The 72,089-nt window shown below is 45.7% G+C and overlaps 2 protein-coding genes across 3 annotated transcripts in view; one reads left to right on the top strand and one right to left on the bottom strand.

The window, feature by feature from the left end:
• The window catches only part of TTYH3 (tweety family member 3), a 129,220-nt gene extending 122,747 nt beyond the window's left edge, over nt 1-6,473 (top strand). For both annotated transcript variants that reach the window (XM_075565615.1, XM_075565616.1), the window contains one exon: nt 1-6,473. This exon is cut by the window's left edge and continues 249 nt beyond it. The gene's annotated coding sequence lies outside the window, so the exon portion shown is untranslated.
• A 24,978-nt stretch (nt 6,474-31,451) lies between these two features.
• Nucleotides 31,452-50,354, bottom strand: LFNG (LFNG O-fucosylpeptide 3-beta-N-acetylglucosaminyltransferase). Its single transcript, XM_075565613.1, has 8 exons — nt 49,773-50,354; nt 39,329-39,377; nt 38,132-38,231; nt 36,845-36,998; nt 36,646-36,731; nt 35,961-36,126; nt 35,122-35,207; nt 31,452-34,298 (listed from the first exon to the last, which is right to left on the bottom strand). The coding sequence occupies exons 1-8, from the start codon at nt 50,196-50,198 to the stop codon at nt 34,232-34,234; spliced, it is 1,134 nt and encodes a 377-aa protein (XP_075421728.1). The 5' UTR covers nt 50,199-50,354; the 3' UTR covers nt 31,452-34,231.
• Nucleotides 50,355-72,089: the final 21,735 nt, after the last annotated feature.

Here is a 72,089-nt window from a genome sequence, read left to right as displayed (position 1 = left end):
AAGTGGATCTATGTAGCATCTGGAAAATCAACATGTTGGTCTTGTGAAATGAATCGCCCAGTTGGTGACCACAGAGACATTAATCAAAAGCTCCCGTCGTTTGATCTCCCAAGAATTGAGTTTCAAACATGTCTTGTTTTTTGTGTCCTAAATTACAAATGAAGCTCTTCAGGGTTTAAGTATCCCTGTAAGTAACCCCAAGTCACTCCCCCCCGGCTTTCTGTCGGAGAAACAACAATTGCAGGTTTTTAGACTTTTAGAAACTATTTGGTTTAGTGAACACATTGCAGAAGAGATCTAAGACAGATGTTCCCCAGATGTTTTATCTTTTTTTTTATGTGGTTCTCCCTATATCTGCAATGCATTTGTTTCAAAAGTGCAATCAGACATTACTTTGTTTCATCTGGGTTATATATATATTATTATTTTTTATGACTTTTCATACTTGAATCAAATGGGAACAAAGGGCCAGAAGATGCTTGCTAACTTACTATCTTGGATTTTTTGGGGATAGCATTTGTATGCAAGTAAGCAAAAATGGAATATGTGAAACATTACAAACCATAATGCCAATCTAAAGCAAACAGATGCAGAATATGGCTTGGGACCATATTCTATGTATGCCGTGGCAGCCATTCTCGGCTGAAAAACCCTATTGATGTCTATTGGGATTTTCAGACAATGACTGTCAGAACTACCACTTTCGATTATATAGATTCTTGGTCTGACCTCACATTTGAAACAAATGAAGTAGTTGGAGAACCCTTAAACTGTAACCAACACGCAGAAACATAGCACTTGTATGGAAATTCTGGTGGATTTCTGATGCATAACACATGTCACATCATTTAACTATGTCGGTGCTAGTAGGGCATTGGTTTAAATATAGTGTTTTCACCCTTCTCCATTTGGGGAGAGTAATGCGTTGAAGGCCTCTAACAGTGAAAGGTTTAACTTCTATGCAAAAGAGCCACTTTTTATAAGGCCGTTTCTCCAAATGTTTTGCTAACCTTTTACCATGAATAGGTAATTGTCCTGGAAGGGATGCTCAGCAGTTAGGTTACCATATACCCTATTGCCACTTCAGGTGGTTTGGTAGACAATTGGCGGATGGTAAAAGTTGACACTTTTAATGCCTAACGGATGTAAATGTCGGTGTGGCTCAGACCCTGAGGCATGGGGTTAGCACAGTACCTCCCGCTGCTTGGACTTAACCAAATGTCTGCATTGCACCAGTTCTAGCCAACTATTCACAATATATCAGATGTCACAATAACAAATGACATATGGCCCACTGCACACAGTTCAACTATTTTGATATCTCGTGTCTTTTTTTATTCCAGTGTTATTATACTGTGTTAATCAGTTGCAGTCACTTTACTCCCTCCTGGCTTCAAAGGGCTGAAACGTTACCATGCATTATTCAATCAGCCCTTTTGTAAATTACATTACATTGAGCTCTTTTATGGGCGATGCACAGATGTGCTTGTGGGACCATACAAATCAGATGGGGTTTTTTGTCTGACTTTCGTTCTTTTCTACACTTTATTTTTTTTTTTAATCTGCAGGCAATGGGCGGTGTTACAGATGGTACAGAGAAGTTTTAACATAATATCAGAGTAGAATGACCTTGAGGGTGGGGGGAGGATTCGTTACAACAAAGGAAGATCCGTGGGAAAGGGAAAGACAAGAGAGGGTTAACATGGAAGTACAATTGTGCAATCATCATGGGAAGAAGGCATGATGGTCTCCATAGATAGAATCACTTTGTTTACACCTAGGGGTTATTATAATGAGCAAAATTGGTCATTGATGAGTTGTGGTGTGACAATCAGGGGCTCCAAATGTCTATAAACATGTTGGTGGTGTTGTGTACTGTAGGTAAGCATTTATCTTCTCCAGGTCAGCTTTAGCCCGGATTTAGTTGCATAAGTATTTGAAAGATGGTGGTGTTGGTTTCTTCCAATATTTAGCAATTGAGTAATGGGTAGCATTGAAGATATGGCTTATTAATTTTGCCTCTTGATTTATTTAAATTCATAATTGGTTTGCTTAATATGATATACAGGAGGTCTTAGGGGATCGTTTTATGTAAAAGATTGTTAATTGGGGTGAACATTGAGTGCCATAGGGGTTTAATCTTTGGGCAGTCCCACCCAATATGTAATATAGATCCCTGGTTACCACATCCATCATCAATGCCAACCTAGAGGAGAGATGTCCGTATGAAATGAGTGAAGACTAACCCGGGGTTAGATACCATTTAAACACCATTTCGTATATATTTTCCTTAATGGTAAGACACATTGAGATTTTGGAGATGAATTCCCAGATATCCTGCCAATCCTCCAGGCCCATGGGGTTGTTCAAATCTTTCTCCCATGCCAACACAAACCCAATAGTTGGTAGATTCTTGAGGGCATGGACAAACACCAAGATTCAAACATGGATGACAACATTGCTCTGGCTTATAATTAGATTGTATGAGATGCCTGATTTGCAGACAAAGCCAATGTTTTGAAGAGAAGAACTGTTATCAAGCAAACCTTCTGACAAGGTTTAATGATGACAAATGCATCTCCCTTCACAATCAGAACTTAGTCTACTTGAATCTGACTGTACTTTTGAAAGTACTGAGAACTTCACAGAACATGTTGCTATCTGTGGCGTGGGAAGTTATCCCTGAATTATGTTTTCTTTATTTATTTGAGTCTTAACAATCTCATGGGGAGCATTGACTTTCTACTCCAGTGGGGACAGTCCAGATGGACACACATTGTGACAGCTGGTGTGATCTACAACCTCTCAAGCAAAGTGGCAGCATCTATAACTGGAAAATTCAATCAATGCATGGACCTGAGTGACTTCTATCACCGGTGCTAAACTTCTGCTGGTTTAACGGACTCAACAGCTGAGTGTTCTTCTCACCTGTAGTAGTGCTGGCTGCAAGATCCCAGAACACCTTGTGGAATAAAACATTTTCTAAAAAATGTACTTCTTTCTCCCTTTTTATAAATGGCTGAAAATATCATTGCCACAACAATCGACACATTATGCTAGGCCCTGAGAATGCAGTAAGGACATGTTGGAACCCAGACTTGAGACTTCGTCTTAATGGCATCGGTGGAACACAGAACACGGCACAAAAATCACCTCTTGGGAATGATGATTCTTTTGCATTAGGTTTTACTGACTTGAACAGCAACAAGAAACATAACTGAGCCACGTTAACCGTACTGAGGCCTCTAGAGACCAGAATCATGCCGTAAATATGCACTGCATGTCCTTTTAGAAGCACAAATGCTGCTCCCGGCACGTGCTGATTTTGGTTCCAAGATTTTGTTCACGTGCATATTCATGACCAGAACAGCTGGAATTGTTAGGCTGTTCAAGAAAAGACATCTCCACAATGTGAAGTGTAAATAGCATGTTGGACCCTGTGTCCAGTATACAAGACTGCCTTGTAATTATAAGAGGAAACCAACTCAAGATATTACTGTCTTGGGAATATTACTGTAGTGTTTGTATCCTGTGCTTGATATTCATTGGTTCAACTTGCTTGCTGATGAAAGACGCTTGGTCGTGTCTGGTCATTTCAAATGGATTTACCCATTGGTTTTGTTGACCTAGATCAGAGGCATCTGAAATGCTACGTGATCCAGCCTCTCTAGCTTCCAATAGTGACCATTCTTCCAATGCGGAAAAATTGGGGAGTGTTAAGTCATCCCTTAACACAGGTCAGGTTTTAAGGATAACCCTGCTTCAGCACGTGTGGCTCAATCAGAGGCTCAGTCAAAGACTCAAGTCTCAGGTCTTCAGGTTCTGATTGAGCCACCTGTGCTGAAGCTGGGATATCTTGAAAACCTGACCTGTTGGGGGGGGGGGGGGAGCTTGGGGACTGGAGTTGAGCACCCCCTGCCTTAATGAAATCTAATCACAATCATGTGTTCCCTTCTTTTTCCTGAAAATAACTCTTCTGTACAGTATATTTATGTATTACTTTCACCAAACCCCTTCTCCTTAGAAAAAATATCTCTGAAAATGTTGAACTTTATCATGTTGATTTAAGGATTGTGTGTCCCGCTAACCTTTAATTCCATCTAATGAAGAAACAGAGCAAGTTTCCCAAGTGCACGGACACATCACTGCTAGGGTTCCCAACGTTTCTACTGTCCTAACTAGGTTATACGGAAAGACCATCAATTAGTGTGGGTAAAGGTCGGTTTTATGTGTTGGAAAACCTTTTAGCTAGTGATACTCCCGACTGCTATACAGTACAAGATTTTGAGTCCCCTCCCACCATACTGTGTAAATCAGCCCAGCCTCCACCTAATAATTACTACCGAAGGTTCAGTACATCCCTATATATCCAACCAATAATGCTTATTGTGAAAACCCATTTGAAATGTCTGGGGAAAATAAAAACCAGGCAAAGTCCCAAATATTTTATATATGCGTATATACTTTTGTTTTTTTTTATTGGGTATTTTGATTGGGGGGGGAAGGGGGCACTTCAAAAATATTCCTGTCCAGTCACGGCTCATACCAGGCAATGGATTGTTGGGCACTTGACTGCCACAGGGCCCTACAATGCATGGTATGTGAAGGTGTTACTGCAAAGACTTGGGCTTCTGGTGGCCTGTGAAGCCTCTATTGCTGGAAGGTTACAATAAATGGAACACGGGATGGTTCATCCTCCAGTCTTTCTTGGTGCTGCGTAATCTTTTCCCAGGCCACAAGGACTCGCTATGCAATTCCAGGCTCTGAGACGGCCACTCACCTCGTTTCCTTATTCCGGCTGTCACATTTAGTGCTAGAGCCTGCGGTGTGGCGCAGGCTCCCTCAGCGCTGAAGAGGTTAAAAAGCATTATTTATGATTGAGTCGGTCTACTCCCAGGCTTTGCACGCAAACTGGCAGGTAAACATGTCACTGGCCTTTTGTTTTCAGTGTACAATTGTGTGTTTTTCTTGAATCGGAATGGTTGTATACCGCACCATTTTGTATCCATGTAATATAAATAAGGGATATACGGGGTGTACCGTGTTTAACTCCTGCTTTGGGGGAAGTTCACTGAAAGCCACTAATGGTTTAGTTGTGGTTACCATTGAATAACGAAGACGGAGTTGTCTATAAAGTGGTCTGCCCACTGTATATATTCACTATTGCAATTGGACTATGTTCTATTTTTTAATGAGCATAGTTGATTTGCATTATATTGTAAGAGGAGAAGCCACTGGCCCAGAACATAGTCTGGTTCATATGATTGGGAGTTGCGTGGAAGCTTCAACCAATCACATTGAAACAAGCTGTGACTCCAATTGGTGGAAACAATAATGATTCCACCAGTCAGAATGCAGGATTGGTGTGTTCTAATTGGAGGAGGGATTGAATCTAAGGTCCCTATTCAATATGCTGTGAAGATGTCTTCCCTGTGCTGGAGAACGTTGTAGTCTCGCTCAATTTAATGGGCTTGAAAGCTTCTTCAGCACCAGGGAGCTGTCTACATATTAAAGGTGCAGTCCCCCTCTGCATGTTTTTTTTTTTTTTTATATATATATATATATATATATTGCTTCAGAATACTGCACAAATGTCTGTTCTCATCTCCTGTTTTTTTTTTTGTTTTCCCATCTTACTGATTATTTAAAGTGTATTTTATTCTGAAATAATGAGCCCCAAACTTAATATGACTGCTAATCCCCTCGCACTTTGTTAAATAAGTAGACCTCAAAGAGCGTCCTCTGAAATAAAATAAGATGATTTTTTTTTTTTTTTGATGACTCTTGGTAGCCTGCATGGAAAGCAGCTCTGTGCTGCCTGGTGGAGTGGGCAAGGTAAGAAAAAAACAGCAGGGGTTGCCATGTGAAATAGGTTTGGGGCCTTTTTAAATCAAAAGTAAAATATACGGAAAGGGATACAAATAAGGTTGGTAATCTGCCTTACAGAGCATTACACGGAGCTCACTCAGCCCTATTGAGGGAAACAGCAGCTTGCAACGAGCAGCTCTAAGCTAAAGGGAGGGCGGCGGGAGTCTGCTACAGTGTATAAAAGAGAACGGTCACATCCCATCGTGTTTCTCAATCCGATTCGTATGCACAGAAACGGGATTCATTGTACAACAAATATTCTTTTTACGTTATTTTTTACATCTCTGCCAATTCCTTTGATATTTTCCTGCACTTAGCCAAATGTTTTTCAAATGTACAGTGAAGGTCAAACTGATGTATAAACCCAGTTTTTTTTGTTTTGTTTTTTTTTCTGTATTTGCTAGCATTCGCGCCTGTATTTTAAATGCCTTCAGTTCCAAATTCTGGCACTCGGGAGGGGGGTGGGGGGGAAGCCTTCATTTGTCATAGCTATTTTTTACTGTGCTTTGTTTCGCAAAAACAAAAGATAAATCATTAATGTAATTTCTGTGGTTTCTATTCGGCTTGGGTTTCATGTTTTAAAATAAACAATGAAAAAAAGACAACACCGTGTTTTATTTTGTGTCCTGTTCTTAGTCCATGTAATGGAGGAGCTGAGGGATTAAACGCACATCCCCAAGATGCACCATAATTTTACTTGCTTGTAAAACCCCTCTGCTGCTGTGCTTTGCTGACCCCCCTTTGGAAGCACAGGAAAGGTGCAAGGTGCAACTCCCTTCACGTTCCTGCAGGTGGTACCTAAACTTCACTCTACTTTTCTAAGTTGGACCAAGCTCTTCTAACCCGGGATAGAACAGAATGACCCAATCGGATGAAGCTTTTATTCTAGTCTGATGATGTCACTGCCGTCACTTGGGAGTGAGGGCCAATAAACAGCCATGACACATGCAGGGGATTCTGGGAGAGCAAATAGTAACTGCGGTGTTCCTTGATACAGTAACCATCCTCAGAATTTTTTTTCTCCCAATCTTAATGACATACGTAATTGCACTTTTAATCGGGGACTAGAAAGTCTTACAATTGGCCACTGTTTTTATTTACACCGGAGACTCGGAAGAAAACAATCTGAGGTTTATAAAGCCCTGTAAACTATCATTTCATCTATGAAGAACTCTGTTGGCTGCTAAAAGGTATCACATCCTATGAATCTAATTTTCTCCAGGACCAATAAAGGCTGCTATTATTATAAGGTGCCAACATACTCCATAGCGCAGTACAATGTGGTTAGAGGTCGAAAAACAAAAAATAACAAAGGTAAACATACATTGTTACAGTAGGTATGGAGACTTGCCCCAAGGAGCTTACAATCTATAAGGAATGGTCAGCGGAAACATGGGGTGCAGGGGGGTGACATCCATCCCACTTCAAAGACAATCCTTTAAAGCAGTAGTCCAAACTGCTGTTTTTTTTTATTTTTTATTTAAAATGTTTTCCCCTTTAATACGAGCGCTGAATATCCTGTTTTTTCTCCCTTTAATACTTGCAACATTACAATCCACACAATGATAAGTAATTAGCTAAGTTGCCGATCGATCTGTTCTCCTGTGATCGATCAGCGAATATTTGGCTTGGGGGTTCACTAAATGGCTGTGCAGCAGAAGAGGACCAAAGATGCAAAGTTCTGTGGGGAAGATCATGTGACCAGGCAGTCACTAGATACAATTGATGCACTGCTAGAGAGAGGGCAGGGCTCAAATTGGAGTGTGCCAGAGCCTGTTTCAGAAGAGGAAGGGGACGTGACTTTGTAAATGGTTGCTATAGAAACAAAAATGCTTGTTACATTATCATACATAAAAAATGTCATTCAGAGTTGTTTTTTTTTTTTTTTTTAATGCCACAAATATTTTGTCATAGAACAGAACTGATTTATTTTAAAAAAAACACGTAGGACTAAATATTATCAGGCAGCCCAATTAAAACAAGTAGTGATTTTGAAATAATGATCCAACAACTACGTGAGACCTCTATCCCTCGCAGCGACTCTGTGGTCCCGAGGGACCAAGGAGACTCTGGCAGGAAGGTTTGACCTTGGATCGATGATGTGCACGTGGAATGTATAGTCCAAAAATAAGGGGAAGTATATATTAGTGACCTCTCCATCACAGCTAACTCCTATTTTCAACAACCCAGACTTCCCTCCGTGCTGTTCCCAAGGACAATTTAACACATTTCACAATTTAAATATCAAAATAGTTGCGGACTTGGTAGAAAAGGGGAAGATACTGTAATTCCAGGAAATACAAAAGAAAGTATCAAACGCAAGATTTTCAAATTTCTCCAAATTAGACATTTTCTCTCCACAATCTCTCATAACATGAGTTTCCCTAATATATCAAAATTCGAAAGATACTGCAAAAAAGGCACCTACCAGACAAGATTGATATCGGGAATATACATGGGGATAGTCGACAGTAAACACACCGGACCATAATTACATGCTAAAATGGGCTGAAGACCTCAATGTGGAGATAGATAGGGACGACTGGGAGGATATCTGGGAATCGGCAGCTAAAACCTCAATTTGCACAATAATAAAGGAAAAATGTATAACATTTTATTTCAATGGTACCTAACTCCTAGTAGGCTGACCCTGATCTTCCCTGGAACCCCCCCCCCCCCCCGATCTTTGCTGAGCGGGTGCGGTCTTAGAGGAGATATGGCCCACATATGGTGGACATGTCCGACAGTGCAGAATTTGTGGACTATGATCCAAAATATTACTCTAGACACTACGGAACTAAGAATCCCCCTGGATCTGCTGACCTTCGTGCTGGCTAAATCAGTAGAAAATCTCCCCCCCACCCATGAAGGGGCTAATCTCCTTTATCCTAACTGCGGCAAGACGTTCTATAGCCGTGGCATGGAAAAAAATGAACACTCCCTCTACAAGAACTGTGACTAAAAGAATAAATGAAGTTATGTACATGGAGAAACTGACAGTCCAACGGAACCGATCTACCGAACAGTTTTACAAAACATGGGAGCCACGGCTCCAGGAATAGGTTGACATAGGAAAAAACGAGAGGTAAAAATCCTTATGCAAAAATATGAGAAGTCGAAAATGCGCACAAATCAGAAGGTGCTGAATGGACAGGAGGTCTTGCAGGGGGGATTGATCCCATTCCCACCCCTTTTGTGGCTGCCCCATCTTTGTATACCCCGCTATGCCCCTCTCTCCCCCTATCCCCTCTCCACACTATCTTCCTTCCAGCTCTTTTTCTGTCCACTTTGAATTTCTATCATCGATTTCAGACAAGCAGACCACTCCTCTTAGGCCCCACTCACACGTGCGCGCGCGGTCATCACAGATGCCTGGCGGTCAGTGGTAGTGTTCAGTATTGAAACTACCATTGGCTGCAAAGTGCGGGAGTCTTTTCGATCTGTGATCTCCGGCTGCAGCAGCGCGACGTCAGTTTCAGCAGCCAATCAATGTCCAGACGTTTACATTGACTGGCTGCTGAAATTGAGACTGCAGTGAAGACGGGGGACAGGGAAACCGGACCACGGGGGGGGGGGTTGTCCAGCCCAGCGCAGCCTCCATTTGCTCTTCGCCCATTTGCTCTGCACCCATGACACTGTGCCGCCGCACCCCCCCCCCCCCCCCCGCCCGCTCTGTCAAATCATTCTGTCTGTTGTGGATGATCACACATCGCCCAGCAGCCGGAGGCGGGCACACGCGGACGCAGCAACACGAAGCCCCCTGTGTGAACGCGGCCTTCAACAATAGAACAACAGATATACAGCTCGTCTGCTGCTTAAACATACAAACTGACGACAGATACCATATCTCAAATATAGATGTTTATTTTGTAAGAAAATACCATGTACAATGTATCTTGTTTCTAATTTTACACCCCGCCCCCCCCCCCTTGTAAAGTGAAGACTTGTTTATCTCTGAAAATGTAATTAAAAAAAAGATTGAAAAAAAAACACGTAGGGTGTTGCTTGGTCTGCCGCTGTAGGAGCGGACGCCATCCTGGTTCCATGCAAGAGTGAAAGATCATGATTTTTCCTCCAGATGGCAGCACCAGAAAGGCAATGTAGAGCAGATATAGAATGCTGCTGATTGTTGGGTTGGTTTGTGTCTGTGGATCATTATTCCATGTAGGGTGGTGACCCCCTTATCTATGTCTCAAATGTCTTATATAACGCATACGCAGAACGAACCCCGCTCCTATGCGGAGACAGAAGAGCTTTGTGTTATATTTAATAAGTCAACGTTTCCATCCACATTTTATTTCTTTTTAAGTATAAAGTAACATTCTGAACATTTTACAAGTATTTTAAACCTATATCCAATATAACCATATAGAGTGCAGAATGACTTGTACCAATATGAGAAGTCACAATGTGTTCGCCTGCACCACCCCGCACACTGAACCTCCGAACACGCTCCGAGATGCTTCTTAGGGAAGCCATCCCCCATGGAGCCAGAAAGTTAAAGGATCAGTCTTTACTAGCGCACAAGTGAACGAAAGAACGTAAAATGGGTTAAAAAGGCGATTGCCGCTTTTTTTTTTTTTTTAACATTATTAAGTTAAAAAGTATAAGTATTTTTTAGTATTTTTTTTTTGTTTTTTAAGTTTTTAACCTTTTCATGGAATACAAACACTACGGGTTTTTTTATTTTTAAATACAATTTTTATTTAACGTCTTTTGGTGATAAGGTATCCGTCCTCTCGAGGGGAGTTGGTTTGTTTTGTCCGCTGTTTGCACGGTAAGAATAAAAGGCGTTGGTCATTACTCCAACGTAAGCAGCTGATTCCTGAATTCAAGGGGCTTGAAAAAAAAATTTTTTTTAACAGAATGCAAATAGTTAAAACTGCCATTTAAAGGGCGATTTCAATCTTTTGAAGTAAAACATTTTTTTTAACCTTTAACCCTTTCTCTGCCAGAGCAGCCTGCCATGCATTGCAAAGCAGTGACAGAGTTACTAAGATCCCGTCCCGTAGGGTGTGTGCTTATTGTCTCAGCAACAGAAAAAGACAAATCGAAAGGATTATAAGGAAATTAAGCAACATTGGGTTTTTTTTCTGCAAGAGCGCTTGCGTAGCTGTGACCGGGCCGACGCCTTGTCAGATTTGCAACACGATAAGGTGTTTTAAGCAGGATTGGTGATTCTTGGGTGCACAGCAGGAGTGGCCAACTTCAGTCCTCCAGGGCCACCAGCAGGTCAGGTTCTCAGGATATCTCTGCTCCAGCACAGTGTGCTCAATCAAATTATTGAGCCACCGGTGCTAAAGCAGGCTCTTCGACTGAGCCACTGATTGAGTCACCTGTGCTGAAGCAAGGGTATCCTGAACACCTGACCTGTTGGTAGCTCTTGAGGAGAGGAGTTGGCTGCCCCTGGTGTACAGGCAATAACGTGGAACAGTCATCGCAGAAAAGGTATTCCGTGCTTAATCACATTACCACACGGGATAACACCTGAGATCATCGTTTAGTGGCACTGGGACGTAACGAGGACTATGACATGTGTTTGATAGCAAAGGGCAGTAACACTTATTTCACTGTTTGTAATGTCACTAACCTGCTACATTCACTTTACACCAAATGTCTGGTCATTGTGCACTGCAGAGAGCGGGTGTGGGAGCCTGGGTACTCTGCGTGTCGCTGCTATACGTGATTTTGCTGTAAAACAGACGTTAGCGCGGCTCCGCGCGACAGTGTCTATAACAGGTGTGTGTGTGCGTGTGTGTTTGGGCGGTGTGAGCGTCAACAACTCTTTCACACACAAGAAAATGACGCTAGGGGTGGAGTTAGAGGCGGAAGTTTGGATGTAGTCTGGCGCACATATATAAATATGTGATAAACTGCATTGTTGGTGCGTTCACATGTATGAACATGAGGCCCAACATCTAAAGGATAAGAAAATGCCGTCAAATGTAAGAACATGAACAAGAGTGAAACATTTAGATTGTAAGCTCTGCGGGACAGGCACTACTTTTCCTAATGTTACTTGTATGTCTGAAGCGCTTACTCCCTTTATGTGTTATTACTGCTGTGAAGCGCTAGGTACCGGGATGGTTCTATATAAATAGAGATATACATACATACATTTCTTTACACTTGGCCTCCATAGGGTGTTCATCTTTAGTTACCTAACGCCCTTCCACGTCCTCCCCAAACCATATGTTACTATTAGTACAGCGTAGGTCTGCTCGGCTTACACATCTTGATATTATTCCCCTTGCTGCCAGCGCGTTGCAAACGCTTACGGAAAACAGTATATACAGTACTACTGCATCCAAATTACAACCATGAATTGTTTACATGTATGTTGTGTTTCCGTGCTGCGCACACAGGGACAACGCATAATAAGAAATAAGGCCTTTTTCACAGATCTTTCATGTTCTTGTTTTCACTCAGGAAACAGGTTTTTTTTTTTTTGTTAAAGGAAACATTGAGCGCCTGTAAGAGCCGGGCTCGTTAATCTAGAACATGAAAAGGATGCTTTTCTGAGACAGATGTATTGCTAAACTCTGCATGCGGTTAAACCTCATCCTGGCCAGCAAGTCATTGCAGACAAAGGGGCTAATTAAATGTTATCCGATGCAGCCGTTCGGGCCTTTCTCAGTCGACGCCACTTGAATTCAGTGCGAATCGCCGAAATAGCAGCTTTGCTCTGTAGTGAATTAAGCCCAAAGGGTTAATCCACTGTGCTCTGAAGCTACTTTGCGGTAACGCTGGTCTCCAATCATTCACACTTCATTTCGGGTCACTACTGACCGAGTCTTAGGCCGCGCTTGTAGTGACGCGACGTCGCCCGAAAACAAATGCGACGGCGACAAAACGACGAGGCGACGTGGTTTTTGGAAGCCGGGAATGTTTGATTTTTCAGGGGCTGTCACCTCATGTGACAGCCCTTGAACCAATCAATGCCCCGGTCGCCCGCGCAGCCGCCGCAACGCGAAATACAACTTTCGCTAGCGTCGCGGGCACTATACGCGCGGCCTTACCTGTGTCCAAAAAAAAAGCAGAGACATTTTACAGAGGAAATCCCCCATTTGCAACAATTGCACAAAATAATGTTAAAACTATTTGGAAGATAAAAGTTTGCCCGAAGGGGTCTCCGTGATTTGTAACCCCCTTTCTCATTCTATTAAATGTATGAAGAACGCGGCAAACAAACCAAAACACTTGACGTGTAGTTGGCTTCGTTAGGAAATGTAATCGCCCTTAAAATTAAATGTATTTGTTTGTTTCCTATGAAGTAATTGTGCGTTTTCTTTTTACTGGATCCTGTGAAATCCATGCTGATCAGACACTTACTGTACTACACACACTTGTACATGGTAACGATGGCAGCATTGTAACTTTACACACAGGCACACAAAACAATTCCCCAGTAGGTTGTAAGATGCACAGTTATATCGCCAAGAGACCCTGTCACGTACGGCAGGGCGAGCTCAACTCTAGTCCTCAAGCCCCACAACAGGTCAGGTTTTTGGGATGTCCCTACTGGAGCTGGGTTATCCTGAACACCTGATCTGTTGGTGGGGTCTGAGGACTGGAGTTGGACACACCTGTGAGCACGGGACCTGCAATGGTTAATACAGAACTCTCTAGCTGGCCAACTTTTCACCTGCCGCAAAGGTCCCTCAAATGAACAATATCTCCCTTCAATCCGTCCCAATATACCATATGTCATGAACAGCACACACGTGAGCGCGTGGCTTAGATATGCAGCCAGGGTTAATACACATGGCTACTCTAGCCAACTTGCTTTTCTCCTTCACAAAGGTACCTACAATGAGTTAATATTAACCCCTTACTTGATTGCAATCATATCTATACGCTGCCACCACCCAAGAAATATGCAAAAATATGTCATTATATATATCTGCCCATGTCTTAGGTTCCTGTTTATTTAACAAAAAACTATGTACTTAACACACAAAAATCTGTTCTAGCTAAATGTGTCCGGAAATGTAAAAACTCTCTATACAAAGCGTGCAACCAGTTCAGAGCACAAAGCATTACTTATTGAAGTTTGGCTTTAATATACAAAAAGACAGTGCTTGAGTTACAGAAAAAAATTATTACAAGAACATACGAGTTACAATAAATGCAGAACAGTTTCTTAAAACAAAATGATAAAACAAACAGAAACCCCTACACAGGACGTTACCACGCCTGGCATGCCAGTCACTTGAATAAGTCCTCTAAGGACGAAACATTGTGCTTTTGTGCTGTTAGGATACATTAAATCTTTTGGAAATCCGTTTGTGCCCTGGATCATCACTTCTTACCTTTAGCACAGGATTCTCAGGCAGGTTTCCCAGAACCAGGAGCACCGGTCATTGCAAGTATTTTATTCTATGCTATTGGTGTGCAGCTTTGTTACTCATTGTTCTATTTATGTATGTAGCGCCATTAGTGTACATAGTGCTTCACAGCAGTACTACACGTGACAATCATATAAATCAGCGGTGCGCAAAGTGGGGGGCGCGACCCCCAGGGGGGGCGGGAGATTGTGCTGGGGGGGCGCGGGCAGTTGCAGAGGCCCCGCGCTCTTCCCCCAGGCATTTAAAGTAAATGCCGGGGGATCGCGTGAGGCCCCTGCAACTGTTTACTTACCGGGATTCAGCCGTCTGTGTTGCGTCGCCATGGCAACGCGGCGTCAATAGACGCCGCGGCACCATGTGACCTGACGTCACACGCACACGCAGCGTCATCTGACGCGCCTGAAGGAAGGCAGGGGGGCGCGAGAGCCGGGGGCAGAGAAACAGGGGGGGCGCAGCACAAAAAGTTTGCGCTCCCCTGATATAAATAACAAATAATACAAATAACAGATCATGGGAATAAGTGCTTCAGACATAAAAGTAACATTTAGGAAGAGGAGTCCCTGCTTCGTAGAGCTTACAATCTATTTGGTAGGTAGGAAGAACATACAGACACAGTAGGAGGGCATTCTTTAAGCAAGTGTGTCTTAAGGTGGGTCTTATAGGTGGATAGAGAGGGTGCTAGTCGGGTACTGGGGGGAAGGGCATTCCATAGGTGTGGGGTAGTCAGTGAGAAATGTTTAAGGCGGGAGAAGGCTTTAGATACAAAGGGGGTAGAGAGGAGACATCCTTGAGCAGAACGCAAGAGTCGGGATGGTGTAAAGCGAGAAATTAGGGCTGAGATGTAAGGAGGAGCAGAAGAGTGTAAAGCTTTAAAAGTGAGGAGGAGAATTGAGTGTGAGATGCGGGATTTGATAGGAAGCCAGTAGAGGGATTTCAGTGATACAGAGAGAGATACACTTAAAAAAAAGAAACCATTCTCTCCAGTAACTAAATCGAGCCAGCTCGGAATAACGACTCACAATGCACTTGTTCAATGGCTTACATGGACCATGAGTGGTTGGCCACTCTTGACACTGAGGGGGTTAATACCATCTGTATTGCTACAAAGGCCATGTTACCAATATTTCAAGGGGCAATGAAGGGTATCGGATGGCCTGAGACAATGTTCATGTAAATGTTTTACCAGATTTACTGCATCACTAGGGATTGGGACCTGGCCTTGTTAGACATACATTGACCTTTTGTGATCCCAAAGGTTTTTACAGCCTCTCTGATCCACTCTTTCTCAAGGAGCAATATACCACCTGTATCCCTGTGCCTTCTGCATTACTTATCTGACTTAAACCCCTTAAGAGCCGGAGTGGCCTAAAAAGTAAATAGAATGAATGGAACACCAACTTACTAAATGATATATATATATATATACAGTGTTCGACAAACCTATACATTTGCTCGCCCCGGGCGAGTGGATTTAACATCGTGGCGAGCTCCTATTGGCCCAAGCAGCACACGTTTGGTACTAGGTGGCGAGTAGATTTTTTGGTTATTTGTCGACCACTGTGTGTATATATATATATATATATATATATATATATATATATATATATTATAAAAATAATTACCCTATGTGAGTATATTAATATTATATGAGATTGCCATGTTTTCTGTGGCACCTGTATGAAACATATATAGTGCAGACCTGGTACCTATATGACATTTGTGAAATATATGCCATTTTTCTGCATATCAGTGTGCTGTAGATCAGGGGTGAGCAAACTTTTTATGCCGGGCCCCCCTTTTTATCCATGAAATTTCTCGGGCCCCCCTGCCTGATGTAATCAAAATCCCATGAAAAAAAACCCTTTATTAAACGGTATACAATGTAAATACAAATATGTCTAAGGCCGCGCGTATAGTGCCCGCGACGTCACCCGTCGCCGCTAGCGAAAGTTGTATTTCGCTTTGCGGCGGCGGCGTGGGCGACCAGGCCATTGATTGGTTCAGGGGCTGTCACATGAGGCGACAGCCCCTTAAAAATCAAATATTGCCGGCTTCAAAAAATCACGTTGCCACGGCACGCTTACTATAAGCGCACGAGGCGGCGGCGACAATGCATTTGTTTTCGGGCGACGTCGCGTCGCCGGCACTATAAGCGCAGCCTAAATACTTACATACTTCAACAGCTCGCTCTTGCAAAATTAGGCTGCGTCCACGCTGCCGCTGAGAGCGGTGACATCACCAACTCTCCAAGCATGAGCACAGGGTGTCCTGCATAATTTTGCAAGCACCGGTGGGGAAGTGTTTACACTTTTTTTTATTATTTCTGTACATTCATAGTATGATTGATATAGTGGCAGCCTACCCTCTCACATGAAGAGGATCGCAGCTAGGCAGGGTGCCAGCGGAGGAGAGCAGGAGCACAGCGCTATTGTAGGCAGACACCGGAGGGAGGGGCGTTTGACATCACAGCGCTGGGGCGTGCTCCTCCGCGTACCTCCGAATCACGTGGCCCCACCTGCACTATTCTATTTGGCCGCCCGCGCGCGCACATCTTTTTCGCCTGCACAACCAGGTTTTTTTTCTGCACGCGCCCCGCCTAAATAATCTTGCGCCTGGGGCGTCCCCCCCTCAGTTTGTGCAACGCTGCATTCAATCACAACACCCACAACCAACACACACACTCAATCACAACACACACACACACAACACACACTCAAATCACAACCAACACAGCGCACACTCAATCACTACACACACACAGTCACAACCAACACTCACATAATCACCACCAACACACACAACACTCAATCCCAACACCCACACCCACAGACAACCAACAGGCACAGCGCGCGCGCGCACACACACACACACACACACACACACACACACATATATACACACAAACACACACACACATCCACACACACACAACAATCCATATATATATACACACAAACACACACACACACACACATATATATATAGATATACACACACACACACACACACATTCACATACTTTATATATACACACACACACACATACACATACATATATAGATATACACACACACACACACATACATACATATACACACACACATATACATACAAAACACATACACACATATACATATACACACACATTTCTACACACACACACACACACACACACACACACACACACATATATACACACAAACACACACACACATCCACACACACACAACAATCCATATATATATACACACAAACACACACACACACACACACATATATATATAGATATACACACACACACACACACACACATTCACATACTTTATATATACACACACACACACATACACATACATATATAGATATACACACACACACACACATACATACATATACACACACACATATACATACAAAACACATACACACATATACATATACACACACATACATATACACACACATTTCTACATATACACACACATTTCTACACACACACACACACACACACACACACACAGACACACACACACACACACACACACACACACACACACACACACACACACACACACACAGTGGAGGGAGTAACTAAACCTGCTCCGGTCCCCCCATGTGCTGCTGAAAACGGGCGGGTAAAAGACAGGAGGAGGAGAAGGGCTCGTCTGTGTGCAGGGAAGGCCCCGCCCCCTCTGCAAGGCCCCGCCCCCTCTGCAAGACACAGCAGAGAACTGGAAGCAGCCTCTGCACGGAGCTTCTGGCACAGCTCTGCCCGCCCCCAGGTTTCCCCGCACGCAGCCTGCGCCCCCCCTACATAATCTTGCGCCCCCCAGTTTGCGCACCACTGCTGTAGATAATGCCCTTGTGTGCGTCCTCCCAGTGTGATCAGTAAGGGCTTGTACAGCCAGAGTTCCCACCTCCCCTTATCTCTATAGGTTCTCTGATAAGGACAGGGGGAGGGGGATTAGGGGAAAGATAACACTTGATTGACGGTCACTCCCACATGCACATTTAAAAGGAATCATGGAATATTTGTAACATCGAATACAACTGGAGCCAAAAAGCTTGTGGTGCATTATCCTTTGGGTCAGAGAGGGTTAAAGATGCAGACCCATTTACTTCATTGGAAAACGTTATTTTACATTTCCCCATATGGAAAAAGTATGCGTGTTACTATTTATTTTATACAGCACCAACCATGTATGCAGCACTTAACAGAGGCAGAGTAAAGCAGATATAGAATACCTATACAAGAGCATGAGCACAAGGAAAAGGGGAATCCCTGTAGCAAAGAGCTTGCAATCTAATAAACAGTAGGAAGAAATATGAGCGCGATATTAATTTCAGTGCATGACGTGACTGCCTTGGCTGTGAGAAAGCTACATTTATTGCCTGATTCATGCTATTGAGTGACACATATGCTTACACATGAATAGTAAAGAGAAAAGGACATCAAGCAGTGGCATCACACAGTGACATCACGCAAAAGAAGCAGCCAGGGGAAAGCACACTGCTCCCAAGTCTCAGTATAACATATAAATGCAAAATGCGTATAGGTGTCAAATTTGTGTAAAAAAAAACCTGCATTAATCACCCAGACGAGGCCCCTTACATGTCACTGGAATCCGTTTACTTTGGGCCTAGGAGGGATTGTCCCTTCATTCTGGACAGAACGAGGTCATTCTTTCCTGCATTCTGTGCTCTGCAGCTCCAGCAGAAGCCAAGAGCCGATCGGATGGCTCCAAAGAACGTGCCATCTGATGAATGGTATAAAGGGGCCTATAGCATCCCTCGTCACTTCACTGATCATCAGCCTGGGCAGTCAAATGGTTAAGGTCCTTTGCATTCCCACATCCCAGAATCCCCAAATTAAAGTAGCCATCTCTACCACGGGCCATAAAGTCCTGGTATTTCAGCCTATTTTCTTAAGATCTCCAGTGCCCAGTGGTGAGTGTTGTAAAGCAATTTAAAGTAGTCAAGCAAAGTTCCTAGCAGGCAGTTTTCCTGCAGTGTTGATGCATTTTTACATACAACGGGGCTGTGTAAGCAAAGGAGGTTATAGATCACGTTTTATACAGGCAGCTGCAAAATAGCACCTGGAAGACACGGCACCTGGTGCACCAATGCACCTTGGAAGAGAAGACTTTGGATCATAGTATCTGGAGGTTATTACTGAGGGACACAAGTAGGCATTGGAGTAATAATGTGACTTATAAAGAGTCAAAAGTCATCCTCCAACGAACAGGATTTCCTATTTTCGGTAGAGATGGGCGAATTGTTCTGGGTGGATTTGGATCTGCAGCGGAGCGGTCAGTTCCTTTGGTTCCCGGATTTCCGCGGATCGATGTCAAAAAGGGCGATTCGCATTTTGCGGATTAAATTTTTTTTATTATTACCGATACACTCCGTGGTTTCTGCAAACCGTGGCCAGATTTGTAGCATCCAATCTGCGGATCCGTAAGAATCCGCCAACGGGCTGTATCCATTGGGCGGATTTTGATGAATCCGCACGGATTAAAACCGACCAAATCCAGCCACGGATATTACACCGCCAAATGAAATTTTGGGGAAAATGCGAGGAAAATCCGGGAAACGGATTTGAGCGGCGTCGCCCAGATCTAATTTTTAGCGTGTTACAGGGTTTCCTTCGGGATTGTGTGTTCTCTCGTAGATAAAACACTGAACAACTAACGCCCATGTAACAATAAAACTACTGTAGTGATTATGATAGAGATTATTAGTGTGTTATATATTAGAAAAGACAGGGGTGCCCAATGCTACATCCAATTGACAAAACATATAAAGTAATAAGTATAAAGTACTGGGAATGTGTGTTAATCCATTTCTGACTGGTAATAGTTGTATAGAGCTAGGTGGCACCTCCCCCCGGAGCTCACTCCTCCTCCTCACCTTTATAACTTGGGAGGTCTTTTCACTTTGCTGCAAGAACAGGACCTACTATGGTTCTTTCCCCTCATACAGAGGTAACAGGAAGGGCTCACAGTGTAGTGTAGGACCTGCATTTTTGGTTTTACCTTGACGTTGGTATGCAGGCTTACGACGCTTTGGCCAAAGGGTTAAACTAAATAACCAAGTAATTATTATTATTATTGAAGTATTTAAACTTTATACTTCTTACCATATATGTTTTGTCAATTGGATGTAGCATTGGGCAGCCCTGTCTTTTGTTGTATACATTTGCCACGCCCAGTAGCACTCTTTTTGACATATATATATATATATATATATATATATATATATATATATATATATATATATATATACATGCTGTGGTGGGTGTGGGAGTTTGAGCTAGCTGGGAATGTGTGTGTGTTATATATTACAATGCCTTATGATACAATATTGCCAGAGCATTATTATACTAGGGGATAACATGGCAGCTTCATGCCAGTTTGAGTGACAGCTCAGTGTCATGTGCTATCTGCAGAATGACAGCTCTTTGGCAGCACAATGTCTAACAGGCAATGTCTAGGCAGCATCCTTTGTATCCCAAGTGACCTAGACAGAAGGGAGTCCAACAGGCTGCCCCTATAGCCCCCTGTCCCTAGAGAGATAGCCAGAGGGCAAGGAGACAGCAGCTGCTGCCTGACTTGTCATTCACCCCAAGCCTTCATAGTCAAAGCTTTTTTTGTCAGCTCTCTTTCCCTCTGCAGAGCAGGACACAGGTGCAGTTGGGCTATTTATAAAGGGCAGTGATGAGGCTAGCCAGTGCAAGAAGGGCTTTGGTGCTTTGCATAGCGGTGCCACGGGCTGCGTGCTTTTCTTGCGAGGAAAGGGTAAATGATGTAAGACCTCTCTGTCACACCGTGCTAGATCTTGTGAGGTCTTATTGGTGTATTCACTATTACGCAGAAGAAAGGGTGTCTAGGATGGCGCTCTCTAGCGACAAAGTTAGTGAAAATTTCACCAGCGACAGGTGCATATAATTGGTGCACATCTGTCGTGTGATGTGTCATATTTAACAGGATTAAAAGTGATTTAACACACTAATCATCGCACTTTATATATGTCAGGGTGATTGGTGAAGATAGTGATAAGAAGTGAAGTGTGGGCCTCCACTCAGCCTTAAATATAAGAAACTGTTCCCATGTTTCTTCAGATATGATGTTGATTCCAGCAGGATAAGGCAGCGCAGGACATCCAAATACCATATACAAAAAATAAAATGTTATTTTTCATACAGTATATGGCATTTTCCTGCGCTGCCTTATCCTGCTGGAATCACCGTATTCACCATTACACCAGAAGAGAGATACGGGCAGATTACTCGTGTAATTGCTCCATAACTGTTGTTTTTTTGTAAGTAACTGTAAAACTTAGTAGCTTTATACTTTGAAATCAAGGCCCCGAGTCTTTAAATAATCTGGGTTTTTTTTAATTGTACATCAGCACGTCATTTCCACTGTGAGATTCACCGATTGCGTCTCACCGATTGCGTCTCACCGATTGCGTCTCACCGATTGCGTCTCACCGATTGCGTCTCAACGATTGCGTCTCAACGATTGCGTCTCAACGATTGCGTCTCACCGATTGCGTCTCACCGATTGCGTCTCACCGATTGCGTCTCACCGATTGCGTCTCACCGATTTGGAGTCACTCACTGATATTTTAGTATAGACCAGGAGTGGCCAACTCCAGTTCTCAAGGGCCATCAACAGGGCAGGTTTTCAGGTTGCTCAATCAGTGGCTCAGTCATTGGCTGAGCCACCTGTGCTGAAGCAGGGATATCCTTAAAACCTGACCTTCGTTTGCCTTCCTCTGGATCAATATACTTTAAGTACAAATATGGGATGATGGACGTATGTCTTTTTTTCAACCTCCTCTACTATGTAACTATGACCTGTTGGCGGCCCTTGATGACTGGAGTTGGCCACCCCTGGTATAGGCGTAACACCCCATACTAATAGTTTCATGTGTAGGGACAGACGTCATAGTGAGGTAAGAATGCAAACTCACTTCCAGAGTAGCCATGTAAGCACTCTCTTACAGAAAGGAGATGAGGTTGAGTTATAAAGTCGCAATCCACGCTGCATGCCATCTTTTTTTCTGTGTTTTGCAGCTTCCTGTTGGTGTCCCACGCAGCCACGTCGGTAATCCCAGCAGTCCTATTTGTAGTGTCAAAACCAGAACAAAAATACTACAACTATCTTGCGAACCCGGGGATCCTTGGATGTTGGACCCTGTGGATGATTTCGGGGGGGACCCCTGGTTCAGGTAAGTTTATTTAATGCAGAGGTTTGTAGTACAAAGTAATTGTTGCAACAAGTAACATTGTGTCTGCAACACAAAGGAGTAACCTTTCTCTTACTCTCACAGGCGTCTCCTCCTCCCGTTCCCAAATCCAAACAACTTATTTACACCCCAACAATCCCCTTCTTACTCTCTCTCTCCCTTTTGGGATAACAAATCTTTAATAATTCTAATTCTAATAATAATAATATAATAATATTATATTATTATTATTATATAATAATTATATTATAATAAAGGCTTCCCCCTTTCAGAGCGTGGCTTTGGTGAGGTTGCTATGGAAACGAGGTCCCACAATAGATGCTCCGGTCGGATGTCTGAGGTCCGGGGAGGGGAGGGGGGTTGAGTTTAAATGGAGAAGGCATTGAGTGAAGAAAACAAACTCGTCTTTGACATGCACAAGCTGCAGGGACCTGCCACGGAAAAATAAAACCGCTCATTTGGGAGGTGGGGGTGATTCATTATACGGTTTGGTGTGTGAGGACACGCCGATTTTCCCACCCTACAGCAATGGACAACTTTATTTTTTTTAACCCTGTTGGAGCCGCGCTGTTCCCTTTTGTAAGACTCAGTGTAACACCCATACCACGTTCATATATGACCCAGGATCTTTGCAGAGGTCAAAGTGGCTTAATCACTTAAGAGCCAGAGGGCCAGTCAATGCATTGGGAAGCAGGATGCCCAGGACCCTCTGACCTTCAAGGGGTCAGTTGTAGTTTTTCTGATTTAAAAGAGACCTACGTGTTTTAAACATTAAACATTAAACATTAAAGGGTCAATTCTATATAGTTTGAAGCAGCTGAACGGCCACTTTGGAATATATAGAATTTACCCCTAACGCTGTGGAGTGTATTTTAGAAATGTTTAAGCAGTGTTTATGCTGTAAATACAGGAAGGGCGAGAAAGCAGAGTTGCCAGAATACTGTAGGTGTGAAAATAAAATATTAGTGGTCAGGGCCGTTTTAAGACCTTTGTAGGCCCTAGGCCTGTGTGTCCGATATTTTTACTCATGTTATGCTAATTTCATCGTTTGCTTGTTTCTTTCGATACTAACGATATTTGGCATCAATACTTTTGTTTCGATATTTAAAGGTATCCATACTTCGAAGGCATTTTAAATTAAAATGTGCTGTTTTCTCTTATTTTGTGATTTTTTTTTTTGTTTAGGTATTTTTTCAAGTGAAATATTGTAGGCCCTAAAAGGTTTGTAGGCCCTGGGCACTGTGCCCGGTCGGCCTAATGTATAAAGCGGCCCTGTTAGTGGTACTTTGTGTCCCCCAGTGTACTATCACTTTGCAAACAGTGGCTCCAGGTCAGACAGCCTGCAGATCCGACTCTATTACAGCAAAGATGCAAACAGGCCAGGATTAGTGTCACATAACTAAACAGCGGTCCCGCCACGAAGCCTACCTAAGGTTAACTGCTACAATGTTAGCATCTTGCCCCATAAGCACGCCCTACTCGTTGTTGTTGTTGTTGCTAGTGTTAGAAGCAAGAGATGAAGAAAATAATGGGTTTTTTTTTAGGTTACCATGGTAACTGGGCTCTGGGGAGAGCTTCATTTTAAGTTTCCGGACACTTATTATTTCAAATGTTTGTATCTCCTGAATAAAGCAACAGATTTTTAAAATGAATCAGCGGGGACTGCTGCTTTAAAATAAAGCTAATTGGCATATATGCACACAGCAGATATTGATAGTATATAGCTCTGTACTAAGGACTACTTAACAGCCAGTGGGTTTTTTGGAATAAGCGATATAAGGCAGGGGTTCTCAACTTCAGTCCTCAAGACCTCCCAACAGGTCAGGTTTTTCGGCTATCCCTGCTTCAGCACAGGTGACTCAAAGACTGAGCCACTGATTGAGCCACCTGTGCTGAAGTAGGGATATCTTTAAAACCTGACTTATTGGGGTCTGGAGGACTGAAGTTGAGACCCCCTGATCTGGGAGGGATTGCTTACCTCCTTTTTATCCATGGCATAATAAAAGGATATTTATTATTCAGCCTGCCCCGGACTCCGCGTGGCTGTGCGACGCCTCCATTCTTTTCCGCATCTTTCCACTCTACTGGCAGCTGATCACGGCTTACATTTCCCAAGTGGGTGTGGAGAAACAGTGGCTAATTCATTCTCTTCGCTCAATATGGTGTCTTACTGAAGCTTACTCGTCAAACGCAAACTGGTTTAAGACCGGGGTTTTAACTGCGGGAATCCCACTGAGTTTTTCACTTCTGTACCACACTGGTTATAAATAATAACAAAGAAGATAAGGCCCATTAAATACACTGATTGTATATTCACCCCACATGGGGATCACTAATATATATATATATATATATGTCGCTCATGTGCATGCGCGACCGTCAAGCTCCGATCGCCGCATGAGCAACCGGCAAACGCCGATCACGCAGGCGTGGTTGGAAAATATTTTGGGACAAGTATGGATTGGTCACCCAAGAGTGCGGGCCCATGGGCTTTAGCTATGCCACTGATGGCTACCTTCTGTGAATAAAGAGCACGTGCCAGATTGTAGCAACAACATACAGAGCGTGTCAGCGCACATTTACATAGAATCTTTGCTTGGCATAAATGTGCTGTGAAGTTAGGATAGGTCTGAGAATGGGCATTTTGACATTACTGTTCCACCAGGGCATTCACCACTGACATGGACAGGGCAAAACGTCCCAGTTACAACAGCCGCTGTGCGTATGAATAAGGAACAGAAACTCAGAGAGAAGGTTAAAATCCGGTGACCGCGTGCAGGGAATCTGTTATCACACTGCTCAAATCTCCACACATGGGCACATGTGGTTTGAACTTCAACCCACAGCAAGCACTGTACAGCAAAAATGTTATATATGTCAAGTTCAACTTCCAAGCATTCAGTACCCAGAAACCTCCTCTGCAGTTCAATCACTGGTGAACATGTGACAATCGAGCGAAGCAGGTTCGGGGAACTTTTGAGGCTGAAAGTGCACTCATGATGTTTATTTCATTTACAAATTTATTGGGAAATCCTTCGGAACTTCCTTATATTCATGTAAAAGAATTTCTTTGGGATCTTACAAGTTTCTTCTTCAAGTATACTGTCAGGAAGAGATGTTCGTTTTCAAAAGCTCTGTACACACTGTTGCATCTCTAAAGATGTCACACTGAAAGATGTCACAACAAATGATACATTTACACTTTTCCTGCACCATTGCAGTTGGGTATGAACCATTTTGAAGCTGTTAACGTAAGGCTGAGTCCATGGTGTGGGAGACCGCGCGGAGGCATCCACACGGGGCGCGATCAGATTGATCGCGCCCATATCGTGCCCATGGACCGTGCGGGCGTATGTGGGCGGAGGCAGGAGGGGGCGCGCGTTGCGCAAGAAATCAGTTCAAACTAATTTCTTGACGTCACACGCGTGTCATGTGAGCGGTTCGCTCAAAGAGGGCGAACCAGCTCCGTGACGCCCTTCGGAACGCCCCCCACGGCCCGTCCACCATTACCCGGGAAAGCACCCGCTTTCCCACAGCCTCCGCACGCCTCCGCTTGTATTGAATTGTGTGTGTAATTATGTATTGAATATTACCTGGTACCTGTGCACTTTGGAACTAGAATTTCTGGTGGAAAGCTTTCTACAATATAATAAACAAATGCAATTATACGCAATGTGCTATTAAGTATACCCACTCGTGTATATATACCAGGATTAATACATTTTGCTCCTACTAATCACCCTGAACTTTTAAAAGCTTTCAAATAAGCCCCAGAGCATTATGTGTTTATTTTTTTGCAGAAGATAGTATTTTCTTACATTACTCAATTTAGATATGTTTCTCTCACCAGGACACTGAGAATAAAAACCGGGAGGTTTTCTCTCTGCATCGCGGAGTTGAATTTTTTATGCGAGTGTTGGTTGGAAACATTGGGGGTGTTTCATGCAATTGGGAGCGTTCATTATCGGCCATGGACTTGAATGGAAGTGTGATCGTGGCTTCCGTACTTAAATAGAAGGGCTTATCAACTCATTAGCAGGGCCACACATTTATTGTAATAACATATTTGATACATAAAATCAGATTTGTCTTTCAATGTCAACATTTTGCAACCTTTATAACAGATGTGTCCGATATACATTGTTACTACCTTACAGCAGCAGACCCAGCAATATCCTATGTGTGTTTTTTTTTTTTTTTTTTTTTTTTAAATCAGTTCTGTACTATGAGAAAATACTTGTAACATTTTTTTTAAACCCACTGTGAAGGACATTTTTAATGTATTATAATGTAACAAGCATTTATTATTTCTATAGCAACCATTTACAAAGTCACACCCCCTTCTTCTTCTGAAACAGGCTCAGTCACACCCCTTTTTGAGCCTGCCCTCTCTAGCAGGGCACCAATTGTATCTTGTGACTGCCTGGTCACATGATCTTCCACACAGAACTTTGCATCTTTGGTCCTCTTCTGCTGCACTGACAACCATTTAGTGAACCCACGAGCCGAATCTTACTTATCATTGTGTGGATTGTATTGATACTCATATTAAAGGGTGAAAATTTAAATTAAAAAATAACCTGCAGCTTGGACTGCTGCTTTAAGTTACAGGGGAGTTAGAGTGTGAAAATTTGCACCTAGCTCCATAATACTGGTATGGAATTGGAAGGGCAGAAGGTCCAAGAGTCACATCACTGCTCTTCACAGGCCAGATTTGGACTGAAGCCCTCCAGAGCAGAGCCCAGCTATGTAGAACCCCACCCTTACCGGTCACAACGTAAGATTGACATTTCTGCTCACTACTGAATCACTCACTCACTTCATGAAGGAGACAGAGACTTACTGAGTCAGACAGAAAATGAGACAGGACTGGTTATAAAGAGAGATAAACTGGACATGCAGAGAGACAGACACAGGCATCCACCACTGAGGTGGAATCCTGACAGCACACAGCCGGCACTTTGGGTCCCCACAGGGAGAAAGGAATAACACTTCTATGTTAAGCAATTACAGTTGGCTAAACCCATTCCTTGTCAGAGTGGAAGGTCAGAAATGTATGGCCTTTCAGTCCTGTCTGGCAGTGAAGAGGTTAAGTCATTCGGAGAAGTGATGTCGCCAGATCCACAGCCGCGAGTGACGCAATTTCCCCCCGAAGGAAATCTCGTGCCACTCAGCAGGTCTCAGGTCTCATCTCCACAACACCAGCTCTTAGAAACCAGCCCTCTCAGCTTCTCCTTTCCTGCCCACGGAGAATCTCGTTTCCCCAATAATGTATGATTCATCGGCAGATGGTGTGGCCATAAAGTTTGTTTTTTTTGTCGCCGTCGGTTTTCTCGGTTTAATCTTGCGGGCAGCAGCACGCCATCGCCGGGCACTGCCTGACTCATTTCTGCTCAGTGCCAGCGACATGTGGGCAGTTGGAGAGGAAGCAGTGGGTAGGGGCTCAGAAAACGAGGCTGTTCTCTAAAAGGTTTCCTGTACAATATTCTATGAAGGTAAAGCACATAAAGGGTTATAAAGTGACAAAACCAGCAGAGAAACAAAGATGTACACCACAATATACCTGTGTTCTTCAAGTCATTTTCCAAAGGGATTGCATTTTACAAGCATTTGTAGATGTTACAATCGTATATTATCACCTTTACTTTGTAATGGGTTTCAGTGTGAAAAATTACACAGAGCTCCCTCAACAACTGCAAATCAGTCCATGGGTCAGTTCAAGGTCTTTTGGCCCACTGACCATGATAAAGAGCTCTGCAATATACATTGTTTCAATCACCCCGGTGCCAAAATAGCCTACACAACACGCATGTGTGTTTATATATGTGTACACCACCTTGATGAAGCAACACATTACATTTGTGAAACGCGTTGGAGAAAGGACTTGGTGTTCTGCCCCTGTTGGCGATCCATACCAAGATCGGAGTACCTAGCAGCGGTGGCAAAAAAATTCCCCCAGCCAGTACGACAGGGCACCCACTATACATAGATAAGCTGTTTTAACCTTTATACATTGTGAGTACATTTTTATTAGCTTTTATACTTGAATGAATGTGTTTAATAGTCTGCATCATGTTGGTTGTGTTTATTTGCGAATCTGTATTCTAGTCGCCATATACATGTATATATAGATATATAGAACACAAAAATAGCAGTAGCCTACCAAGTGAAATCTATTCCAGTGGTCCAAATCTATATAAAGTGAATATATGTGTATATATAAAATAATTGTGAAAGATATCAATATTGATATCTAAAAAAAGAAAAATCACAAAACGCAATCATTTTGTGAATTTGTTTTGTTTTTTTTTAGCAAAAAGGGAGGATAGGAAGAGGGAAAAGAAAAAGAGAGAAAATAAAAATTAGGATACTCAGTCTCTTCGCTCAGTTCCAAAATCAATAGTTTGCAAATGAATATATAGACTCCATATAAACTGGTGATTCCAAATGAGGAGGAGTCGACTTTTGCAGCTTGTTCAAAGCATAGACCTCATCCAGCAGAATTTCTAAAAACTAAAAAAAAAAAAGAGAAGTAATGGATCTAGGGAACAACGAAACGCATTGGGTTAATTGAATTGGGACTCCGAGTGTGGCAGTTACATCATCACGTTGATGCGGACTGAGACCACAGGGATGCTAGTTGGAGAAATGGAGGTACCCTGTAGACCTCCAGAGAACACGTATTTTTGGCGTCTGAGCACCATCGGATTTCCTCATGCTACACTGGGAAAGCGCTATCCGCTGTGGAGAAAAGTTGATGTTCCCCATCAGAGCGATTTTCCATTTTCACACCTGAGTGCATTTTAAGAAGTCTATTGCTTCTGTATTGAAACTTTACACGATGGACTCTTCTCTCCCAGTTTTTTGATAGATAGATCTGCATCCGTCATTGACGGTGTCAGAGCGTAGCACTGCCTAGCAAAACAGAAACCTCTTCATTCTTACAATGGAAGCAAATTTAACTTTGTTCTGATGATATATGATCATGGATTATAAAGGGAGATGGCAGAGGTAGTGATGGGAACTACCCAATAGCTCAATTACCACGCCTATGCAAATGGCAAACAGAATTCTAAGGCCCCTACGTGTGCTCACCTACAGTCACCCAAACCCAGTCCAGAGGGATCTACGGATTTTCCTATCCCCATCGGAGGTGTCCGGAACACTATTTTGCCCATCGGCCGGGGAAGGACACACAAACTGACAACTACTGTTTGAATAAATGACATTTGAAGATGCGTGGAATTGCATTTACTGGAACTCATGGTCGAACCAGAGCAGTGAACAAGCAAAAAGATCAGCACATCAATACGATTAAATACATTTTCTTGCAGTGTCTTATTTCAACCTCAGGGCTGCAAGCTTCTCCTTCCACCCCCTGGCAGCAAGACCCCAAACCAACGGTTCTCAAGGACACCTTTAGAATATAAATAAGGCTAAACAATGCTATTTAATGTTACCCTCTTGACCCACAAGTATGGTGAGCAAAGAGAAGCCCCTCAACATCCCCATAGTCCCAGTCAACCCACCCACAATGGGTCCCCAAATTACATAAATACCTAAAAGGGGTACAAATCTAACCACCGCAAAGTCAACCCCACTTTTTTTTTTTTTTAACTCTACTTGAACTTGCCCCAGTACAAGAAGTCCAGCGAGCACAGACCCGTGCAAATAGTTTCCCCAAAATCCTTATGTAGTTACATTATATGTGCTGATGGGGCTTGGCTGTAACAGTATCCATCTGGCACAGTGGCAGTGCTGATGCGGTGTGGCAATACTTATCCCTCCTGAAGATTGACGATGGAGAGTATCCTGGGATTTCTCAGTCTCTAGCTATTAAGGGCATGAGTCCTGATGCCTGTCTCCATGCCCCAACACGGAGTAAGAAGCAGCCGTGGATGCAATTCGGGCGATCAGTATGGGTACAGCTCAGCTTCACTCACTCAGGCTCAGATTTCACAAAGCTTTAAGGCACTTAACGTGATAAACTACCTTATCACATCGTTTTTTCTCCCATTAGGCGTTAACTATAATAGGCATTAGCGATAATGACATGCAAATAATGCGCTCACATTGCATACCCACTAAATGCAGTTCCGGTTAATGCAGGGAGTTATTACCTAAACGTGGCGTTACTCAGATCCACACCATAAAATAAGCCTCTTACAGGTCTGGATGGGTAGAACCACCAGTTGGTTAAATCCTACCTAACAGTGTTCTTTCCCCTCTCTCAATTTCTGCAGAAGCCTGATTTCTGTGTCTAGATGGGAGTAACTCCAAGACGTACTTAATATCACGTTATCGGAAGCGAACAAAATGCCATGCTACAAGAACGTGACGTTAAAGCTCCTGCTAACGAGATATAGAACAGCCGTCGTTTCTGCATAGAATTAACTTTGAGGATAGCTATTGCGCTCAGGGAACAGAACGCCCGCTTCAGTTTTGCGGCTGGTTTATTATTACCCATACACTCCGCAGAGTCTGATGTCAGCTGACGGGGTTTTAAGAATCCACCAACAAGTTGCCGAATAAACAAATTGGATTCTAAAAAATCCATCAGCGGCTCGTATCGATGAATCCGCACGGATTAAAACCGACCTGTGGATTTTACACCGCCAAACGGAATTTGGGTGTAAAATGCGAAAAAATCCCGGAAAGATTCACCCATCGCTACCGTCACTCATGCGCCGCTCCCGTTGTGGTGCGCACGACTTGTGTGATGTCACAGCGACGTGCATGTGATGTCACAGCTTCTACAGCCAGAGACCTACCTCCTCTTTTCTTTATTGGCTCTCTGATAACAGAGGGCGTCTAAGAAATTGAACAGGCGCCTGACTATGTGAGATAGCACCTTTAAGCACGAATGTACATTAAGTTGGATTTTTATTAGGGCAATAGCTAGACGCTAGAGCTCACGCTATGCTTTTTTTTACGGATATCTTCAAAGAAAAATGGATGAATAGAAATAAAACAGACAAAATATCAACAGAAAAGTTGCTTTATTGAAAGCAGAAAATGAAAGCCGATACAATCACCCTGATACCAGGTATAATTCCCTGAGAACAACGGTAATTATCTTAGATTTCAAAACAAGTCCTATGGCCCTTAATGAACCCCAGATACTGGAGCAATTAAATTAATGTAAGCGCGTTAAACGATAGAAACAGTTTTACAATTCATAACGAGAGTTTTCTGATCCACAGAAAAAAAAAAGTCATAGGTATTAAAAAACAAACAAAATACACAGTACAAAAAAATACTGTCCCTTTACAATATTTACAGATAAACCCATTATGGGCTATTTCTCTCTCCCCTCTCCCCCCCAAATAATTTCCACCTTGAAGCTGCAATAAAAACTGGCACAAAGCTATGAATAAGGCAAAAAAATCTTTTAAACAAGGACCTTGGCTATTCTGATTTAACCCCTGCTGTGCCGGAGGGTGTTGAAGAGAATTGCATTGATGGCTGGCTCGGCACGGCAGGGGTTAATATAGTATTGAACACGTCACCGTGCTGCCCCTGAATATAACCATGCGTCATAGAGCAATGATTCATTCCGATGTGGCTGGGAAGGCCCCATAAACCACTTCAAAATACCAGCGGAGAAACCCCTTTTACGGCGTGCATGGGCGCTGCTCAAAAGGCAGCAGACCTGGCAAGGGTATGTATTTGTGTCTTCTCTGGAGTGGCTTTGAAGAGTAACACGAAGTCATCCTCCGTCATCGTTCAGCGCAGTGCGTTTATTTCTCAGGCTGGCATATCCCCCCTCACAGTATAAAAGTGACGGGGTTTATTTTTTATTTTTTTTTAAATAAAAGGTAAAGTTTTGCAGATAAACAAATATTCTAGAAGCAAAAGAAACGGACAGTTGTGTTAATAACCCGGGGGGCGCTTTTCTGAAAGCATCGTGCCAGATTACCATTAACCCTTCCAGCGCCTTTTGGATTGGGACCTCGCGGCTCCCTGCAGGCACCTCTGGCACTGGGATGCTTAAGTGCATCAGTAGAGGACTGGTACACTGATGAGGGCTTCTCCGAATATATAAAATATGTTTAGATTTAAATAATTAAATCCGTATCAGATTATTTTTTTTTACTTCACAAATTACTGCATAGGGTTTTTTTTTCTCCCTTTTAGAATATATAGAATTATTCTAAAAAAAAAAAAAACCCTATGCAGTAATTTGTGAAGCAAAATAAAAAATAAAATCTCTCCCCCCTCCTCCCCCTCACTATTTAATTTGGTGCCAAAGCCGTCTCCGCAGGAAGGGTTCAGCCCCAAATAAATGTGGTTCCCTGCATATTTAATAGGGCAGGGGTGGCCACCTCCAGTCCTCAAGGGCCACCAACAGGTCAGGTTTAAAGGATATCCCTGCTTCAGCACAGGTGGCTCACTCAACGACTGAGCCACTTATGCAGAAGCAGAAAACCTGACCTGTTGGTGGCACCCGAGGACTGGAGTTGGCCACTCCTGGAACAGGGGGTCTGCCACACGCTGACCGCACAAATCCCACCCGCCGCGTAACCCAGCACCGAACACAACTTTATACACACGTTATAGCAAAGTGCCGTAAAGAAAATGCATTGCACAACACTGCAGAGTATTACAAAGCACCGAGGAGGGGACGGGAGTAGAAAGGGTTAAAGCACCAGTGCCTGTTTTGGGGGTTTCTAAAACAAACGTACTTGTGTCTTTTTTTGTAACAATGGTATTTCTGTGTAACCGCCCCTCTTGGCACAAGCTGCGGGGGCAATTATTCACTGGGCTTTTAATTGGTTACACTATTTTAGGACGGGGACTTACATTTTTCTGTATTTTCTATACAAAAAGACTGAGGGAAGGGAATTAACATTAACAAACCTTCATCTGAATGAATATCCGGAGTCTGCTACATAAAGGCAGAGGGGGCATAGAAACCAGCGCTTCAGCGCTGCGCTGGGCAGAGGCAGTGACAGGGAAGTAAAGAAAGACAAACATTATTAAATGATGCGTGCTTAACATGCAGCAATATACAGAAGCACGGAGTATCGCCACATACTTCCAACTAACAGGCTGATCACTAACATGCGACAGCCATTATGGCTTCCCTTGGATGAATAGCCATTAACGATAATGGATACCGCAATTCACTGACTAAATTCCAATCTCAGTCACCCTTAACCCACTCTAAAGGCTAGAAAAAAAAAAATACCATGTCACTTGACAAGCGCTGGGTTAAATTACAGACCTGGGTAGATTTGACAGGACTGTTCTCAAGAGTAGGTTTTTGGGGCTGGGAATGTATAGCGATACTCCATACCACTACACATTGTTGCATGTTTTCAGCGGCGTAGGGAAACTCTTTCCCCCTCACAAATACAAACTACTTAAACACCTCTGGCTGCCCCGAGGGGCCAGAAACACCCCAAGCTCCAGACAGGTCTTCAGCTTATATTCTATAAGAATAGCAGACACTGTAAAGCAACTTGTAGAGGTGTCAGTAGGCGACGACTGAGCCATGTGAGGCATGAAGACCACGAGAGCCTCAGTATTCAGTCCCCCTGTCTGCCACGAGGGGAGGTCCCAGCAGCTCTGTATGAAGAAGCTTTCAGTTTGCTCAGGCAGAGACTGAACTGGCCGCACAGCAGCCAATAGAACAGAAAACCCTGTGCGTTCCGCACAGATATGACAGCGTTCACAGCAAGGACAAGACGTACGGGTCCCACAAGCCCTTTGGATACCAGGGAAACTCGGGACGAGGTTGCAGAAGATGGAAAAATCTTCTAATACACAATGTTCTGCGGGCACCAGGGCGTGTCTGGATAAAGCAGGCAGTGAATGGATCGAAATCTGCAAACACAAGAAACATTCATTGGATCTCGGTGCCACGGAGAACGGTCCGGTATCGGGACACAGATTTTAGTGTTTATTAGAATAGCTTCTTTCCTGGTCTCTGTGCCACACAGCTCTGCAGCGACCCGCTTTCTGAGGTTTTATAAGTTTTATAGAAAGGGTGACAGAAGCCAAATGCTACATCCAACATGTCAAAAATACACAGTAAAATACTTATATATTCTCTTGAAAAAGGGTAATTGAGTTTAAACCTTTGGCCAAAGCATTGTAAGCTTGCGAGCCACGACAAGGCAGACCCTGTTTGCAAGTTTACAACGCTTTGGTCAAAGGGTTAAACTAAATTACCCTTTTTCAAGAGAATATATAAGTATTTTACTGTGTATTTCTGTCATGTTGGATGTAGCATTGGGCTTCTCTGTCGTTTGTTGTATACATATGCCACGCTCAATAGCACTCCTTTTTGACACTTGTATACATATATATTTTGTGGGGGCTCAGGGGTTCCCAAAAAGAGCTTGCTGGGGTTTTGTGTGTTTTATATAAAGGGAACAGATAGAAGTATATGGAAAGGATTAGCCAGAGAGCCTGAAACACATTGTAATGGGGGGGGGGGGGGGGGGGGGAGGGATGGGACGACGACAAGCTGGTGTTTTCCAATTGCAAGAGAGCAACACCAAATCTAAATACCAGCTGAACCGTTTTAGTTGCTCTCGGAAGTCCTGTTAAACTATTTGGCAAGGACAGCACTTCTAAATATATCACACAAACAGGTCTGACATCTTAGGAGTTTTATATTGGAGGGGAGAAATTGTCCCCGTACCTGGATGGATCATCTTGGGAGGAGAACGCCCCCTTCATGAGAACGGTGTTCCTCTTGTTTTCGAACATTCCATAACTCAGCGTCACCTGGAACAAAGCAAGAAGATTGCAGTGTTACATCCCTTCCCTGTCCATCCTCCTTACAGAACATAACTGCAGATAAACCTTGCATACACTCAACACCTTCAGTGCCAGGGGCAGTTACATTGAATTACTTTGCAATTATTTGTAGGCTCTGAAAGGGTTATCGCTATATTCCCAGGGGGGGAGGGGGGGGTCAACTCCAGTCCAAGGGCCACCAACAGGTCAGGTTTTAAAGATATTCTTGCTTTAACATAGGTGGCTCAATCACAACTGAGCCCTCTTTGCTGAAGCAGGTAAAGCCTTACGTGACCTGTTGGTGGCCCTTGGGGACCGGAGTTGGCCATCCCAGCCATATTCAATACTTAATAAAGTGTGTATGTAATGTGGAGGTTGGCCTAATTTGCAGAGTCTATTTTCCTGTATAAAATACAGGACATGCTTGACCACTTAAAAATGCTGCATGTGAAAGTGAAGAGGGATTATAGGTTTAGGTTTGTATTTCTAAGGGAAAGCAGAGAGTTTGCAGAGGATGAGTGGCGGCTGAGCATCAGATGAATTGTTCGGACTGTTACACCCCACACGCTAAGCCACAGATCCACTAAACAGTGCTAAGCTTTAGCACGCCTTGACTTCCATTCCTATGAATGCTGAAGCTTGAACCAGTGTGTGGCTCTGGGCCCAAATGATCTGAGACACCAGGCCAAAGGCGCTGCCCTCCCAACTGGTCCCATACTCGTGTGGGCGCGTCATGCTCACCTGATTGTGGATCTCGCTCTTGGGCACCTGCTGGAGGTTCTCCAGGTGGGAATGGAAGAGGTTACTGCGGATTAGCTTCACCCCCAGCACCGACTCGATGATGTAACCGATGGTGCAGTCGTCCGGCAGACGGATTTTTTCGGCGGTGCTCATGAAATGCCCTCCACTGCCAAAAAAAACCACCAGTGTCACGGTGTGTTATAGTGCAACAATGCTGCTCAGCTGTCATTAGAGCAGGGGTGGGCAACTCCAGTCCTCAACAGGTCAGATTTTCAGGATATCCCAGCTTCAGCACAGGTGGCTCAATCAGTCCCTGCTTCAGTACAGGTGGTTCAATCTTCGACTGAGCCACTGATTGAGCCACCTGTGCGGAGGCTGGGATATCATGAAAACCTGACCTGTTGCTGGCCCTTGAGGACTGGAGGTGCCCAGCTCTGCACTGCAGGCCTCGTCACTGCTCCTACCAGTGACTGATCTATTCTGCTTCAGTTGAGAATACAACTACAAAAAGGCAGAGCCCCGCTGAGAACGTCTCAAAGCGCCGGTCTGTAACCAGGCACCAAATTAAATGGCTGCCACAAAACGACTCTTGCCAGATTGTACAATAAGTCAGGATGTCAGTATGATAAAAAGGTAAAAGATCATTTTAAAACAAAATCACTAAAAATGATATTTATCTTCTTACCTTGCCCATGGACTCATTTTCAGCGCCAGGCCGCGGCTAATGCAGAATCCAGCTCCTCCGGTTGCAAACCAGAAGTTGACAGGGCGCTGCAAAGAGGAGAATAGATACATCAACATTTTGGGGGTCACCACTGTCCCCAGGCATGTCCCCTTCAATCTCCCGTCACTACCCGTGCTGGGGGGAGGACCCCGGTCCTTACCATTTTGTTCTCGCTGATCCTCTCTGTTGCCTGGATGGGTCGGTCCAAGCTGGGCTTCCCAATGTAAACGTCCTGGGTGTGAGGGTAACGAGAAAGCAGCTTCACAAGAGCCCGGACGTGGACGTAGTTATCATCGTCCACGTGGCAGAACCACCTGAGAAAGGGCAGGAACAATCCTTTAATATGGGACCGGACACAGAAGCGCTGAAAACCTTCCCCATCACAATGGCTGGGCGCCAATTTACTCAGCACAACCTTTATGTGTCGCGCTTGCTTCAGACGTCCAATTATGACAAAGCTAATGATACCACTAGTAAGACATTACTGCCCCTAAATGCGTTGCTGTTTCTGCCGTTACTTTACCAAGGGGGCTCAACTCCAGTCCTCAAGCCCACCCAACAAGTCAGGCTTTCAGGATATCCCTGCTTCAGCACAGGTGGCTTAATCAGTCTCTGCTTCAACACAGGTGGGTTAATCAGAGGCTCAGTTTGCAACTGAGCCTCTGACCCAACTGTGCTGAAGCAGGGATATCCTGAAAACCTGACCTGTTGTGGCAGGCTTCAGGACTGGAGTTGAGTCCCGCTTGCTTAACAGAAAAATGAGAGAGGAGTTTGAGTTTTTGGAATCGGACAGCACGAACTTCGGCAATCCGCGCCAAGTTAAGCCGATACCATTGCACCAGGTTTTTCTTAGATTGCCAAGGTTTGGGGTGTCCGATTCCAAAAATGTGAAGTCGCTCATCTTTACCAAGAATGGAGGCTTAGCACACAAAGTGCAGAAAATCCCTGGAAGCGGGAGGGGCCTCAATGCGTTATACTGTGCCTCTGCAGGACCACATTCAATGACCGCCATTTGTAACCAGCGCCACCATTGTTCTTCCCGTATAAACCAGAAAAGTCCCGGATTCTGAATAGAATTGGCGCTAGAAGGGCAAATGTGTCATTTTTCCAAAATAGAAGTGAACATTCTCATTTTACAGAACACGTGGTAAGAGGACCAAATTTGACCTATTCTGTCAACCAACGCCCTCAACTTGACCTTCAATAGTGGTTTATACAGCGACAAATCTGTCTTTACCAAGCAATCTGCCAGAAGACACCTCACTGCCCATTCAAGTCAGGGAGTTGTAAGGCGTCGCATGGCAGAATACGACTTGGTATTTACCTCCCATAATCCTTCACTGTCAGAGGGGCTTTCAGCGCATTGCAGACCCCTCTGGTACCCAATAGGAAACACGTGTGATAGTCATACTTGGCAGCTCCACTCCGCTCAGCGCATTGTACTCACTTTCTCCCAGACTCAATAAACTTGTCATATTCCACCGCCATCTTGCAGGACAGGGCTTGGCGGCTGTGGGCCGCGGAGCAGTTTGTATTGATGATGTTCCCTGCAAAAAACACACAAGTAAACACTTTACACAGAGCAGCCACACAGTCAGCACAAGTGTAGCAGAATCCAGCTGCCGGAGTGTAAAGTTACCAGAGATGACAGGACTATGAAGGGCGGCAGCAGATGGAACGAGACATCTTTGCAAGCTTACGTGGAGGGAAGCCGCAAGCACGGGGAAGGGGTTAATTACTAGTTAAGCCACGCCCACCTCCTATCCCCCCCCCCCCTTGAGTGTTTTCAGAGGGGTTGAGCCAGAATCCTGTCCCCATTCATGATAGACTTTCCCAGAACAGACCACCTGTTACTGGCTGGGCTGGCTCAATAGGGGCTGTTTCGGGGTCTGAATAGGAATCATTTACATGAGAAGAATAAGGGTCGTGACCCAGACTCAATGGAAAAAAAAAAACCCCCACATGCTGCGTTAGTGGGAAGCCCACTATGCTGGTTTTCCAGCACTCTACAACCCAGGCGGGTTTATTCACCCTCGGCTTTTTTCCCTGCATTAACCTCTCCAGCACTGAAGGGGTTAATGGCAATGGTCAAAGTGTTAAACAAACATTAGTATAAATTCTAGAGTCCGGAAACATGGTTTGCCGAAATATGCCTGGACTTCGGGCAATGCAAGGGGGGGGGTTAACCCAGGGGTGGGCAACTCCCATCCTTAAGGGCCACCAACAGGTCAGGGTTGAAGGATATCCCTGCTTCAGCAAGCACAGGCGGTGCAGTCCTCGACAGCCACTGAGCCCCCTGTGCTGAAGCAGGGATATCCTTAAAACCGGACCTGTTGGTGGCCCTTAAGGATTGGAGATGCCCACCCCTGGGTTAGCGCAACTAAAAGGGAGGTGGGGGGGGGGGGGGAGTACAGTAAAAAATATATATGAGTAAGAAGATTTCATAACATTCCATCTATAAAATGAATTCTCTGGCCTAAGCCTTTTGAAGTTTGTCGTAATAGCGGCTACCGCGTCTAAAACACCCGCAAAATAAGGGAATATTCTCAAGACCTGCCTAGGATCCTCCCATATGTAGATTTTACGCGGCCACAATAAGTTCTCTGAATGTTAAGCGCGTTTACTTAAAACGTTTCTCACTCACCTGTCTTTGCCGTCAGCTCCTTATCGTCCCCGTCGGTGAAGATGAAAGTCTGAAAGATACAATAGCGGTGCAAATGCCATTAGATTTCTGCGGCAGGGATATGCACCTGGGATTACGCCGAACCTATTATTTAAATAGGATGCAGAAAAACAGATGGCAAAGGGACAAAAAAGGATGTAATTTGCAACTACCACGTGGAGTTTCAAAACCAGCTTCTTTTGTGTGTATTCTGTGCCGGCGACAGCTGTGTTAGTTAAAGGGTCAAGGATAAACCCTTCTTTGGACTGGTAAAGAAAGACAATGTTAAACAAGATAGGCAGGGGAGAGGGCAGGGGGGAGGGTGGCTGTTCCCTCAAAACGCAGGCTATTTGTTTCAAATCCTGATCACTTCAATGGGTCTCCTTATGTGTAATGATCCATTCGTTTCACAATATCTAAGAGTATGTACACTGGTTACTGGTACTGACGCACGCTACCTGTGCGCACGCAGACAGTTTACACCCGTTTTAATTAGGAGATTGTGCCCCAATGCAAGTGATGGCACAATAAATGCTTTATTTGTATGACAAGACCAGGCGTGACGTCTGATTTTCTAGTTTGAACACGAATCTCCGCACCCCATTAGCTCCCCTAAAATAAGATTGCAAGCTCTGCAGGGCAGTGGCTGTCACAGGAACACTTCTATGTATAGCTCTGCGTACACCATATACAGTTCCGTCATGTAACTGCTTAAATGCTGAACGCGTATACAATGTGGCACGCATCCTGAACCAGTTTATAGGCTTCCTGACCAGCGATCTCTCTCCCTTAGGAGTGAGCAGCATTTTCTTCGTTATTTTGATCCACTACTTTATTTGGGATGCAGGTGTAGGAATGAATAGGTTTTACATTGAAAACCATCTTTGTCATTTAAAAGGTCTGTTTATCTTCCCCTTCTCTTAAGCCTCTCCGGCCTTCCAGACATGTTTATTTAGCTGGCGATTCTGTATCAACAGCTGCTACTTCACATCTGCCACGAGACCGGCTTCATTCCACCTGACCCGGCTTAGGGTGTGGTGGGTGCACCAGCCGTGGCACCTGTCTGCCAGTTCAGTTACACTTCCAACTCATTCACTGTACAATCCTCCCAGCTTCTATATCACTCACGCTCCATCTGCACGCAGCCAAAGGCTTCTGGGGGCTCCAAGCCTGGCCTGCACCTACGCCATCCACCCCCACCCTCGTTACCTGTCCCACCACGCCCTCACCTTCCCCACCTGCCTGGCAGCACTCCCTTATTTACACTGCTAATACGAAGCAGATGCCAGCTGCCCCTGCGGTTACCTTACACGGTTTGTTCTTTTTGATGGCAGGTTGGGAAGTGGGGGATTACAAAAAAAACAAAAAAATACATTTCAATCAGTTTTCGGGAACACAAAGAGGAGACACGGATGCCATACCAGCTGCTGCCGGCTTCAGGTAGCCACGACCCAAGAACAGACAGACAAAAGGGGTAAAGAAAAACAGGACAAAGAACAAGATAGGAGGAGGAATGGGCTCCCTTGGAAACCCAACGCAACTGAACTGGAAATCACTGTCACCGGTAATTCATTCCGGCAGCAGGCTTCTTTTTGTAGAAGAAATATAGGGGAGAAAGGAGAAGAATGGGGCCTGTTTTCCCAACAATGGTCCGAGTTTGACTGGCTGGCTTTACTCAGTGAGTGGAAGTTAAGCTGTAACATGTTTGTTCTTATTAGCATACAGCTGGACTGGTTAAGCTCCATGAATTGGTGTGTGGGGAGGGAGCTTGATTTATCGCTCCCGTCTCGTCTTTTTTGGTACCCAGAAAGGAGGGGAAAAAAAAGAAAAAAGTCACAAGATGATGCATTATTTCTTGCAGATTATTTAACCCGAGAGCAGGCCATTTTTACAAGGAAGGTGTGAAAAGGATTTGGTTTTAACGCTGCTCGGCAGGGAGGGTGGTCTTGCAGAAAATAAAAAGTTTAGTACTTGTTTTTTAAACAGCATAAAAAACAAACAAAAAATTAAGATTGTCATATTGTATACGGGGAAATCCTACCAGGCTTAAGGGAAATCGTTGCAACGCGGCTTTTCCGCTGGAGTTCAGTTTGCAGCAGAATGCTACTATGGCCAGCGCGTGCGTAAATAAAAAGGTGCCTGCTACAGCACAAGTCCACTTTATTCACCCCCTGCCTTTTTGCTCAAATAAGATTGTAAGCTTTTTAGGCAAGGTTCTCTGTGACCAAATTATTTTAAGTGCCGCAAAAAGGAAGGGGTCTACATGTAATGTGCCAACTTACTGGCACACAGACGCACAGGGTGTGTGTACACGTGGCTGTATACAGGGCTGTCAGTAAAAGAGAGTTATCCTAGACACTGGATGGCCTGGACCCTCTGTGTATATTTATTTGATCAGCCGCTGCCTTTTATCTCTCCGGCTGCCTTTTATCTCTCCGGGACGCTCTTCTCCACTATAAATAGAATAAAGCAGACTGTGTATGACTGGGCTGCACTTGGAACAGTGTCTGATCCTGTGCGCCTCTCCCCATCCTCTTCCTCCCCCCCCCCCCCCCCAAGTACAAGGAGACAATAAGAGGACTTCAGTGAAGAAGCTCTCTGGGATGCACAGGAAAGGAACAGCACGGACCCCCCACCCTCTCCCCCATTGGAAGGAGACTCCGGAAAGTAGCAGCCCGTCGCCTGCTCTGTGCTCCCTGGGAGGAAGGGGACAGTGTGTTCAGAACCCCAAGTGCCACCTCTTGGGGGCTATCTGTGATCTGCAGCCTCACGCCCCTTCCTGCCAGGCCCACAACTGCAGGATCCATGCCAGGAAATCCAATTAAAAGCAAACAATTAACCTTCCCCCCCCCCCTCCTTTTAGAAGAGGGATTCATTGGTTTGCAAATCTTGTGAGATTTGCAGAACGCTCATTCATTTGTGCACAGTGTGGGACATACAAAAGCCATGCCTGTCTGACTCCGCTGGCAGTGAAAGGGTGAAACCTCCGTGAGCATTCTGGAACGGGTGCGTTTTATAAGCGGTGGCTAGCTACGTCGCCATGAAAAACGTGCATGTCCTTCTGGGAGTGTCGGGGTTAAAGATGGCCTTTGACCAAGTCTAAAGCAGAGATCACAGAAAAATATATATTTTTAAAAATTTAGATTGCGGTTAATAAATTCTTGCCTGGGTTTATGACTGCAGTAAAAAGTGACTGACTCATTATGTCACCAGACCTGGCACGAGAGCAGTGTGACAATTGGGGCCATGCAGGCAGACTCAGCAGGCGCATGTTGCAAAGTTTAACACTTCAAGTGATGAAAACCCCCAGGGGTTACAGGACACACAAATCAGGAGACTTTTCTGACTCTACCGCAGCACTGAAAGTGTCAGCATTACTTGTCTTCCAGTAAGTCACTGTTTATTTTTAGCTCCTGCTCATTACAGACAACGTTCACATTTCAGACTTTTTTTGTTCGATACACTTCCCTAAATTTCAGTTTTGACCACACACAAAAAAAGGGTCCCCTTTTCTTTAGGGTTGAGGAGACAGAGGAAACCGGATTGTTCTAGAAATCAGCAGTTAAAGAAACACAGGATGCCAATTCCCCGTGTAACAATAGGGACCACCAGTGCAATAGGTGTGGACAATTAAAATTAAAAAAAACAGAGGTCCCCCAGCTTCTCTCGCCAACAATGGCTGTTATTTCATTGTGGGTTTTAGACAAAAAAAATGGCAACAGAACTTTGGCTCAGACAGATCCTGACATACAATGTACAGGCATACCCCGCATTAACGTACACAATGGGACCGGAGCATGTATGTATGTACAGGCATACCCCGCATTAACGTACACAATGGGACCGGAGCATGTATGTATGTACAGGCATACCCCGCATTAACGTACACAATGGGACCGGAGCATGTATGTAAAGCGAAAATGTACTTAAAGTGAAGCACTACCTTTTCCCCACTTATCGATGCATGTACTGTACTGCAATCGTTATATACGTGTATAACTGATGTAAATAACGCATTTGTAACAGGCTCTATAGTCTCCCCGCTTGTGCACAGATTCAGTACAGGTAGGGAGCCGGTATTGCTGTTCAGGACGTGCTGACAGGCGCATGCGCGAGCTGCCGTTTGCCTATTGGGCGATATGTCCTTACTCGCGAGTGTACTTAAAATGAGTGTCCTTACACCGGGGTATGCCTGATGCCTGACAAGCAGATATCCCTGTAGTTACTGCATCAAAAAGGAGGATTTCTGTTCACAACTTAAAAAAAACCCCCATAAATTAGTTTTTAAATAGAGCAACCAAGGTTGAACCCTTTAAGACAATGAGCTAAAGTGGTTGAATTAAACACGCACCTGCTTTTTGAGGGGGATTTTTTTTTCTTCCAGTGCCAGGTGTGTGCGTTTGGAAGGCAAGTGTTTTAAATTTGAATTTCCCGCTGGGCGACGGCAGACAGGTTTGGCTGGATGATACCAGTTCGTTTTTTTTTTACAAGTATGAAATGTTATCGGTGCATGTGGGAGGGGTAAGGGGAATGTGTAGTTGGAACAGGTTACCTGCCCTGTCACCACTGCCAGTCTCACATACGCTTATGTGTACCCAAAACATTGCCTCACCCCCAAAGCCATTCTATAACAGGGCAAACCCCAAAGGGCTTATCCATGACAGACTTATCAGCTGCCCCCCCCTAAATAATCCTTAACTGACCCAAACATCATTGAAGAAAAGGATTGGAAAACAACTTGGTCTAAAAATACAGGTGTATATAAAGCACCTGTATAATGAGTGCGTACAGGTCATCCTTCCCCAGCAAGTGCTGGGTGTTCAGATTTGTCATTTTACATGTACTGTATTTAGCGAACCCCTTAAATATGTTTGTTAATGGGATATGCTCCACGTGTCACCCTGTCCTTCGGTATTTGGGGAAAAGGACTTGGTGTATGATTTATTCTAGAGCAGGAGTAGCCAACGTCAGACCTCAAGGGCCACCAACAGGCCAGGTTTTAAGGCTATCACTGCTTCAGCACAGGAGGCTCCATCAGTGGCTCAGTCAAAGACAGACACTGATTGAGCCACCTGTGCTGAAGCAAAGGCTGATTGAGCCACCTGTGCTGAAGCAGGGATATCCTGAAAACCTGGCCTGTTGGCGGCCCCTTGAGGACTGGAGTTGGCCTCCCCTGTTCTATTGCATACACCCAGTCAGTGCTGCATTAACATAAGCAGAGGCATCCGAGACAAATCTCAATTTAAGAACCAATGTATAAGGCCAAATGTTTATCACATTGATAATAGATAAACTGGTCTATCAATAAACAGTCATTTGATTTTAATGAACCCTTTTGCAACCAGTGGCAATCTCCCACCTAAAAGGCCAGCATTAAACTCTTAATGCAACACTGTAATCCTCCCACACAACCTTACGCGGCTGCAAATCAGCAGTTGCTGGTTGCAAAATAACAGATGAAATCTGGACTGCGCAGGACCCAACTGGGCTGAATACACAGGCTCCTCAGTCCGCTGTGCGGGTATCTGAAGTTCAACCCTGGGAGTTGCTATGAAGAGGTCGTAACCAGTTCTGCCCAGTCACACCTGACTCCTGCGGACCACGCGCACACCTGTGTTTAGACTATAAACAGTAAGCAGAACACTTGCTGCCTCAGCTCTGTTGATATATACACAGAGCAGCACGTCAGAAGCATGTCGGCACGCCCCTCCAAGCCGTTACACCTCGGGACAAGGGCTGGCGCAAGAACCGCTGCCTTGGCAAAGCCTTTGCTGCTTAGGCAAGGGTCTGTAAATGGTACCACTTATTACTCCCCCTCCAAAGCCTTCCCAGGCTAAAATAGAATGTGAAGCCGTTGCAATGTACAGACCCTTGCCTGGTCTGCCACGTGCAGAATCCACCTTCACCACCCTAATTTAATAAGCAGCGGCAATACCAGTCATGCCAATGTATAAGACGCTCCAATTTCCAAGTCAAAGATTTGGACAGTCAAATATATTAGTTAGAATCTGTACCATCTTATCTTGCTCTTTCAGAATCCCTCTGCTGCCAGGAAGGACTGAACGGCAGCACTGGAGTAAAAACCATGTTCCCCATAACCTGCGCTAATGCATTTAAAAAAAGGTGTGTTTCTCTCCCCCCCCCCTCAAGTAACGGACCGATTACCTACAAACACCCCCAGTCTTTGGCAAATCATTAGCCGGGGAAAGCAAGAATCCTTCAGCCAGGGTGGTCTGTGCTTTTCAATCTATCGCTTCTCTCCCCCCCCCCCCCCCCCCGCCTCCTTCCCCCTCTCCCATTATGTGTCCGAAATAGCTGCTGATAAAAGAACAAGGTAACAATATCGCTGCTTGATAAGACACAGGAAACCTGGCCTATTGTGTTAATCAAAGGGACATTGTCGTGAAGTTCATACAATGCCTTTTCCTTAACCTTGTTCCTCATCCTCATTGTATTCAGATGGTTCAACCAGATGAAACGCAAGTAGCAGCTGGATCAAGCGCTATATATAAAACGACCTTTTTTTTTTTTTTTTTATATAAAAGGTGCAGAAGTGTTTTGTCCACCAAGGTTTTCATTTTACAGATGGACTGTAGATTCCCTTTTTCGGTTTCATTGTAAAAACCTTAAGATTACGGTTTGGGGGTTAGTTTCCGTTAAGGCAGCTAGTCCTAATCGCCGGAACGTTGGAATCGCTGCAGCATTTTACAGCAGTTCAGTGTGAGCACGTGCTGTACATTCCAGGGTGCTGTCCGTCATTGCACTCTGGATTTGAGCCACAAGAGGAGAGAGATTGCATATCTTGGTGCGGTGTTACTATAAAGTGGTAACTTCTGGATGTTACCCCTTATAGCTTAAAGACCCTGCACAAAAAAGGTAGAATAAAAACTGCCCCACACGCCTGCAGATGCCCTGACAGAGTTGGGGAGTGGTGTGTGCACGCGTGTATAGGAGTGGGAGGGTGAATAGTTTTGTTTTGGGTAAAACACGGGATGTTTACTGCCCAGAGGGGTGTAGGTGAGCAGACTGGAATTTCCACTGGTACCCTACGGATCTGGCACAGGCGCCAATTTTGAAAGATTTGTTGACAAAACACACAAGTAAGATGATTGCTGACAACACCAAAAAAGTTTCAGCGTCCACAGCAAACGGTTAAGAGAAGGGATTTGCACAGGAACCTCGGACTCTTTTCCGCCATGAATTTCAGATCCTTCTGAGCTGCAGGTGACAGCCCCAATGGGGCTTTTTACATGGAATGATTAGGTAAGGGGTTTGAGAAACGAGACCAGGGCTGGCCAGCTGCAGTTCTCAAGGGCCACCAACAGGTCAGGTTTGAAGGCTATCCTTGCGTCAGCACAGGTGGTTCAATCAGTGGCTCAGTCAGAATAACAGTCACCTGTGCTGAAGCAGGGATATCCTCAAAACCTGGCCTGTTGACCCTCGAGGACTGGAATTGGCCGCCAATGATTTAGATGCACAGCACAGATCATTAACCGTGGTCTCCTTCAGTCTGTCCTCTCTCTGGGCAATAAACCTTAACCAAGCTTGGGGGGGGGGGCAGGATTATACAACTTATCGCAGGAGCCATAAGAAGCAGGCAGGCACCTTACTAGCAGAATGCACCCATCACAATGGCATTGGAAGGGTCAATGTGAAAGCTTCAGTTTCCCCCTCTATTCTCAAGTGATGTGAAGAGTTTTGCCAACTTCACTTTTCCCTCAAATGGTTGTCCCTCAAGTCCCCTACAAGGGCTGTCAGCCTGTCAAAGAGCCCCCCGTCTTGCTGGAAGCCCCCCTCCCTCTAGCTGCATCTCTAGGCAACATGACCCGGACACTGCAGCGGTAGCTTGGGCTGAAGCGTTCCCATGAAAAAAAGCGCCTAGCAAGAGGCGGCAAAAGCCTTTCTCTGGCTTCGGAGAAAAGGGGCTTTGTTAGCAAGCACAGGGGGACAGCGTGAGAGCAGAGGCTTGGTCTCTGGGAACTCAAACAGCCTGCAGAACCAAAGAAACCAAAGAAGAAAGCGTTGGGATCCATTCCCAGAGATGTCATTCTATAGGTTCCTGGACATTTATCCTCTCTCCCCTTCTCTTCAATGTAAAAGTAGTTGGGGATTCATAACTTGTTTGTCCTGGACTAGAAAAAGACTAACATTCTCTCTCCCCCTTCTCCCTCCCCCCCCATCCACCCCCCAGTTCTCCCACTAGTCATGAATACAGGGGCAGGTATAAATAAGGCTAAACATGGGTTTGTGGCCTGGAAATCTTTTATGCAAGTACTGCATCTGCAAAGACCTCAGTCTGCAAAGAACTGTAAAAGCCAGCTTTTTATAGGGCCAATATCCTGGCCTAGCTGTGCATGGTTTGTAATGTTCTGGAACTGGACAGTTTAACACCGTTGGTCATAGGGAGAAGAGTGACATTGCTGCCATTAATTGAAGCCCATAGCCAGAGTAGGAGATATATCAGATAACTGTACTGGCTGCTGTATTCTGTTGCCGGGAAGTGAATATTTCTTAGAAAAATATCTGCGCTAACAATCTTCTGTGGCATTGAAACCTCATGTACATCCAATGGCTATGAAGCCCTGTCACATGGGTCCCTGTCACTGCACGCAAAAAATAACCACACAAAACGTCAAGTTAAAAACGGAAGCGAGAACAAAGCCGCAGTACAATACTGAGAATTGTATGGCCGTGATAGACACAGATGCCTCAGTGGCATTCATGGAAATAATGTGTGGGACATGTTTTTGGATTGTAAAGTGAGACCTGTTTGAATGAAGTTGCAATCAGCAAAGGTTCTAGAGCAGGAGTGGCCAACTCCAGTCCTCATGAGCCACCAACAGGGCATGTTTTCAGGATAGCCCTGCTTCAGCACAGGTGGCTTAGTCTTCGACAGCCACCTGTGCTGAAGTAGGGATATCCTGAAAACCTGACCTGTTGGTGGCCCTTGAGACCTGGAGTAGGCCACCCATGTTCTAGAGTTTCTAATCCAAGGTGCTCAGCAAGACCCGGAAGAATTTACCAGCTCCCTTCCCTCCCAATCTTTCCAAGTGCCCTTACCCTCATCTACCCCTTACCCTCATCTACCCCTTACCCTCATCTACCCCTTACCCTCATCTACCCCTTACCCTCATCTACCCCTTACCCTCATCTACCCCTTACCCTCATCTACCCCTTACCCTCACCTACCCCTTACCCTCACCTACCCCTTACCCTCACCTACCCCTTACCCTCACCTACCCCTTACCCTCACCTACCCCTTACCCTCATCTACCCCTTACCCTCATCTATCGGTTTTACATTGGACAGGTGGAGTTAGAAAACACAAATTGAATGTCATGCCTCTTCCCTAGGCCCCCTGTTTAAAAAAAACAGACAGACACACAATAATTTCAATACACTTCACAGATTGCCCCTGTAGCTATATGATTTACAATGTACTGTACTCATTGCTGGCACCTTTGGGTGATGCAGAATGGTTTAATATACAGAATGTATAGTATGCGCACACACCCAGCAATCATATATATATGGTCTTGGATAGTAGCACAGTAAAGTTATTTCTTGCACTACTAACCACCTGATTTCATTTCTGCATCTAAAATACCGCAGGGGTATTATTTCTAACGCATCCTTTTGGTTTACAGACTCAGATACCAACACAAGATTAATGGCCCAACAAGGTGGCAAGTCTGCACCCAAACCCTCAAATGTAAATGTTATCCAAAGCTAATAGCACATTTAAATGAGGCCACTTCTCAGACATTGAGCTGAAAGGAAATGATTTTAAACAAAAGGCAAGATGGGGAACACGATACCCTTTGCTACAGATGTGTGTCTTCTAACCTGTCACTTAATCCCCCAAAGCCAGTCCCAGGAGAGGGGTTTCTCATCCCTCCTCCACCCTCCCACCCGCTCAAGGGAAACGCTCCTTGTTACTAAATGACCCACTGCTGTTTCAGGGCAGCCGGCTCCATCCTTACCCAGCACCTAGTTTTATTCAGAAGCAACATGGGATGGATTTGAACAGGGGTGCTCAACTCCTGTCCCCAATCTCCCCCCCCCCCATCCTAACCCCCCCCCCCCCCGCAAAAGGTCAGGTTTTCAGGATATCCCAGCTTCAGCACAGGTGGCTCAAGCAGTCACTGCTTCAGCACAGGTGGCTCAGAGTCTGAGCCACCTGTGCTGAAGCTGGGATATCCTGAAAGCCTGGCCTTTGGGGGGGGGGGGGGGGTGGCTTGAGGACCCTTTCATTACGACAAATGCAATAATGTGGGTTTGTATAGGAATAAAAATGATGGAAAGGGGGGGGGGGAATACCCAGTGTAGGACAATCCCAGCCCTTTGATAAGGTAACATGGGGAGAAATGATTACCCAGTGTCTAATAAATGATGATTTAATGGTCTGCCCTTCCCCACCTCTCACCTGCTCCTTATCCCTGGAGATCCACGTGTCCATGAGGAGGTCCAGCCTGGACCTGTGGAACTTCTTGGTGGTCTTCACCGCTATGAAGACATCCTTGGCGGAGATGTCTTCCAGGGGGGGCTTGCTTGCTGCCTGCTCCTCTTTGGAAGGGGTCGCCACCTGCCCGGTGTCCCTCCTCACCCGCCTCAGCTGGCTGAAATAAGCCGAGAAGGTCTTCACCTCTTGGGCATCCTTCCCAGGGGTGACCCGCTCCCCAGCCTTGGGAGGCAGGGGGTCAGCCCCGGAGGGGACATCGGGGCCCGCCACTTCTGCACCTTGCACCTGTAGGACCTGACTGCTCTGCTGGTCAACCACTAGGACCAGGAGGCAGGTGAAGGTGGCACCCAGCAGGGACACCAGCAGCTTTCTCCCGCAGTTCTTCAGCATCTTGCAGCGCCTCAAGTATATACTCAGTACTGATCTACACTCCCAGTGTACCAGCTCAAGCCCCTGTGTGCATATAACCCGGCTCAGACCCTATACTGCCCTTGTAGTGCCTGCTCCCTGTCACTGCTCACACAGACACTCTGTGCACAGGCAGCCGGCAGGGATTTAAAGACTCCTACTTACATGGCAACGCCCACCGGGAGGGGGGGGGGAGAGGGTGAGTGGGGATGCCTACTGGAGGCGTGGTCTCGGTTTGGCACGCCCACTGTAGAGGAAGCGTGGGCTCTCACTGTATCCCCCACGTGTGCTGGAAGAGGGGGCATGTATTAAAAGTATGGTGGTGGCATGTTTCGATGAGGTTGCACTGCCAAGTTAAATTAGGGATTTTGACTCACCGTTCAAGAGTGCAAATAATAATTATTATTATTTATTTATTTTTAAATCATTTATTCACTTAAAAAAAAAAGATTTTGTATTAATGCATGGCAGGCTTCTCTGGCATTGAAGGGGTTCATAAGAAAAGCGGATTGTGTAGTTAAGCTCCCACCTGCCCAGTGTGATTAGGGGCAAAGCTCAGCCTTATCAGCTACACAAATGCAAGATATATCCTCGGGTGTTTGCACACAGATAAATGCAGTGGGAAGGTAGCATGGTGTTCTGGAGAGGAGGGAGGGAAATGTTTTGACAGGTGAAACAGTTAAACCAGGGGGTGCTCAACTGCAGTCCTCCACCCCCCCCCCCCCCCCCCAAACCAACAGGTCAGATTTTCAGGATATCCCTGCTTCAGCACAAGTGGCTCAGTCTTTGAGCTTCTGATTGAGACACCGGGGTTTAAGCTGGGATATCCTGAAAACCTGACCTGTTGGGGGTGGAGGGGGGGACTTGAGGACTGGAGATAAGCACCCCTGAGGTAACATCACTACACAACTAGGGAGACGTGAATCCTTTTGGATCTACGAACTCCGCACACTGACTCCACAAGGTCTTAATGTTGATTTTGATTTAAAATCATTCCTGTAGGAGAAATAATTATTATTGCACTTTAAAAAGATTACTTTAAAAATATTCCAAATATTTCACATTAATATTTCACTTTAGTTAATGTTCATAGTATTATTAGTCTACACATTATATGAATCCATTACATCTACACCTCAATATTACACGTATTAATATTACACATCTATTAATTATTGGGTATTTCTTACACAATGGGTAGTTATATATTATGCATCACATTAATATTTTATTTAATAAGTATATTATATGATACACTAGGTCATTCACTTCTATTTAACCACTATTAGTATATCTGTAACATCCATGAAGTAGATCTCTATTCAACAACCAGACTATGTCATCTAAATCTTAGCTATGTTTGTGACCTAAAACCTTTAGATTCACCCTTGACCATATTTGTTTATTACAAATGGTCACTTCACTCCATATACAGCATGCTGTCTATCCTTATTTCCAAATAATATTTTTAAATAATAATATATTTTATGATTTGAATTATCTTATTTGATTGCAATTGCTAATTGTTTTTATATGTTTCATGTTTCAATATATATGTAGTTCTACTGTTTTCTACTTGTTTATGTATTCTTCATGTATTTTTATGGTGTTGCTGATATCATGTCGCAGTTTATATTTAGATCACTGCGCCTGACCGGGACTTCATTCAGGTGCTTGCACCTTTAAATTCTCCCTATAAATAACCGGACACACAGGGACTTCTTTATTCAATTTAACCCCTGAGGAAGGAAGCCGTTGCTTCCGAAACGCGTTGGGTGGTCCCCGTTATCCCCCCGTTGCCGTCAGCTGCCTTTTCCATTGCCAGCCCAGCCGTGCAGCTCTGTGACCCACAGCACTTTTGAATCTGCCGCCATTTGGATGTAACGCGACCGCGAGGAGCAGGAGAGTTTGCGGTGCCGTCAATACTGTGACGGGCGCTTCTGCGCATGCCCGGACTGCTCAACATCAAGACAGTAATCTCCTGCCCCTGTTTCCTCCATTTCTATACCATCAGCACGCGGCGATTTCTGGAAATCCATCTGCAAGCTGTGCCGGTCAGAGAACCAGTTACTGTGAGAGGGGATACTCTCTTAAAATATCCACTGCGGTTATATTTTCTGGCTTCGGTAAGCGGGCAATTCGGACGGATATCGATTGGGTCCTTTAATTGTGCTTAATTGTTGTGTATGTTTTTATAATATATTAAATTCATCATTTTTAGTCCACTGTGTGTTTCAGCTACACTATTATTCTATCTTTTGCTAATTTTAATATTTGCTAACTCTTGTCTGTTTGTTTGTTGGTTTTTTATGTATTTGTCTTATACATGTTTTATCAGTATTACACTATGTATTTCTTTTTCTTATTTCATGTTTGATCAACGTTGGCCGAGATCACCCATCAATTCCATCCAGTTGTATATTTATATTTTTATTGTATTTGTATATTTATACGATCATTTATTGTAGATTGTGTTTAGCGCCATTGATACTATTCCAGTGACATACCCCTGAGTTAAACTAAAGTGTCATCTCCCCCCCCCCTCCGCCTCCCCCAAAAAGGAAAAAGCATATAACTTGAAGTATTCCTAAATGTTTGCAAACTCTTGTGTGTTTGTTTTTTCTTTTCGATCATCATTACCCATTATAATTACAGTCTAATGTAGGATTCTGGAGGCTGATCGCTCTGGATTGCAATATCATAAAACGTAAAAGCGCAGTATCCCGTACCAAAGGACAAGGAACACTTTTAAAATGGCTTAACAAAAAAAGTTATAACAAAATATGAGGTGGGAAATGAAAGCACTCCCGTTAGTATCACTGCAATCTGCCCTGCGTGCCCAGGACATCCACAGCAGTGCGGCGCTCAGCGATCACAGCATCGCCGCAGTCCCTCGGCAGAATCTGAAATGGAGGGGGCGCTGGAGTTGGCCTTTTTGATGGATCTGGCCAACTTAGAAACCATGCATTTGCCAATGACTTACCACAGGGGTGCGCAAAGTTTTCCCTCTCCCCCCCCCCACCACCCACCCACCTCCTCCTTATCTTGTCTCTGGTGTTCTGACATCATGCGACTCCCCGGCATTTCATTTAAATCCATTGGGGAAGAGCGTGGGGCCTCTGTAAGCCACCCCCCCCCCCCCAGGATTTTTGTTTACATACAAAATAGAATATGAAATGGTGCAAATTGGTGATTACTTCAAGTGAAATTTTGAAAAAATGACATACAGTGCTGGTCAGATCCTTTATAAATAACATACCTGCAGACATACAGGCCCATGGTGAGCAATCCTGATCTTAATGCTCTCCGACAAATGCCAAGATTGTTGCACCCTTCTTAATCTTGTCATCCCACCTCATTCTCATCCTCTCACACCCACCCTTCATCCTCTCCCCTTTCCTCCCCTCCTCATCCCCTCTTAACCCCCATGACAGCCACAGAAAACATACACACAACAGGACAAAACAGAACAAATACACAGGACAGCTACAGAAAACACACACAGACAAAATACAGTATCCCCCCCCCCCCCCCCCCTCTGCTCCATTCTGTTTCCTCTTCTCCTTAGCCTCACCCCCACGCTCTTGACACCTCCTCATTGGCTGCATTACCCAACAGCGGCCAATCAGAATGGCGGAAGCTGCCCGGCCCCCTAGCAACCGCCCTGCTTTCTTCCTGCTCCCTGCGACCCCCCAAGCCGGTCAGGTCACTATGTCCAGAGAGGCAATTTCTGACACATACATGTCTGGTATTACCTCTCATTTTTTACTGGACAAGAGTACCCAAATACAGGTCAGTCTGGTTCAATACTGGACACCTGGCATCCCCTACACGCACACAGCACTCAATATCCCCAAAGTCACAATTCATGGGACGTCACTAATTAATTGCAGAGCAATGTTTTGCCGGCCCTCTGGCACCAATGGGGTTAATCTATGAACACGATTTGCAAATGGATCCAAAAGTTCTTCAACATCAAGAATAGCACAATTCTCTCCATGTTTAAAAAGGACATCCAGGGCCATCAGCGGGGGGAGAACCGGTACAACTGGGGGGCGCCAACCCCATCCCACTCAATAAATCTTTTTAAAGCAGCAGTCCAAGCTGCTATATGTTTTATATCCCCCCCCCCCCTTTAATATGTGCATCAATACAATCCACACAATGATGAGTAATTAGCTAAGTTTCCAATCGATCCGTTCTCCTGTGATCGATCGGGGAAGATTCGCGTCGGGGGTTCACTAAATGGCTGTCAGTGCAGCAGAAGAAGACAAAAGATGCAAAGTTCTGTGGGGAAGATCATGTGACCAGGCAGTCACTAGATACAATGGGTGCACTGGTAGAGAGGGCAGGGCTCAAAAAGGGGTGTGCCAGAGGCTGTTTCAGAAGAGGAAGGGGATGTGACTTTGTAAATGGTTGCTAACGAAACAAAAAATGGTTATATTATAGTACATTAAAAATGTCATTCAGAGTTTATTTTTTTATGCTACAAGTATTTTCTCTAGTACAGAACAAATTTATTAAAAAAACACACACACACATAGGATATTGCTTGGTCTGCAGCTTTAAGGGACCCAGGTGAATGTCCTTTCCTAGGCCCCTTAAAAGTTGCCGGCTGGCCTGAGGACATTGCAATATTTAGTAATGAAAAGCACATTTTTAGGTTGCATTTAAACAAGATGTGTATGCTGTACACTGCAGGGGTCCATTCCTTTCTATACCCTCTCCAGTGCTATCTGCTTGTATCATAGGTTTCCAGGAATGTGGAACATTCTTGTCACTTTGCCTCCTAAGTAGTAATGTCTCTTGATTAAATGCATATGAACCATTTCTAAGAAGAAAACAGATGTGAGGAAAATGTAAAAAACATAATGTACTAGGTAGCATGGAACATTTAAATGGACAAACACACACAGTAGCTCACAGTTTATTTCTGATGGGAGAAAATTAAGGCAAAATACAATATTTATGTAAATGTTAATCTTTATTTTGCTTCATTATTTTATTTCTAAAAATGTTTTACCAGGAACTAATACATTGAGAGTTACCGCTCGTTTTCAAGTATGTCCTGGGCACAGAGTTATGATGACAAATACATGGTTACAAATGCATGGGTACATTAGGTGAACAGGGTTATACATTATATATAAAGACATTGCATGAACAGTTAAAGATAAAATAATATAGGCGTATGTAACAGTTACAGACCTCATTAAAATATGAGACAGCTTTAGTTTTGAAAGAACTTAGACTGGTGGCGGTTTTGAGAATCTCCCTCAATGGCGATATTTGCATCGGGGGGGTTTAGAGGTTAGCCATGTTTCTGTGAGACAGGTGGCTTTATGCATAAGGCACCATGCCCGTAGTTCATCCAGTTTGGGCAACAGACTGCGGATATTTATGTGGGCGACAGATAGCCCTGTTTGGAATTTGAAAGGGGGTATTCTCGGGGGTATGGGGCAGAGTTGAAAAGGGAGGGCCTGGGTTAAGTTCAATATCACCTGCTAAAGAGAGTAACAGTATAAATATAAATTTGAGTAGTTGTTTGCGTAAATGTATTTATTTATAGAATGCTTTACCAGGAAGTAATACATTGAGAGTTACCTCTCGTTTTCAAGTATGTCCTGATGTGTGGTGTTTGCCATTAGAGTGAGCGGTGGTTGGGGTGCTGGTTTTCAGGGTTCTCCACCAACATTCAGTAGATAGTGCAAGGCTTTTGAGTATTCCAGGGTGTATGGTGATGTTGGGTGTGGGCCAGGAGGGAGGAGTTTGTAGTGGATAGAGAGAGTAACATTCCCATGAGGCCACAGTAAATAGCAGCCTTGAGGTAAGTAGCAGGTTCATTATCACAAAGGTAGGTAGCTTTGCATGAAGCTGTGGTTAGCCAAGCATGTCCCAAAATACATGCGAGGAAATATAATAACTGAATACATTGATACTAGCAGATGCATATTCAAAATGCATGGTTTCGCATCGATTTAATGGTACATTACCATTTGTATGTGTCCCTAGAAGGTTTCTAGAGTTAGGATAATACATTCTCCTTTGGAATGTAAGATTCTTAGGGGGGACTCATTAATGGCAGATAACATGGGACGCTGGGCAGTAACCAGAAACAGAGGGTAGTGCATCCCACTGTTTGTTCTCTAGCTTATGGGTGTAATATCGCATGTTGCAACCTTCTGGTAGCCATATTGGCCCTGGCGAAACATAAATGCATCACAGGTTGTGATACCTTGATGGACCACCGGGGGAGTTCTTCATAGAAGTTACCCAATTCTGCAGTGCAAAGCAACACCCAGATCTGCAGTCTCTCTCTGTGCAACTCTCATTGTTTAAGTGAAGGTCGCCAGTGAACAGAGCACTGTGTCTGATTGTGATAATCGGTCAAGGGTGGCCAACGCCAGTCCTCAAAGGCCACCGACAGGTCATCTTTTCAGGATATCCCTGCTTCATCACAGCAGTGTCTTGGTTTTTGACAGATCAGCTATGCTGAAGCAGGGATATCCTGAAAACCTGACCTGTTGGTGGCCTTTGAGGACTGGAGTTCCCCACCCCTGGTATAGTAAGTTATACGTGTTATTTGGACTTCTGAGGATGGGTCACTTGTTTGGAAGCTGCTCTCTCCCACACTGAGATAAGCAATAAAGTCTACCGATTTTTATGTGGGTCAGCAAATCTGTAAACCTAGGCTACATCTAGCCTGTAAGATAAAGAGAAGGAAAACATGACATCCTGAGATGCAGGGATGGACATTTCTCATTATGAGACATGTATGTGTATAACATCTCCTCCCCAACTCTTCCTATTAACACTCCCCATGTTGCTCACAGATGCAACGGGGGAAAGTGACTGCTAAGTACATCAATGGGATTTGAATGTTCCATATACACTTACTTGTTCTTAATGTATTGACCCTATAGAGTATTTTAGTAAAGCACAGGGCTCTTGCAACCAGTTCTCCTAAGGGGCCAGATCAGAAACAAATTAAGAGTAGCCACAAGCTTATTGTAATGTCATTTTACATACATTTAAATTATTAGACTTCAACATTTTGTAAACATGTATAACATCTGTACCATATACATTTATATTACTGCAACTTACAGGTGAGTTTGAATGGGAGGAACGGCACTTTGCTGCATAAGTGACCACCACAGACCACACCCCAGCTCTTTGCCGGCCACACCCCAGTACTTTGCCGGCCACACCCCAGCCCTTTGCCGGCCACACCCCAGCTCTTTGCCGGCCACACCCCAGCCCTTTCTTTGCCGGCCACACCCCAGCTCTTTGCCGGCCACACCCCAGCCCTTTGCTGGCCACACCTCAGCTCTTTGCCAGCCACACCCCAGCTCTTTGCCGGCCACACCCCAGTCCGCTCTTTGCCGGCCACACCCCAGCTCTTTGCCGGCCACACCCCAGCCCTTTGCTGACCACACCTCAGCTCTTTGCCAGCCACACCCCAGTTCTTTGCCGGCCACACTCCAGTCCACTCTTTGCCGGCCACACCCCAGCTCTTTGTCGGCCACACCTCAGCTCTTTGCCAGCCACACCTCAGCTCTTTGCCAGCCACACCTCAGCTCTTTGCCAGCCACACCTCAGCTCTTTGGCAACCACACCCCAGCTCATTGCCAACCACACCCCAGCCCTTTGCCGGCCACACCCCAGCCCTTTGCCGGCCACACCCCAGCCCTTTGCCGGCCACACCCCAGCCCTTTGCCGGCCACACCCCAGCCCTTTGCCGGCCACACCCCAGCCCTTTTCCGGCCGCCAGTTAAAGAGCTCTGGTATAGCATATAAATAGCTCAGCGCGTTGCAGGTCACTTCACGAATACAGGGGTTAAAAAAAGTAATTGATGCTGCCAGATGTAGGTTCTCTCATTCTCTTGCTAATTCTCCCATTAAGTAATTGGAATGTAATTATAATTGGAAAGTTTTCTGTCTGTGCTCTGCGCTCCGTCCTCTCTTTCATTCCCACAGCCACCTCATACTCTGGTACGGTGGCTGCCTCCGTGGCTGTGAATTGCTGTGAACTATTAACATTCTTGCCTGATATGTTTGTTCACTGCCTCCCCTCGGCCCCTCGATTGTACCACAAACGGCTGCAGACGTATAAATAGACTTGGAGTTGACCCTGACCCAATCTGGGGCTGTGACAGTTCCAAGTGCTCCTGCCAACACGTCTCTGGTATGTGTGGGGCGTTGAAAAGGCACAAGTGGCCCATCATGGGGCAGTGCCACCGTCACACCTATTCTACCGACAACGGTTATTAACATGAGACAAAACGCCGCAGTGCTACACTATGACAAATCATATCGTTAAATACTTATCTGCTTTTCTTTTTATAAGTGAGCGTTATTTATTTAAGTTCTTTGGCTAAAGCATTTTAAGCTTGCAAACCACACCAAGGCATCCCCTCGTCTGCAGGCCCAAACCCTCCCTGCAGAAAGCTCTCCCCTGTATTGAAGGGAGAACTGTCCTTAATAGACTGGTCATTCACAGGTGCATAGCAAGATCTGCCATTTAAAAGTGGGATGAGTGAGCTTAAAGCCAGGGCGGAAGGTCACAAGCCCCCAAACAGTTGTTTATCAATTACAGAGGTTAGGAGAGCTTTCTGCAGGCAGTGTTAGGCTTTGGTCAAATGATTGAACTAAATGTCCCTCACTTATGAACAAAAAAATATAATTATTTAACAATGTCATTTGTCATATTGGATGTAGCACTGCGGATTTATGTCTTTTGCAATACTGTATACATGAGGCCACAGTCCCAGTACCGCTCCTTTTGACACAAATGTATTTATAAAAATGTTTTTACCAGGAAGTAACACATTGAGAGTTACCTCTCGCTTTCAAGTATGTGCTGGGCACAGAGTTATGATGACAAATACATGGTTACAAATACATAGTTACATTACGTGAGCAGGGTTATACATTATATACAAGACATTGCGTGCACAGTTAGAGATAATATATGTTAAAGGCGTAAATGTGGTGTGTTTGGGTTCTGAGCTTGCGGTGGTTGTTTGTGTGTGTTTGTTTATTAACCTGAGAAATGTTTCCTGTGATGTGTCTTGAGGTTTAATTTCTCTCCAATGCATTGAAGAGGTTCAGTGTTTGTCCCGTATACAACAACCCGCGCGCACATGACTGTGTGTGTGAAAGTGCTAATAACACCCAGCTGAATTGCCGCCCCGCAGGGCACTACGAATTAGCAATAACTACCCAAAAACCGGCACACCCCAATACGCTGCCACCACCAAGAATAATTTAAGATCTTACCCGCAGGAGTCCCTGGCCCCCTCGATATTAGAAAAATATGTAATTGACAAAACAAAAAAACAATGTTGCAAAAGGGTGGCGGAAAATGCAGTTAATCTCTTAAAAACGCACTAAATTCAATTATAGCCCAAAGACAGTACAAAAAGATTGTAAACTGTCAGGAGCAGGGCTCTCATTACCTTTTTGTATCTGTTTGTGCTTGTTTGTCCTTAATTGGTATGTCATTTACATACCTCTGTACCCTCATTGTAATGTGATGCAGAATATGTATTTTATTTATTTATACAATGTTTTACCAGGAGGTAATACATTGAGAATTACCTCTCGTTTTCAAGTATGTCCTGGGCATAGAGTTAAGATTACAAATACAGTTACATAATATACAAGACATTGCATGCACAGTTAGAGATAATATATATTATAGGCGTATGTAACAGTTACAGACAAGATTAAAATGTGAAACAGCTTTAGTTTTGAAAGAACTTAGACTGGTGGCGGATGTGAGAGTCTCCGGTAGATTGTACCAGTTTTGGGGTGCACGGTAAGAGAAGGAAGAGCGGCCGGATACTTTGCTGAACCTTGGGACCATGAACAGTCTTTTGGAGTCAGAACTCAGATGATAAGTGCTGCATGTGGTAGGGGTGAGGAGCTTGTTCAGATAGATGGGTAGCTTGCCCTGAAAATATTTGAAGGCAAGACAGGAAAGATTAACTTTGCGCCTAGACTCGAGTGATGACCAATCTACTTCTTTGAGCATTTCGCAGTGATGTGTGTTGTTGCATTGGAGAACAAAATGGCATATTGAATTGTAGAGGGTGTCAAGTTTGCTAAGGTGGGGTTGGGGTGCCGAGTCGTATACTATGTCCCCATAGTCGATAATTGGCATTAGCATCTGCTGTGCGATACGCTTTCTGACCAGCAGACTTAGGGAGGATTTGTTCCTGTAAAGTACACCTAGTTTGGCATAGGTTTTGGGTGTCAGGGTATCAATGTGCATCCCAAATGTTAAATGGGAGTCAAACCATATGCCCAGGTATTTAAAACTAGTGACAGGAGTTAGGGTGGTATTAGCGTTGGTTCTGATCTGGTGCTCAGTCATTGGAAGCTTTAAAAATGTAGCCTTGGTCCCAAATACCATTGTTACAGTCTTGTCAGTGTTTAAAAACACTGATAGGAATGAAACCAGTCCTAAGCATGCTTCCCTATTCCAGAGCACTTGAGTTTGTTAAGCAAGATAACATGATCAACAGTATCAAAAGTCTTTGCAAAATCTAGGAATATTGCACCAGTGAGTTGTCCCCGTTCCATTCCACACTGGATTTCATTGCAAACTTTTAGCAGGGTAGTTACGGTGGAGTGTTTGGGGCGAAAGCCAGATTGGAATTGGCTAGGGAAATTCGTCTTGGTATAGTAATCGCTTAAGTGGGAGTGAACACATTCTTCCATGACTTTGCATAGTATTGGGAGAAGCGAGATTGGCCTGTAGTTTGAGACAATGTTTTTGTCCCCACTTTTGAAAATTGGGACAACTCTGTAAGTTTTCTATGTCTTAGGGATATGGCCTGCAGACAGGATAGAGTTGATTATGGAAGCAATTGGTTTGGCAATGGCTGGGGCACCGAGTCTTAGGAACTTAGATTGCAGCAAATCAGGTCCACATTGGCTGCTTAGTTTTAATTTGAGGAGCGCTTGTGTAATCTCCTCTTCAGATACTGGGACAAATTGAAAATTGTGAGCAGTGTTGGGAGGGGATGGGGCTATAGGGGTACTCCAAGGATGAGGTTCATGTTTGTGGTTTGGGTTGCGTTTCGCTAATAAGTTAGTAGCACACCCCACAAAGTAATCATTGAATGCATTTGCAATGTCAGTGGGATTTGTCAGAGTAATATCCCCCTTAGTGATATTACTTGGTTGTTGGTGGCTAGAAGGCTGGAATATATTGTTGATAACCTTCCTGAAGTTAGCTGGGTTTGATGTATTCTGGCGGATCTTGTCTGTAATATTGTGCTTTTGCAAGTCTTGTTTGCCTAGTGCACATATATGCTGGCGCTATAGAAATAAATGATAATGTTGGAACTTGCATGGGTCAGAATGGCGTCAAATGATCTAGCCCTGGGGTGGCCAACTCCAGTCCTCAAGGGCCACCAACGGGTAAGATTTTAAGGCTATCCCTGCTTCAGCACAATTGGCTCAGTCATTCTGACAAAATATTGTGATTCCAATTTTTTGGGGGGGCAAAAAAGGCAGAACAGCCACTTTGGACGATGCAGAATTAACCCCTTATCGAATAATCCTCTTAAACTGACCTGTAGGGCTCCTGTCTCGCACAGGTTGCAGTTTTTTTTTTACCTTTTAGTGTTTTCCCTTAATAGTTATTTTTGTGTCTCATCTGCAATAAGTGCAGGGTACAGCCAGCGCGGGTGAGAGGGTACTAGGCACCCCGAACCTTCACCCATGCGTTGTGTCTCTTCCTGTACTCTCAGACCCCTCTTCCTGCCCTGCCCTGTTTTTTCCTTTTTAGAATGTGATGTTTTGTTCGGATGATATACGCCTTTAAAATATGAAGTGTCTGGGAGGCTACAATGGAGCCCCCCCCCCCCCCCCAGAGGCCAGGGCAGTCTCCAGGTTCCCGTGCAAACCTCAGAAGCTAGACATGAAGAAAATCATGCTTTTTAACAGTAAAAAAAACAGGAGCAGGACATTCTCAGGGGGGCAAAATTGTAAACTCATGCAAGCTCCTGTGGGGGCTTTGCTTATTAAAGCTGCAGACCGAGCAATATCCTACATGTATTTGTTTTTTTTTAATAACTCAGTTCTCTACTATGAGAAAATACTTGTAGCGTTTAAAAAAATTAAAAACAACTCTGAATGACATTTTTTATGTATTATCATGTAACAAGCATTTTTTGGTTTCTATTGCAACCATTTGCAAAGTCACATCCCCTTCCTCTTCTGAAACAGGCTCTGGCACACCCCTTTTTTGAGCCCTGCCCTCTCTCTAGCTGTGCACCAATTGTATCTAGTGACTACCTGGTTTCATGATCTTCCCCACAGAACTTTGCATCTTCGGTCCTCTTCTGCTGCACTGACGGCCATTTAGTGAATCCCCCGAGCCGAATCTTTGCCGATCGATCACAGGAGAACGGATTGATCAGCAACTTAGCTAATTACTTATCATTGTGTGGCTTGTATTGATGCACATATTAAAGGGGGGGGGGAAATAAAATAAATCCCGTCAGCTTGGACTGCTGCTCTAAGAGTTGGTACTTTCATGTAATATGGATATACTTTGACAGGACGGTCGGCGATGTCTTGTAGGCTCTTCCAGCACTGACGGGGTCAGGGAAGCGATGGGGCTGTTTTTCTTGAAGGTCCACGGTGGCTGCCGCTGTCTGTGTCTTGCGAGTAACGACAGATGCACGGGTCAGTGGCACGGCGAGTTCAAGCCCGGTATTAACAGCAGTGACGGGAACCCGCAGAATGCCAGTAACAATACTCAGCTTGTTTTCCACTTGTTTAGGAGAACATGTGGAGACGCTGCAGAGTCATAACAGCAAGGGTCCAGACAATGCTCCAGTCTTCAGCCGCAGATATAAACTCATTTCAGATGCCCCTTTCCTGAGGGCATGGAATAAGAAATGGGGGCACGCGGCCGTATGCTAAACATGGAGCCTGTCGTTCAACATTTTCAGGCCGGTGAATAGTTTTTTTTTTTTAAATGTCCATGTCATAGTCCACGGGCGCTCAATGTTAGTCCTCAAGAACCCCCGACAGGTCAGGTTTAAAGGATATCCCTGCTTCAGCACAGGTGGCTCAATCATTCTCTGCTTCAGAACAGGTGGCTCAAACAGTCCCTGCTTAAGCACTGGTGGCTCAATCAGTCCCTGCTTTAGCACTGGAGGCTCAATCAGTCCCTGCGTCAGCACAGGTGGCTCAAACTGTCCCTGCTTCAGCACTGGTGGCTCAATCAGTCCCTGCGTCAGCACAGGTGACTCAGTCAGTCCCTGCTTCAGAACTGGTGGCTCAACTGAGCCACTGATTGAGCCACCTGTGCTGAAGCTGGGATATCTTTAAAAGCTGACCTGTTGGGTGGGGGGCTTGGTGACTGGAGTTGAGAACCCCCTGCCATAGCCCATACTGTATGTCCCTGGCAGATCGACTCCTGCATCCTATCTGGGGCAACAGTGATAAAACCAGACGCCACTTTCAGTCTATCACTACATCGAAATCTAAGGTCAAGGGGAATGGCAAAGTGATAAGACACACCTGTGCCAGTGCATCCATCCCGTACCCAACATTCTCATCCCCAGAGGGACCTTCTGAGGACAAACTGCTAGTTCAACCGGAACTAGCATAAATATTTGTTTAAATTAATCTGGTCTTTTATGAAACTATGTTATATTCTGTTTGACCAAGGTGCCGGAGCCTGTAGCTGAGAGTTATTTATTTATCAAATATTTTACCAGGAAGAACAACACATTTAGAGTTACCTCTCGTTTTCATGTGAAGTTGACCACAAGTTACAGCTGAGTGCCTTCATACTTCATTTTACCATTATAAAAGGACCGATAATAAACGCTGACAAAAGGTGTTGCATGGGTAAGTGCCGTATTGCAACTCTGTTACGCAGTGCTAAGTGGCAGTGCTGCTCGGGGTCGGTTAATTGGGGCAGTTCCCACTTTGATGCTACATGGAAAGAAAAACGAAAAGGCCGAATTCTTTAAGAGACTCGAGTTCTCTTTGATTCCCTTTCTTACAGTTCAATGGAGACTTTTAGGCCTGAGCTTTAGGGGGGATGGACGGCTGAGTAAAGCTTCCCCAGCATTGATCTCTGTGTTCAGACATTTACAGCCCCTTTGGTTTCGGATTATGGCGTCTCATTGTTGTGGAAAGCATTGGCTCAGAATACAAGCGTCCCCAGCAAGCACTGATCTGGACAGAAAGAGGCAGGGGCGCTGGGACAGCCCCAATCTGCCTGGTTTCTCATGCTCGCCTTTCTGCGGGACTTTTGTGCGGAAGCAGAAGGGGACTGGGGGGAACAGAAACAGGTTGTCCGTATGTCCAAGGATTTACTGTCACTGTGTACACAGTAAACCCGTTTGCACCCCGAGGAATCTCAGGGCCATCAAAGGTTTGAAGTCCATGGACACAAAACATTCACAAGGACGAATCCGATGGTTTGACGGGTTAGTGCTTCCTTGGAATCATATGAACGCAGCATCCTCTACTCATTAAAATAAGCGTTCGTTTCTGCTGGATCGAAGTTCGAACTTCTAAGTAACACTTTCCTGTTTTCTGTCTGTCCTGTGACCATGTTCCATTCCAGAAAAGTCTGTTTTTATCTGTATTTCTGCTGCCAGAAAAACAGACTGACATTTTCTCTCACAGGAAAATTTAAAAAAAAATGTGTAATCTCTCACACAATAACACACACAAAAATTAAATATATATATATATACGTGGTTTTTTTAGGTTTTTTTTAAAGGAGTCTTTTGATTTTCTCTATTTTCCCAAAACTTTTGGGGAGTGCCTGCTTTTTTAGAGATGAGAGGCTTTTTTTTGGAGTGGATTGAGGAATCTCATCCCAGATAAAAACATGCTGTGTTGTACAATTATAATAATAAAAAGTCAACTTCCCAAATGTCTTCTCCCTAAAGAAAATAGAACATAAAATCGTCCAGAACTGCAGACTTTAAAGATATTTGAAAAGCTTGTTCTTATTTCTGTTACTCTCTAAGCCCAGGGGCGGCCAACTCCAGTCCTCACGGGCCACCAACAGGTCAGGTTTGCAGGACATTCCTGCTTCAGCACAGGTGGCTCAATTAGTGGTTCAGTTGAAGAGCATGCTTCAGCACAGGTGGCTCAATCTGAGCCCCTGGTGTTGAAGCAGGGACATCCTGAAAACCTGACCTGTTGGTTGCCCTTGAGGACTGGATTTGCCCACCCCTGCTCTTGTAACCAGTAGTCCTCCCTAATCCTACTTGGCACGTATTCAGTGCGCTGTGAAGCCAGCACTGTAGAAGAGCTTAGCTCTATATAAATAAATAGGGCTACAGTCTTCTCCAGCACTGGGAAGTGACTTCACAGCACAACCAATAAGGGCTCAAGTTTCAGCATAGGTGTTAAACTGGAGAAGATTAAGGTTCATTGACACAATAATGCTTTGTAACGTTTTTTGTTTTTTTTGGTTGAGGAGGGAAAGATTCCAGTCTCTTGGGGGCAGCCATCTTTAATGTAACCAGCAGAAAAGACATAGGGGGTCGTGCACTAAGCTCCGATAAGTCGTTTTTAGAATGCAAAGTGCTCTTAGAACGTGATGTTGCGCTGAACACGATGCACTAAGCCACGCAAACAGGCACTTTGCGCTCTAAAAGTGACTTTTTTCTGGAAATTTTTCTAAGTCCAACTTTGCTCGTTCGTTACCCTGTTTGTGTGAAATTCTGCCCTTAAGTGGGATGCGCTAAGCTACGCAACCTTAGCGTACGCGAAAGTTGTGTTCAACAGAACATGTCAACACAAGGTAGCCGCAAAAAAAAGCTGGACTTGCGCAAAACCCATACCACACGCGGGCGGGTGTCCCCGGGTGACCCCGCGGGAGTCCGGGGGTCCCCGGCTCACCAAGCGGTGGTCTCCGCAGGAGTACAGGGGTCCCCGCGGGTGTCCCGGGGTACCCGCGGGCCTGCGGTACCAATGTTGCACCTCCAAAAATAATAAACAATATTTATAACTAAATACACCCCCCTAACACATACAATACAGTAATGGGCAAAATTACTATTATCCACATATGGATAATAATGCATTTGCCCATTTTAAATACATATAAATTACAATAAATACAATAAATACAGTAAATACATATTACACTTACCTTTTACAGGCACCCACAATGAAGGCCGTCTTCATCCTCATCTTCATCCTGCCCATGTCCCTCCGGTGCTGCAAACTATACACAAGAATAAAAATAGCCCCTAACCCCTTAATCACCTTAGCGGTCATTAACCGCTACAGTCATTAAGGGGTTAACCCACCCTCACCCACCACTCGGGAGGCCTAAGCACCCTCACCCACTAGCCCAGGCGGGGGGCCTACCCACATACATCATTAAATTTATTCTATACATAACCCACCCCCTGTGCCCACCCATAAATACATGATTTATTATTTTACATACAGGGTTAATACCCCAGGCCCACGGGAGTCCCCGGTGGGCCTGACGGGTCACCTCACAGACCTCACAGTAGCCCAGCACCATGTTTCAAACAGGGTCTGGAGGCCTATGGGTTGTTCCCGCCAGGTGCCATGGTCCACCAGGTGGTCTCCGTGGGTCACCGTGGGCCACAATGGGGTCCCCACGGGTAGGCCCGCGGCTGTCTGGGGGGCCCCAGGTCAGACCCACAGGTGTCTGAGGGGCCTCGGGTGGTTCCCACGGGGGTCTGGGGGCCCTCGGTGGTCCCTAGGGGTCCACGGTGCCCCCACAGATGTGTGGCCACCGGTTCTTCCCCGCAGGTGTCCACCGTGGACCCGGCAGCCATTAACCCGTGAGAAGCCCGAGGAGACAGGTGGTCTCCATAGGTCCCCCGCAGACCAAAAGGAACCAACCCTGTATGTAAAAAAAATAAACCTGTCCTATACATTAAATACATCAATCCCCCCCCCCCCCCCAACACATACAGTACAATAATGTGCAAAATAACTATTATCCAGATAGGGATAATAGTTTATTTGTCCATTATTAAACACATAAACTAGCATAATAAAATAAAGTTCTACTGACCTCATCAATAAGAAGCCCCCTCGACAGCAAAATCTGTGTCCTCCGTTGCCAACAAAATACATAGCCAATACATTGCAATTACATTCTGATATCAATGAACCCCTTAATCACCTTATCGAATAATAACCGCAAAGGTAATTAAGGGGTTAAGCCACCCTGGCCCGATACCCACCCTTCACACATTCATTTGTGCAGTGGCTTCATCATGCAACTATATATATATGTGACGATAGCCTCCACAGGTGCATCAATATTACACAAAAATAACTGGGTTTGAACTGAAACGAGTCTTAGATATAATAAAGTGAGTTTATTCCTTAGGATAGGTGAACACATGAATAATACAGTAACAGACAAGAAGTACACTTACTTAGGGGTTGGGGAATGAGAAGTTTGCTGTAGCATTTCTCTTCAGCAATCAGGTAATCATCAGATGATAATTGAAGACTCACAACGAACAACCAACAATGAAGACCAACTAACTAAGGATATATGGGGAACAGCAGTTTATAAACCTTTTGTCCCTCTATCCTTAACCTTAAGTACCTGTGATTGGTTTCCCATTATCTCCAGCCAATCTTTGATGGGGGAGCACATTTTAGGACAGGCCCCCCTGCTAGCTGGCACATGCGCAGTAGAACTCTGGGGTCTCATTTCTGTAACCCCCCATGGGCAAATGGAATGCCAGCCAGTCTACCCATCTGGACCTCTAGCAAGATAACCTCTTCTTCAGGTCAAGCAATACTGATATACAAAGGATTGATTGGCTAAAACAGTGTAGAGAGAGGGGGGGGGAAAATAATTAATTTATTCTGCACTGCATCGCAACTGGACTAACACGGCTATTTTCTGCTTTATATATATATACATATATAATATACTGTAAATATTACTGTATGTTCATTTGCATGTCTTAGACAGGTCTGCAACCCTATCTTTCCCCATTATCGCCCAGCATACAGCGCTTCCACTGCAGCAAGGGATTCTGGGAAATGACATGCAAATGAGCACACAGTGCCACCTTTTGTCTCAAGCTCGTATTACACAAGCAAATCCTCAACCAATGCATACTGTTTTAAACACAGCTTTTAGACAGAGGCTGGGATGAGATGCAAAGCCAGTAAACCCACTCACAGACATGTTTCAACCTTGATGGGTATCATCAGTGTGAGGTTGGTTGTACTGGTTAAGCTGATTTGAGACTAGACTAGGTATTCACCACAATTATTAAGGTTATGGTGGGTAAAAAAAGTGACAAAAACCCTCCACAGTAAAGCATAAAGCAACTGTAAATATTACTGTATGTTCATACATGATGAACCAATCTTATACTATACTAGCTGAGAGACCCGGCGTTGCCCGGGATGTAATGTTCCCGTTCCTCTCTCTCCTCCCCCCTCTCTCTGTTTGTCCCCCATTCACATCAATCCAGTCCCCCCCCTCCCTCCCTCCTTTACAGCTTCATGTAGCGTGTGTGCGTCAGTCACTGTGTGTTTGCTCGCGCGTCAGTGAGTCTGAGGCAGAAACACAAACACACACAGACTGACTGACGCACACACAGTCAGTGTGTGCCTCAGTCAGTGTGTGCGTGCGTCAGTCAGGTTTGTGTGCGCGTCAGTCAGTGTGTTGCGTGCGTGCGGCAGTCAGTCAGTGTGTGCGCGCGGGCGTCAAAGGCAGGGGGGGGGCGTCAAAGGCAGGGGGGGGCGTCAAAGGGAGGGGGGGGCGTCAAAGGGAGGGGGGGGGCGTCAAAGGGAGGGGGGGGGCGTCAAAGGGAGGGGGGGGGCGTCAAAGGGAGGGGGGGGGGCGTCAAAGGGAGGGGGGGGGGCGTCAAAGGGAGGGGGGGGCGTCAAAGGGAGGGGGGGCGTCAAAGGGAGGGGGGGGGCGTCAAAGGGAGGGGGGGGGCGTCAAAGGGAGGGGGGGGCGTCAAAGGGAGGGGGGGGGCGTCAAAGGGAGGGGGGGGGCGTCAAAGGGAGGGGGGGGCGTCAAAGGGAGGGGGGGGGGCGTCAAAGGGAGGGGGGGGGCGTCAAAGGGAGGGGGGGGCGTCAAAGGGAGGGGGGGGGGCGTCAAAGGGAGGGGGGGGGCGTCAAAGGGAGGGGGGGGGCGCCTCAAAGGCATGCATTTCCTGCAGTGGACAGGCGGGAGGGGGCAGTGGACAGGAGGGGGGGGGGCAGTGGACAGGAGGGGGGGGGGCAGTGGACAGGAGGGGGGGGCAGTGGACAGGAGGGGGGGGCAGTGGACAGGAGGGGGGGGGGCAGTGGACAGGAGGGGGGGGGCAGTGGACAGGAGGGGGGGGGGCAGTGGACAGGAGGGGGGGGGCAGTGGACAGGAGGGGGGGGGCAGTGGACAGGAGGGGGGGGGCAGTGGACAGGAGGGGGGGGGGCAGTGGACAGGAGGGGGGGGGCAGTGGACAGGAGGGGGGGGGCAGTGGACAGGAGGGGGGGGGGCAGTGGACAGGAGGGGGGGGGGGCAGTGGACAGGAGGGGGGGGCAGTGGACAGGAGGGGGGGGCAGTGGACAGGAGGGGGGGGGGCAGTGGACAGGAGGGGGGGGGGCAGTTGGACAGGAGGGGGGGCAGTGGACAGGAGGGGGGGGGCAGTGGACAGGAGGGGGGGGGGGCAGTGGACAGGAGGGGGGACAGGAGGGGGGACGCAGTGGACAGGAGGGGGGATGCAGTGGACAGGAGGGGGGACGCAGTGGACAGGAGGGGGGGGCAGTGGATAGGAGGGGGGGGCAGTGGATAGGAGGGGGGGGCAGTGGATAGGAGGGGGGGGGCAGTGGATAGGAGGGGGGGGCAGTGGACAGGAGGGGGGGCAGTGGACAGTGTCACACACACACACACACACACACACACACACACACACACACACGTCTCAGTTGATGCGCCCTTTCTCAGTTCCGTTTGGCGCCGGAGGTGGGGAGCGACACCTACCTGTACTTCCGGGCGCCGCCACCGTCTGACTCGGCGCCGCGAGGGAGGAAGGGGGTCCGCCATCTTACGCGCCGCGTGGCAGCTGCGGGAAGCGAGGTGATTTGGAGCGGGGAGGGGGGAGAGGTGATTTGGAGCGGGGAGAGGTGATTTGGAGCGGGGAGAGGTGATTTGGAGCAGGGAGAGGTGATTTGGAGCGGTGAGGGGGAGAGGTGATTTGGAGCGGTGAGGGGGGAGAGGTGATGCCGCTGGGGAGGGGGAGAGGTGATTTGGAGCGGGGAGGGGGAGAGGTGATGCCGCTGGGGAGGGGGAGAGGTGATGCCGCTGGGGAGGGGGAGAGGTGATGCCGCTGGGGAGGGGGGAGAGGTGATGCCGCTGGGGAGGGGGGAGAGGTGATGCCGCTGGGGAGGGGGGAGAGGTGATGCCGCTGGGGAGGGGGGAGAGGTGATGCCGCTGGGGAGGGGGAAGAGGTGATGCCGCTGGGGAGGGGGAAGAGGTGATGCCGCTGGGGAGGGGGAAGAGGTGATGCCGCTGGGGAGGGGGAAGAGGTGATGCCGCTGGGGAGGGGGAAGAGGTGATGCCGCTGGGGAGGGGGAAGAGGTGATGCCGCTGGGGAGGGGGAAGAGGTGATGCCGCTGGGGAGGGGGAAGAGGTGATGCCGCTGGGGAGCGGGGAGAGGTGATTTGGAGCGGGGAGAGGTGATTTGGAGCGGGGAGAGGTGATTTGGAGCGGTGAGGGGGGAGAGGTGATGCCGCTGGGGAGGGGGGAGAGGTGATTTGGGGAGGGGGAGAGGTGATGCCGCTGGGGAGGGGGGAGAGGTGATTTGGGGAGGGGGGAGAGGTGATTTGGAGCGGGGAGAGAGGTGTGTGTGTGTGTGTGTGTGTGTGTGTGTGTGTGTTTTATTTATTTTTTTGGACCTTTGGCCCGTCACTCCGCCTCAGGCCAATGAGAGGTGTGGGGGGCGGGCCAAGGGGGTGGTGTGAGTGTGTGAGGCCAATGAGAGGTGTGCGGGGGCGGGCGGCCAAGGGACCAATGAGATTGCCGCTAGGGACACCGGACATCCAGGCAGGCAAACATACAGTGCTTTCACTAATATAGTATAAGATTAGTGAAAGCACTGTATGTTTGCCTGCCTGCATGCATGCATGCCTGCCTGCCTGCCTGGATGACCGGTGTCCCTAGGGGAAATCTCATTGGTCCCTTGGCCTGCCCCCGCACACCTCTCATTGGCCTGAGGCGGAGTGACGGGCCACAAACACACAGGGACACACACACACAGACACACACACACACACACACACAGGGACACACACACACACACACACACACATGGACACACACACACACACACACACACACACACACACACACACACACACACACACACACACACACACACACACACACACACACACAGGGACACACACGCACACACGGACACACAGACACACACACGGACACATACACGGACACACACACACACACACACACGGGGCTCACAGTGTTAGCAGCACCCGCGCGCACCTCCTCCTCTCCCCGTGTCTCCCGCGCTTTCACACCGACCCCCCCCCCCCCTCCCCCGGCGCCGCTACAGTCAGCGGGACACACACACTATTATTAGCCCTTCAGCGACCCCCCCCCCCCACCCAGTGTCAGCGGCCGTGCGAGACCCCCCCTCTATATCTCCCACCTCTCTCCCCCCCACACATATACATGCCCCCCCCTCCCCGGCGGGGGAACAGCCAGTGGCCAGGCAGGCTGCCTCGCGGCGCCGAGTGCCCAAGATGGTGGCGCCCGGGACACAGCGGGGGAGCGGCCACAACACGCTGCCTCCCGCCTCAGATCCACGTGGGACCTGCCGGATGGGTGAGTGAGCGGCCTTCACCTCC

This window comes from Ascaphus truei, chromosome 11, assembly GCF_040206685.1.
Source record: "Ascaphus truei isolate aAscTru1 chromosome 11, aAscTru1.hap1, whole genome shotgun sequence".
Lineage (NCBI taxonomy): Eukaryota > Metazoa > Chordata > Amphibia > Anura > Ascaphidae > Ascaphus > Ascaphus truei.
The sequence above is the reverse complement of the archived record's forward strand: the minus strand, read 5'-3'. Positions and strand labels throughout refer to the sequence as shown.

Excerpts from the sequence above, each read along its gene's own strand:
- LFNG (XM_075565613.1), bottom strand. The coding sequence starts at position 50,198 with ATGCTGAAGAACTGCGGGAGAAAGCTGCTGGTGTCCCTGCTGGGTGCC. Across the intron at positions 39,378-49,772 it reads TCTCCAGGGATAAGGAGCAG|ACTTTCATCTTCACCGACGG; the intron begins GTGAGAGGTGGG and ends TGTATCTTTCAG. Across the intron at positions 36,999-38,131 it reads TTTATTGAGTCTGGGAGAAA|GTGGTTCTGCCACGTGGACG; the intron begins GTGAGTACAATG and ends GCCCTTTCTCAG.